The sequence below is a fragment of the Coptis chinensis genome, chromosome 4 (genome assembly GCF_015680905.1).
Source record: "Coptis chinensis isolate HL-2020 chromosome 4, ASM1568090v1, whole genome shotgun sequence".
NCBI classification, from domain to species: Eukaryota; Viridiplantae; Streptophyta; class Magnoliopsida; order Ranunculales; family Ranunculaceae; genus Coptis; species Coptis chinensis.
Window position 1 is genome coordinate 87,903,690 of NC_141459.1, and position 72,089 is coordinate 87,975,778.

General features: G+C 36.7%; 2 protein-coding genes, 1 long non-coding RNA gene and 1 other non-coding gene across 6 annotated transcripts; 2 read left to right on the forward strand and 2 right to left on the reverse strand.

The window, feature by feature from the left end:
* Positions 1 to 12,041: 12,041 nt before the first annotated feature.
* SNI1 (negative regulator of systemic acquired resistance (SNI1)) lies at positions 12,042 to 20,562 on the forward strand. 2 transcript variants are annotated; one of them, XM_086557972.1, is made up of 15 exons: positions 12,042 to 12,452; positions 12,532 to 12,598; positions 12,823 to 12,916; positions 12,986 to 13,063; positions 13,154 to 13,246; positions 13,404 to 13,475; positions 15,330 to 15,411; positions 15,509 to 15,777; positions 15,850 to 15,920; positions 16,007 to 16,076; positions 16,995 to 17,060; positions 17,775 to 17,927; positions 19,610 to 19,737; positions 20,158 to 20,264; positions 20,337 to 20,562. In XM_086557972.1, exons 1-14 carry the CDS (start codon positions 12,344 to 12,346, stop codon positions 20,228 to 20,230), a joined length of 1,425 nt encoding a protein of 474 aa, XP_086414098.1. In that variant the 5' UTR covers positions 12,042 to 12,343; the 3' UTR covers positions 20,231 to 20,264; positions 20,337 to 20,562. The 2 variants fall into 2 exon arrangements, with proteins under 2 accessions (XP_086414098.1, XP_086414099.1); XM_086557973.1 differs by lacking the exons at positions 19,610 to 19,737; positions 20,158 to 20,264; positions 20,337 to 20,562 and adding an exon at positions 19,169 to 19,559 and having other exon boundaries at positions 12,136 to 12,452.
* Positions 12,095 to 12,167, forward strand: TRNAE-CUC (transfer RNA glutamic acid (anticodon CUC)). Its single transcript has one exon. It is a non-coding gene; the product is annotated as a tRNA-Glu (tRNA).
* Positions 20,563 to 21,989: 1,427 nt separating the features above from the next.
* On the reverse strand, positions 21,990 to 30,198 carry LOC147505440 (D-Tyr-tRNA(Tyr) deacylase family protein). Of its 2 annotated transcripts, XM_086557974.1 has the most exons (8): positions 29,319 to 30,198; positions 29,142 to 29,233; positions 28,991 to 29,057; positions 28,888 to 28,918; positions 28,634 to 28,774; positions 22,564 to 22,589; positions 22,419 to 22,477; positions 21,990 to 22,305 (listed from the first exon to the last, which is right to left on the reverse strand). In XM_086557974.1, the coding sequence occupies exons 1-8, from the start codon at positions 29,553 to 29,555 to the stop codon at positions 22,266 to 22,268; spliced, it is 693 nt and encodes a 230-aa protein (XP_086414100.1). In that variant the 5' UTR covers positions 29,556 to 30,198; the 3' UTR covers positions 21,990 to 22,265. The 2 variants fall into 2 exon arrangements, with proteins under 2 accessions (XP_086414100.1, XP_086414101.1); XM_086557975.1 differs by having other exon boundaries at positions 21,990 to 22,477.
* Positions 30,199 to 31,142: 944 nt separating this feature from the next.
* On the reverse strand, positions 31,143 to 32,115 carry LOC147505441 (uncharacterized). The gene is made up of 3 exons (XR_015193321.1): positions 31,903 to 32,115; positions 31,709 to 31,803; positions 31,143 to 31,504 (listed from the first exon to the last, which is right to left on the reverse strand). It is a non-coding gene; the product is annotated as an uncharacterized LOC147505441 (long non-coding RNA).
* Positions 32,116 to 72,089: the final 39,974 nt, after the last annotated feature.

Below are 72,089 nucleotides of genomic sequence, written 5' to 3' on the forward strand. Positions count from 1 at the left end.
AAGTCTTTTCCATAAGGCGAAAAATTGCCTTTAAATGTTGTCACAAGACGGTTGTTGTTGTCAGGATCAACACTGGAATTACAAAAGACCAAAAGGCATCTAACGTTATGTTGAACTGCTATATGTCGCACTCTGTGAACAATATTGACGTACTATACTTGTGCTTGGAGTCACAACCATAGCCAGTAGTATAAACAGAACTACCAATCTCACCATATTTGCTGATGTGTGTTGTGGAAGTGTTATGCAACAACCACTCTTGCAAGGAACCCCTCTTTCATACGTTCTTTTATAGAAAATATAGACATGCTCAATCTATATAAATAATGAATTTCAGTCAGTTAGGTGCGTGCAATTATAAAAAACATGTAGACTAAAACTCTGCTAGGACAATGGTACCAGAAATGTGAACAATAATAATAGAGGCTACCAATTTAAGTCTTTCAAGATAACAGAAAAATAATAAGCTATATAAACATATATTATGATTTGAGTTTTAACAGTGTTGTTATTGAAGTCATCCTATTCATATTGCATTTGTTTAACTTTCTGCATTCTAAGAGCATCTTTAGGAGAGAAACAAAAAAAAACACCAAATTTTTTAACCAAACCAAAACAACACCAACCATTTTTAGGAGAAACATCAAATTTTTTACATCAAATGACACGGTTTTGGATAAACCGCGCCATATAGCCCACGCGGTTTTCTCAACACCGCGCACTGAAGCCCATCTTAAAAGCCCAAGCACACGCAGTTTTGGGAAAACCGCGCGATGTGTCGCACATTAACTTTCTTATTTATTTTCTTTCCAAATCTCTCATGCGGTTTTGGCAAAACCGTGCCTTAGAAGCCTAAGCCCATGTTGATATAGCACCAAAGCTGGAACCAAATTTTGGCCGATTTGGTGTTTAGTTTGGTGTTTTTTTGGTGTTTTCATCAACATGTGACTCTCCTGAACATGAATTTGATGCTAGGAAAGTATCTCTCCTAAAGATGCTCTAAGTATATATAAAATTTTGTGCTATCAGAATGACCACAGTACTGACTAATTCTGCTACTAGTGCATGTTTGTGATTGGAACGGTAGCTATGCGCCTAAGTGGCTATGCAATAGTGCAATACTCAATGCGATGGTAGTTGGCACAAGTTGTTTGTGTGGAAGAGATGAAGGTTATGGTCTAATGAGCTAATCTTGCAGAGTCCGGCTATGCAATAACCGGTTACTGGGATTGCAATCCAGTAACCATTGCAATTTGCAAGCCGCGTGTCCCATACTTAACACCACTAACTTTCCGTCTATTTTTTTTCACTTATTTCTTTTCCTTTTTTATTTGTAACCAAAAACTAAAAAAAACAAAGAAAAAAATGAAAAATGAAACTTAAAAGCAACTAAGCCTATGTACGAACAATACAAAACCCCGCTAAACCCCTTCGTCTTCTCTCCCAACCGATTTTTTTACTCTCAAAGCAATCATCTTTCTCACTACACTCCCTACCTTTTCAATGTTCACCTCTTCAAATAACTCCGTCTTCGATCGACAAGGTCTTGAAAACAAAAATTCCGCTTTCAAGCAGCAAGGTGGAAGTTGGACAAAGATTGATTTTTCCATCGATGACCAACGTCCAACAAACAACAATTTTGCCAATTGGGGCTTGCAAGGTTTGCTTCTTTCTACTCTGTTTAATTTTATTGTTGTTTTTTAGTGATTCTCCTAATTTCTTTCTTTGATACTTTACAAAAAATATTAATTTCTATAGATACAAGAGAGTTTTATGAACTAGGTTTTATGATGATTTCTGGTGTAAGTCCTGTGAGTATTAGTAGTAGTAGCTCAGAGAGTGAACCATTGCAAGATACAAACGATGATGTTGATGATACCGCTTACCAAATGCTAGAAAATGATGAAGAGGAACTTTTACGTCAAGTGAAGTCGATATGGGGAATTATAACGAGATGGTGTTTGAGGGAATGACATTTGAATCAGAAGATGAGGCATATGAAAAGTACAATGAGTATCCGAGGAAGGTTGGCTTTAGTGTTCGCAAAGGCAATTCTTACAAGAGAAGAGACGGTTCTGTGCGGTGTCGGATTTTTCTTTGTTACAAGGAAGGTTGCAAACAAGATGATCCACGATCCATGAATGTAAGAGAACATAAAAAAAAATAAAGACCGGGTGTATGGCACGTATGATGATTAAGCACAATCATCCACTCGCAACTCCAAGAAAAGCATCTATGTTGAGATCACATCGAAAAATGAATGATGCACATAAAGGAGAAATTGATAGCTTGTACACAGCTGGAATTCAACCATCTGATGGCTTCAACTATATGGTTTACCAAGCTGGGGGACATTCAAATGTTGGTATTACGCGTGTTGATTACAAAAACTATCTTAAAGCAAAGCGTCTACGAGAGCTTAAAAAGGATGATGCAGGTGTTATTCTAAATTACTTTGCAAGGAAGAAATAAAAAAAACCCGAGCTTTTTCTTTGTTATCATGCCAAACGATGAAAATTTGTTGACTAATTTCTTTTGGGCTAATGCTACATCCATAATTGACTACAACCATTTTGGCAATATAGTAGTTTTTGATACCATATATCGCACAAATCGTTATGGTTGACCATTTGCTCCATTTGTCGGTGTAAATCATCACAAGCAAACAATTTTTTTTTGTGGTGCACTTTTAATAGATGAGAGGGCTAGCTCTTTTGAGTGGCTATTTAATACTTGGTTGGAAGCTATGGGTGGAAAGAAGCCGAAAACAATCCTTACTGATCAGTGTCCATCAATGGCAAAAGCTATTCCCCTTGTGTTTTCAGCTTCAAAAACACAACACAGACTTTGTGTGTGGCATATTTTCCAAAATGCCGCTAAACATCTTTCTCATGTGTATAAGAAACCAGATTTTTCAAAAACATTCAAGAGGTGCATATATAGTTGTGAAACGGAAGAGGAATTTTTAAATGGATGGGGGGAAATGTTGGAAGACTTTGACTTGGTGGAAAATGAATGGTTGGGAAATCTGCTCAAGCTCAAAGAAAAATGGGCATTAGTGTATGGCCAAGATACATTTTGCGTAGATATGACGACTACTCAACGCAATGAAAGCATCAACAAATTTCTAAAGAAATATGTAAAAATAAAATATATATGCTTTGATAGAGTTTGTTCATCACTATGAAATTGCACTTGCAAGGCGGCGTCATACAGAATTAGTGAGCGATTTTGAGTTAATTAAAGCAACACCAAAGTTATACGTTCCAGCATTAATGTTACAACAAGCAGCTGAGAAATTTACACATGCCATGTTTAAGGTGTTTGATAATGAGTATAAAGCACACCTTATGTGCAGGCTTGAAGATATTGGTGTGGATGAGACAGGGGTTTATGAGTACAAAGTTACACATGAGGACACCAAAGACGCATCGTTAAATTTGACTGCCAAAATTTTCATATTGTATGTAGCTGTAAGAAGTTTGAATTTGCAGGAATCATTTGCTGCCATATCATCAAAGTATTTTACCATTGGAACATCCATGAAATCCCAACTAGATACATTTTGAAGAGGTGGACAAAGGATGCGAAAGGTGGGATTGTAAAGGATATAAAAGGAAATCCAATTGAAGCCAATTGCGATGCTAACAGATCTTTGATGTACAATGAACTCTGTCATATAGGTGTTAATTGTGCTCTCAAGGGCTCAACTCATGAGGATGTCTACTTAGTGGCTAAACAAGTGTTGGCAGATGCATACGAAAAAATTGAAACAGCTGCAAAAGTTACTCAAGAAGCCTCAGCTGAGAAGAACGTACCAAAGGATATGACAGATTCTACTGATCACTTTCAAGTGATTGATGAGCTTATAACTGTGGCACAAGGATGTGAGAAAGGTCGTCCAGGTGGGGCTAGAGTACATAATTGTCTTGAAGTGTCCCAAAGTAAGAAAGTGATTGGGAGAAAGCGTACTAAAGTCATCAACAAAGTCTCTACAAATGACCAAACAACGTGAAAAAGGAGAAAAGGTTGGAAAAAAATATTTCTTAGTTGTACTTTATCTATATAGTGTTGATTCATATGTGTACTCTTTGCTCAAGAACTATCTAATTGTAGGAACAATGGATGAGGTACCAGTTGAGGGTGTTGGTGCCGAAAAAGTTGTCAATCGAAGAAGTCTAGAAAGGGTGGTAAACTACGACGTGCTTTACAATCCACTTTAATCTGCTCAAGCATGTAATTTGTCGCGGCATTATTATCTTTTGCTACTTCTTATTTCATCTTTCACAAACAATATATCGATAAATTTTCAATATAGGGATCTAGTGTTCCTTTGTTTCAAGCTACTCCCTTCATTGGACACACACATCTCCTGGATACTTTAGCCAATTGCTACAACAGGTAATCACTTACTAGTACGCACATGTTTTTATATTTTCACATATAGTATTTGTTTTCTCTTCGATTTCATTTTTTTCCGATATAGGGATCCAATATTCTAGGGTCTGAAGCTAGTTGGTTCATGGAGGACACTTCCCATTGTAACTTCAACCAATGGCTAAAGCACGTAAGTTGTGAAACTTTCAGTAGTTCATATTGTTCTTTAAAAAAAAATCTTATTAGATCAATGAGTTTGATCACTATGCTAAATGGATACACACGTATTGCAGCAATCGATAGATCATGATGAGTTTCAACCATCATTTCGTAGCAACAAGGAACCTGGTTTTGCTTCGAACTCGGTAATGTGTCTACCATTATTGATCATGTTACATACAATTTGTTTTAAAATTTTGCCTGACCCAAAGTTGAAATAGCAGTTAGAGTTATGTCAGACTAGTAAGCCTCATCAAACACCACGCAAGAAGTTGAGTTTCAACCATGCATGATACGACCATGACCTGAAGATCCTCTCTTAGTATATCGTGTAAGTAAATGCTATACATCAATTATGAATTTGTTATAGATGATCGTAAATATTCCAAACTTTAATGTAGCCATATATTTATATATGTTGTAGATTTTGTCGTACGAGCAATTTGAAGACATGTAGGAATAAGCTACGAAGATTATTTTTTTGGGATTGATGTGATGACGATTCATGAGCGATAGTGATTTTACATCAGCAATGGAACCATTTTTTTTTTTGTGAAAACACAGTGAAAAATAGTGGTAGTACTTTGAAATTTAATTATCAATGTTCTAAATGCTACATGCAACAACTTTATGAATCATTTTGTATAGCAATAATCAGTTGGTTTGGTTCCAACAGCTCATGGTTGTGGTGGTTAGTAAAGCCTGTGACACGCCACTTTGGGACTCCTAAGTCCATGGTTTTGCTGATCCGCAGGTATGCTTGGCAGCCACAACGTGGCGACTTGCGGTTCCTTTGAGATTTACTCTCATTTGATGCTTTCATTGGAGTGTTGCCAGCTCGATGACAAACAAAGTACCTTCTCGTGAGTCCTTTGCCCACCCCATCTTTCTCTTCTGAGCAAAGTACTCTCATTTAGTCACTTACGTTTTTAGTACTCTACCCAACTGAGCAAAAAAATAAGTACTCTGCCAACAAAGCGGGGGTTTTGGTATTGTTCGTACGTAGGCTTAGTTGCTTTTAAGTTTCCTTTTTTATTTTTTTCTTTGTTTGTTTTAGTTTGTGGTTACAAATAAAAAAGGAAAAGAAATAAGTAAAAAAAAAAAGATGGAAAGTTAGTGGTGTTAAGTGTGGACACGCGGCTTGCAAATTGCAACGGTTACTGGATTTCAATCCCAGTAACCGGTTATTGCATAGCTGGACTATGCAAGATTAGCTCGTTAGACCATAACCTTCATCTCTTCCACACAAAAGTTACAATTATAAGGTTCTGCATATGTTTCTGCATCTTTAGGTTCTGCATCGTTAGACCATAGCTCGTTAGGTTCTGCATCTGTTCCTCATTAGATAGCTAACATTTCCCTTAGTACAACTATAAGGAGTTAGGCATTGTGGTTTCCTCCGAAACTTGGTGTGCAGACTCATGGCTATAAGATTTTGGCTATACTATAACATTGATTAACGAAACCTGACAAAGTTACTAACAAGTAATTAACACAAATCCTGGAGTGCAAGGAAACTCCCCGAAGTTACTAGAACAAATCTTCATTTGTAATTGTGCTGTACGAGATATTTGCTGATAATATATGATGAGATCTAAAGCTTCTAGAAATGAAGAGAATATAGGGTTAGTGGGATTGAAGAGAATAAAGCTTTAGATCTCATTGCAAATCTTCATTTCTTTACTCCATTTTTCTTTACTCCAACCCCCACTATTATTATTTTTTCTAATTTTAAATTTACAATAGAAGTGAATTACTATTTTATCTCTATATGTGCAATCATTTTTCTCACCCCGGAGCCCACCAAGTCTATACTTTTGCTAAAAAACAAATTTGATAATTGTGAAAATACAATTTCACCCTCAAAAAAATAGAAAAAAACAAAAATAATTATAAAATTAGCAAAATGCCCCTACATCCATACTAATCACTATTCACTCAACTCCTCATTTTTCTATATATTAAAGATTTTTTCTGATCCTTTGCCTCCTTTGGGCCTTCCATTTTGCCTTCAATCCCCCCTCCCACCACCCAAAAAAAAAAAAAAAAATGACCCACATAAGAACAATCCTAAAATTTCTTTTATGAATTTATGGCCCAGAAATGTCATGGTCCAAATCATGCAGTCCCTTACATGTAAAAGTGCTTCAGTGATCACTCCATTTCAGTCGTATAATATTCTAAGTACCATCTCAACAATTACTGGATATCCAAGATTCACAATTTTTTTGTGGGTGGGGGAGGTGGGGATTGAAGGCGTTGATTGGACGTACTAATAATATTAGGCCAACAAACAAGCTCCCGTGGAATATGGACGATACATTTGCTTATTGTGTATCCAACGACGAATAGTATCTGAATCACTGAATGATAAGTAGTTGGTGGACACAAGTGCTTAAGTGCTAAAATGAATGTTTGGAGGAGGTTGAGAGGCATTTACTTCTATACCACCTTATGATTATCAAGACAAGCTGATATAGATAGTTCGTGAGATCAGAAGTCAATAGGCTAGTCTCAGTTTGTTTCGATGAATTTGTATTTTGTACAAAGGAAATATATGGAGATATCAATTTGGTGGATCAATGGATACAGCAAATCACTTTTATAATATGATTAATATAAGTTTGATGGTCATGAAATTCAACAACCCAATAATATTGTGATTGTGTTGGCAGATTTGTAGTGATCCCTAAATTATAACATCAGCCCAGGCAAAACAATTGTTAAAGAAAATAATTTTTTTCCCATAATTAGCCATCACACAGTTAAAAGAAAATAATGGAATACATCATAATCTTATTTTCCAATAATAGATAGTTATTAATTATTTTTAAGTGTATTGTTTTCTTACAAATCCTTATTAATCCCTTCCGAATCTGTTTATGTAGCCGTGCGAAATCCATACTCCTCTCAATTTTCTCCAATATCTCTAAATTGTATTGAAATCTTCATTAATTAACAAGAAAATCAGACAATATAATCATAGACTATGTTATTGTTTACTTATAAAGACCACATCCATATTGATCAAAAACACATTTCTTAACATGTATTTATATTCAACTTAAACATGCATTTGTGGTGGAGGTATAGTACTTAACTAGCTTTCGAACCCGTCTTACGAACGGGTGCCGTTATATTAAATTATTGTAAAAAATACTAACAACTATGCATAGCTATGAAATATGAAAATTATATTAATCTGTCATTCAAATTTCTTGCACCACTCTCTATAAAAAGGAAGCATAAAATCTTGATAAAAGTTATCGACTTTTTTTTGTTGTTAGATTTAATAATAGAAGTTTGATTAAAGTTTTTGTGAGAATTCTCAATGTGACGAAGATAATATTGAAGCTACTTGAATATCATGATATTCTTAATCATAATAACAAAATTATGATAAACACTACTTAAAATGCAAAACTATATTTATCGAGACATTTATTCCCCCTACATATAATACAAACATGTTTTAAGGTTATTAGTTCAATGCATTTACATCAAGTTTATGATTTTTTTATTAATTATTCTTTGAGGTTAGTTCAATGTAGTACATTGCATTCAGTTTCCAATTTCTCATTAATTATACTTTGAGGTTAGTTCAATGCAGTTGCATCAAGTTTTCGATTTCCCGTTAATTATTATTTGAGGTTAATTTAGTGCAATTGCATCCACTTTATAATTTCCCGTTAATTATTCATTAAGGTTAATTCAGTACAGTTGCATCCAGTTTTTGATGTTTCGTTAATTAGTCTTTGAGATTAGTTCAATGCCATCCAGGTTCCAATCTCCCGTTAATTACTCTTTGAGATTAGTTCAATACATCTGCATCCAGTTTCTGATTTTCCGTTATTTATATTTTGAGGTTAGTTGAATGCAGTTGTATCCAATTTCCAATTCCCGTTATTTAATTTTTGAGGTTAGTTCAATGCAGTTGCATCCAGCTTCCGATTTCCGTTAATTATTATTTGTGGTTAGTTCAATACATTTGCATCCAATTTTCAATTTCATGTTAATTGTTCTTTGAGGTTAGTTCAATGTTTTTGCATCAAGTTTTCGATTTTCTGTTAATTATTTTTTGAGGTTAGTTCATTTTTTTAGGTTAGTTCAATGCAGTTACATTAAATTTATAATTTCCCGTTAATTATTCATTTAGGTTAGTTCAGTGCAGTTTTATCCATTTTTCAATGTTTCGTTACTTAGTATTTGAGATTAGTTCATTGCATTTGCATCCAATTTTTAATTTCCCGTTAATAACTCTTTAAGGTTAGTTCAATACATCTGCATCTAGTTTATGATTATTTATGTTTTGAGGTTAGTTCGCTGCAATTACATCCGATTCTTTGAAGTTATTTTAATGCATTTGTATTTAGTTCTGATTTCCCACCAATTATTCTATGGGGTTAGTTCAATGCAGTTACATTCAGTTTTTGATTTTTTGTTAATTATTTTTTGAGTTTAGTTCAATGCATTTGCATCCAGTTTCCCAGTAGCTATTATTTGAGGTTTGTTTGATGTATTTGCATACTATTTCCAATTTTCCGTTAAATATTTTTCAAGGATTTGCATCCAATCTCTAATTTCCCGTTAGTTATTCTCTGACGTTAGTTTAATGCAATTGCATCCAGTTTCCGATTTCTAGTTAATTACTTTTTGAGTTTAGTTTATTGCATTTGCATAAAGTTTCCAATTTCCCGTTAATTACTCTTTGAGCTTAGTTATGTATTTGAATCCAATTTCTGATTTTCTTTTAATTATCCAATGTAGTATGTAATACCAACTTCTACTGATCCATCTGTAGTGTCATTGCAAACATGACATAAAAATTAAATTATACTTGATTTACTATGTGGGATCATCAAAGATTATCTAGTTCCCGATTTCCCGTCAATTATTCTTTAAATTATATGCATGACTCACTATGTAGAATCTTCAAAGATTATCTACGAATGGGTGTTGTTATATTAATTATTCTGAAAAATATTTGCAAATATATAGAACTATTATATATTAATATTATATTGATCACTCATCCAAATTTCTTATAATGTGAAAATCTCACTCTCCATTAAAAAAAAACTCACTTTTGATAAACCTTTCAATTCAACTTCATTTTGTTGTTTAATAATATAAGTTTGATTGAAGTTCTGTGAGATTGTCTAATAAAAAGGCTTAAGCTCATATATTGAAGCTACTTGAATAGCAAGGAGTTCTCAATCATATGGAAAGAGATAAGATAAACATCATTTTAAATGCAAAACTCAGACTTATCGAGACATTCCCACAACATATAACCCAACTATGTTTTGAGGTTAGTTCAATGCATTTGCATCCAGTTTCTAATTTTCCGTTATTTATATTTTGAGGCTAGTTTAATGCAAGTGCATCCGATTTCTGATTCTCATTATTTAGTTTTTGAGGTTAGTTCAATACAGCTGCATCCAGTTTCCAATTTTCTGTTAATTATTTCTTTGAAGTAAGTTCAATGCATTTGCATCCAGTTTCTGATTTTCCGTTAATTATTATGTGAGATTAGTTTAATGCATTTGCATCCAGTTTCGATTTCCGATTTTTCGTTTATTATTTGATAAGGTTGCATTTACATCTAGTTTCCGATTTCCTGTTAACTATTGTTTGAAGTTAGTTCGATGAATTTGCATCCAGTTTTCGATTTTTCGTTAATTATTCTTGAGATTAGTTCAATATATTTGCATCCAGTTTATTTTTTGAGATTAGTTCAGTGCAGTTGCATCCGGTTTCCGATTTTCCGATTAATCTTAATTATTCTTTAAGATTAGTTCTACGCATTTGCATCATGTTTCCAATTTACAATTAATTTTTCTTTGAGGTTAGTTCAATAGAGTTGCATCTAATTTCCGATTTCCCATTAATTAAATCTTTGAGGGTAATTCAATGTATTTGCATTCAATTTCTGATTTTCCGACAATTATTTTTTTATGTTAGTTTGATGTATTTGCATCCGAGTTTTGATTTCCCGATAATTATTCTTTGAGGTTAGTTTAATGCAGTTGTATCCATATTCCAATTTTCTATTAATTACTTTTTAAGATTAGTTTAATACTTGTATTTGCATCCAGTTTCCGATTTCACGTTAAATATTATTTGAGGTTTAGTTCGATGTATTTGTATCCAGTTTTCGGTTCCCCATTAATTGTTTTTTGAAGTTATTTTCATTCAGTATTATATATATATTTTAAAATATTTGTCATTATTGTTTTGCCGTTATTTTTTTTTCATTTTCTATTATATATTTTGTGATGTTATTTTTTGTATAATTTAATTTTTCACATGTAATTTGTTTTGATTTGGTATATAATTTATTTAAATCCAATGTCCACTTTAACTTAATCTCGTTATTCCGCTGAATATATAACATTATAGAGTTGAAAAATTATATTATAGTGTTGAAAAATTATAAATTCATAAATTTAATTGGAATATGTTATAATTATTGTGGCCAGAATTGTGATTTTTGGAATCCTTAACTATGAATAAATGTCTAAATCCCACAGTGGATGACGCATCAAATCAAAAAGCTTTTAGGAAAATTGTTTTCGGTAGAAACTATTGTTTTTAGCAATTTAATTGTTTGTCTCATATTTTTTTTTTCGTAATTAGCTATATTGTTTAGGAAAAATTGGAGACTCTGTGAAACTCTAGATGAGATTTTTTTTTTCGTATTTAGCTATAGTGTTTAGGAAAAGTTAGAGACTCTGTGAAACTCTAAATGGGATTGTTTCTTTATTTATATCACACCTTTTTTATAATTAGTAATAAAGTTAAGAAAAAACCGGAGTCTCTCCAAATGTTCCAAAAAATAGATCGGTGAAGGTATAACTATAATATATATCTAAGGAATTGGAATATGTCATAATTATTGTGGTCAGAATTGTAATTTTTGGAATTCTTAACTATGAATAAATGTCTAAATCCATGATGGATGGGCGATCAAATCGAAAGGGTTTTAAAAAAATCGTATTCGGTGGAAACTATTGTTTTTAGCAATTTAGTTTTTTGTCTAATTTTTTTCCTTTTAATTAGCTATATTGTTTAGGAAAAGTTAGAGACTGTGAAACTCTAGATGAGATTGTTTTTTCGTAATTAACTATAGTATTTAGGAAAAGTTAGAGACTATGTGAAACTCTTGGGATTGTTTCCTTATTTATATCATACTTTTTTATAATTAATAATAGAGTTTAGAAAAAACTGGAGTCTTTGCCAAAAAATAGATGGGTGAAGATATAACTATAATATATATCTAAGGATAAAAATAAATATTTGTTTCCTATTTTATCTCATACTTTTTCTTAATTAGCCATGACACGTGGACACTCTAGAAACGCTTCCTCAATTGAAGAGGGTGGAGCTATAATATATATATATATAAAGATGTATACACCAACATTCATACTTTTCACGAAAACATGTCAAATGTTATGGTAAACAAGAATCATCCGGAACTTGATCCAATCACAATTCCGTTGTAGTCTAGTTGGTTAGGATACTCGGCTCTCACCCGAGAGACCCGGGTTCAAGTCCCGGCAACGGAAGTTGTTCTATCCTTTTTAAAAAAATTTCTCATCTACCGTTAATTTCCATCGAGATAAACAGAGTACACACATCTCGATGCAAATAAGCGTTAATTTTTTCGGCGGGAAACAAAGCACATAATAAAAAGCAAGTGTTATAGGGTTAGTCTCATTTTTGGAAGTTGGAGTAAAGAAAAATGGAAGTGAAGAGAAACACGACAAGTAGAAATAATGGAATCGAGGAGAACACAATGGCAATTCTAGATTCTTCTGGAATCAAAGATTCTAAAGATCTTCTTGACGATAGTAAAACTACTTCTCTCTTTATTCTCTTTCGATATTTATAACTTTGTGTTACTGATTAATAACAGTGTTTGAAATGTAGGGCTAGCTTTTCTTGAAGCTGTTCGTGCTTCTTCACTTGTTTCTGAATCTGGAAGTGCTCCTTCTAGGTAAATTATTAATTAAAGATTCAATTTTTATGTAGAAAATGTTTTCTATATACAATTTTTTCATTGTTGACTGTGAATGAAAATGAATATTGGCAAAAGTAAGGGTCAAACTGATTTTTATTTGTATTTTTCTTGATGTTGTAATTGTTGTGAAAATAATATGATTTGGCTTGTTTTTCCTTTTGCACTTGACTTGTGATATATTTAAATTTTTTATCGTGAAGCAAAATGTTCGAGGCCATTTTCCATATTTTAAAGGACAGCACATCTCTGGAATTGACTATGACGAGCTACCAGCTTCTTATCGAGTTAGACAAGGTAATTATTATGAGGTGTTAAAGTTCATGATGTTCAAGCAGATGTTTAATACTCCTTTACATAATGCAGCGTTTCCCTCGAGTTTACATATCCCACTCAAACACATCTGAGTCGAGTGGTAGTAGAGAACTTGTAGTGCTGGAGGAGGTAAGAGTGTATGATGATGATCAACATTATGTTGTATTCACCTTTGACATTTGACCTTTGAATCAATGCTGTGGGATGTTGCATTTGCAGGCTTGGTCACCTTTTGCTCTTGGCCCAGTTATTGCAACCTACAGGGAGACTGACAGAAATTATAGAAACTCGAATCATCCGCTTGACTCCTTGGTTAGTTGTTCCTCTAAACCTAGTTTAAGTGGTTTTGCATTCAGTAAAAGTATTAACTTAGAATTATTAGTATAAAAAATAACACTGGAATTTTCATAATGGATCCAGTTACAATCCTTTATCTGCAGTTTTACTAATGGAAGTAAAAATTTTCTAGGGTTTCTGCCATTTAACTGAGAACATCGCTCGAGAGGTTAATGAAGTTAACTTCCAAGTCCCAGCGATGAAGGTTAGACTGTTATTTGACTTATTTCATCATATATACACTCGTATTAGCTAAGTGCTGTCTAAAAAGTCCCGTACTTCCCAAAGTGGTAATAATCATCACTGTTACATTCTTGTATTAAAATAATACTCAGTTGTTGACTTCCTTTTCACTATTCCACTATTTACAAAGATTTGGATTGTTCAACTGTTGATACTATGTTCTCCTTTTTTTCCCTTTATTATTATTATTAGTTAAAATGAAGTAGTACAAACTAAAACAATTTCAATGTGATGTGATGATTTGGAATCAGATTCAAACTTTCATTTTGCTTTTATATACATGAAGCCCATTTTAACATTTATTCAGCACCTCCTTTTGCGGAACTTGGTGACGCAAAAGTGGATTTTAACTATAATTTTCTTTATTTATGGGATCTTTGATTTTTTCTTTTATTACCAATTTTTCATTTTTTTTCTTCCTCTGTCAAATATCGTCTGAGCTAAAGGATAACATTATGGCCAAGTGGTTGAAACTTGAGTGTTCTTATTCTTATAATCTACTATCCATAAGTGTAAAACATAAAATGAGGAAATATGTTCACCTGGGGTATTCTATGTGAAAAGGAAGTTTGCAATTTTTTATTGTTAGGGTACGTCAATAATAGGTTCTTAATTTTTCCTTTCCTTCACTTGGCAAATAGTGACATTGATATAGCAAGCTGGGTTGTAAATGAAGTGAAGTCGTATTTATGGGGGATGGGGATACTTTTGTTAGAAAAAATCCTTGATTTTCTTTTATGAGTTCTAATGTACTGTGACTTTCTCTCTCACTACTTTCATTTTTTTCTTTCTTATACTGTTTGACTGGCCTATGAAAAAGCTGGTTTTCGTATGAAGTTGGTGCATTCAATTATGTCTTGTAGGTGGACTATTTGGTATACAACCGTGCTTAAAATTTTTCTACCATTCTTTTTGCCTTTTTGGTCACAAAATTCGAGAAAGCAAAAAAAAAAAGGCTTAGATGGGGAAAAGTACAGTTAACTCAAAGTTAGTCATAATGGTTTTGATCTTTGTTGTCAAAGGCGCCTTGAAGGCACCAGTCCTCCCGAGGTGCTCAAGGTGCCAAAGGCGCCAATATTGTCAAAACAGTTGTGCTTGTAGTGAAACGTGTTGGCAAACCACCAGTTGGGAAGTCCAACTCCTCGCCTCGGTGGCCTTGCCCCTTACAACATAGGTTTTGCAGCCCCTTGGTTTCCATTACCTGTTGTACGGATAAGCATAGCACTGTATTGTGGAATCTTCTGCAGGTGTTCGGCTCTTTTAACCAGTAGAATTCTCCCGCAAAGTCTATTAGGGGCTATTTTCAGAATTCAGAAGCAATTATGAATTATCAAATCAGGCTCTTCACTAATGGCTAAGTGGATGTCAGTACACTTTCCTCCTGGTGCCCTTTTGATTATTCGAGTTGGAAAAGAGTAGCTGCATGTCCAAAAGTAGACCAAAACAAACCTGTTGTTCAATATACTCTAAACATTCCTAAAATTTGCTCATGTATCTAGTTCTGTTGTTCTATCCTCATGGTTAGAGTCCATCACAAGACCGAACCAAATGCTGTCTTCTGGCCATCAAGTAGCAAATTTTGGTTCTTACTGAGATCATTTTGCATTTCTGTCTATTTCAAATTAAACTCCTACATTTAGTTCCATGAGATGTTTATCTGATGCATGTGAAGAAGCGTCTATTAATTGCATGGTCACTGGTCAATCAAGCTACTGGTTTTTTACTCTTTTATTTCTTAATTGCATGACTGCTGAAATTTGATGTTAATTACCTAATGGTGAATCTTGTATAACTTTTTTTTGTTTCTGTGTTACAGCTTATAGGGGAGATGATGCTGTTCCAATATCTTCTAAATGTTCTTCAAACAGATTTTGTATCTCGTAACACCATATACAAAGGTAAGCTACTCTACGCTTGCCGCGCTTGATGAGATGAAGTTAGTCTTAGAAATATGTTTATACTAGAGGAACCTGTGCTTAATTTGTTGTGTAACAGAAACCAAGGATTGGGCTTGTCTCAGAGACTCCAGTCTCAACGTGCTTCTGGTATCACTTTCATCACGAAGGATGTATAAGGGCTTGATGAAAGATTGCATGTCCATTTTATCTAGAGGAGGTCATCATTTTGCTGGTGTTACTTCGAATGATCTGGAGAATGAAAAAATGTCCTCTGGAAAAACAGTCCGCAGTTGTGGTATCGTGTTTACTTTTTATTTTGGGTTGAAAGAAGGAACTTGTGTAGCTATTCAGCAGTTCTTTTCCCAGGTAAGCTTCATCCAAAAGAAAAATGGAAATACCCGTTAGTCCACAATTCACAATTGATCTTTACTTATGTAGATTATGGAGCTTGATGTTATAAAGAAGCAAGCAGATTTACAAGGTCAAACTTCAAGAGCTGATGGTTTGAGGTATTTTGCATATTTTCTTTCTCTTTAATGTTTGCTGCCTGTATTAGTATTAATTAACTTCAGAGTTTTACTGGGTCTTCGTGCAGAACCCCGCTTCTAGAAATCATTCTAGATGAACTTACATACGATGAAGAACTCTTTTCTAGTTTTCTCCAGGTAATAGTAGAAATCGTAATGGGATATTTTTGCATTATTTTTCTGATTGTCTGGAGTTTTTAGTGTCTAAATTGCCACAGTTGCCAATTCTAGCTTTAAATGTCATGTGTATCCCCAAACAAGTGAACTTTGCAGTAGCCCTCGGGATTGGTCATTCCTCTTAATTCTTCTTAGATATGTAGGCTATTAGTCAATGGCATATGAAGTTCCATGAGGGTGTTGTCCGATATTTGATAGGAAAACCGCACCCATGAGGGGCTTTGGCCTTGGCTGGCTAAACAGAGACCTTACGAACAAGTCGTAACTGGTAAGGATGGGTCGTTAAAAATTCATCAAAGCTGAGGATGATTTGTTCCTGAAGTGGTGGAGTTGTATTATTCCATGGGGTTTAGTCCCGATCGGAATTTGTCCCGGAATTTGGATAAGTTGTAATGATCTACCTCATACATGTGTCAAGGTACTTTTAGGGAAAACCCTTACTCAGGATGGCTCCGGGCCTTGGGTGTCTAAGTGTGGAATGTTTTTACACATGGTTTGGCCCGATCGTTGCAAAGTAGCTATGTCAAGTATCTTTCCGAAGCTAAAATCAAGACTATATAGCTGAAACACTTAACTATTTTAAAGTACTGATTTCAACTTTTTTTTTTTTTTTTTTTTTTTTGCTTCTATGATATAAAACAAAAATTGGAAGGCAAAATAACAGATGGAATATGAACTGCTCTCACTCTTTCATTAGAAGAAGTACTTGATTGTTGGTTCTAGAATGACGTGGAGCATTGCCTAAGATATTTTATTCTGTTGATGTACTATATCATTATAATGTTTCGAATATGAATTTTGTAACTTGTTATTTTGACTGTTGGTTTCTCATTCCAATTGGAACTCTTCTCAATTAAATTTTGAATTGTGATTTTGCAGGTTTTTTCTAATCCAAACTGGAAACTGGAAGTAATCTTACAATTTTTCTCGAAGTACTTAAAAAAGGTGAGCCAATTGTAATACTAAAAAATTAATAAATTCTTCCACTGTGACGCCTGACTTCCTGAGAAATGACTGTTAAAATGGTCATGGGTTGGTTAATGGTATACTGTAAGTCATCAGTCATCACCATGAAAGAGCGCCTTATTTTTTGTTTTCACAACCTTGGTTACAATGTATTAGCTTGCAGTTTTTGAAGTACAAAATATTGTAAGAATTGCAAACTAATCTAATTAATCAGAAATTGATAGTAAGTCCTCATGGATGCAAAACAATGATCAAGTTGAGGAGCCTGAGTTTATCCCTAACCAGTAGGGTAATGTGGAGGATCCATCGCAGGCGTTGTGTCGGAAGTCGGAACTTGTGGCTTGAAAGAACCCTAGGCATCTTTGATGATACATTTCAGGATTCTCATCTCATTGCTTGTAGATTTCAATTATTGATGTGGGTTTGAGTGTTGAGAGAACTAATAATCGAAAACCTGATTGCTATAGTTATAGGGAAATAAAAGTTCATTCAATGCACAAGTGTTTAAGAATACCAGCAGTTTCAGCTTATTGCTGTGTTATGTCATAAGTATTGCATCATACTTTGAGCATTCGTGATATTTTAAACTGGTAGTTGATGGGAAAAATTATAATTCCTGGCTTAGTTTATGAGCCATGGATCAAGATATTGAGTTTGAGTATTTTGAACTTAAACTCTTTATTTTCCTTGTAGCCATCCATTCGCACTCGAAGATCAAGCGAGTCCACAGAGGATGCAACACTGACTGATGTCTTGAGGTCCTTTTCAAGTGAAACAAGCACCAAAGCCATTATCAAAAAGATCAGCGCAGACGTAGCCCAACTGCTTCTAGCACATGCTTTTCAGGTAATAAGTTGTTGCTTCTTTAGTCCTTTAGCTAAGTTGACTCTACATGTTCTTCAATATATTAACCGTACAAAGCTAATACCTAATATCTTTAATTTGGATTGCATGGTGATAAAACTGTTGGCGGGTGGTATGATAGGGTACTGGTGCTGTTAACTTGGATGGCCTTTGGGGGTCTCTGTATTTATTGTATTTAATGTTCTTTTTTCCTTACCTTTGATGGGGTCGCGTGGGGTGGTGTGGTCTTCCCTGGTGGGATGACTGTATTAGGGGTTTAGGTGGGGGTCTTGGTCTTGTTTAATTAGCTGCTGGCTAACTACTTAAGTATTAATGTAATCTTTTTTGTTTATTCTAATGAATTAACTTTCATGGATAAAAAAAAGGAAAAAGTGTCTTTTACTTGATTTGTGTTCTTCACGTACCTAGAGGCCATATTCTGAGGCTTTTAGCCCCAGAGCTTTTAGTGGTCAACACAACAATCAACTGGTATGTGTAGCTCAATAGGTGGACAACACTGAGCACTCTTAGCAAACATGCCAAGATTCAGGTAATGTGGTGATTAGGCGCTGAGCAAACCACATTATCTCAGAGACCAAGGTGTTCTTGGATAAAGAAGGCGTTAAGAGGTATAGAAACAACTCAGGGACCATCTGCTGCACTTTGTGTCTAAATTGGAAACTGGAAAGTACCAAGTCGAGCACACTTTCAATGAATAACTTGTGCTGTAGAGTATATACATTGCCATTTCAGTGGGGAAAATGTATAACTTGTGTTGTTAGGACTGCTGAATAGAAGATATCCTAAATATCCATAATGTTGCCACCTGTACAATACAGCTAAGGTGATTTGCTTTTTGAGTAATAAAATCTAAGAGTAATTGTACCAAGAACAATATATGAGCTTAGAGAAGCATTCTGGGTCTTGAAACTTAATCCTCTAACAAGTGGTAGCAGAGTTCAAGATCTGGAGATGAAGTGATGAACAGAACGAGTGACTGAACAGTGAGGGACAGAAATAGGAAATATTGCACTTTAGAGAACAAATGACTAGAACCCGCATACTTGCTAAGAAATGGAAAGATGTGCATATCTAATACCGGAATGAAAGTACCGATTTGCTCTTTTTAGCTTCCCAGCCCATGATCTTGTAAGTTTACCATCAGTCAACATTTTGACATGGCCAAGCAACCAAACCATGCAGAGCCAGATCAAGCAACCTATAACTTAACATGTGCTGTACAGGTTGATGGCTATGACTTCCATAAAATTATCGCTTTGGGATGGAATGGAATGGCTCAAAATAATTCCTGTCAACACTTTGCTATGATGCTGCTCAAGAGAAACAAGAAAAATGTAAAGATGTCTTGACTATCATGTTCTGCATAGTAGCAAACTGAATACTTCAAAACGGTTCCATAGAGTTAAATACTTCAATTCTTTTGTGTAGATTAGATATCCTCTCTGTATCAGCTGTATTGCTGCGTCATATAACTTAGATAACATGGTTTATTTGTCATTCACAAGCAATTAGACAATTGCTCTTTTAGTAGTGATAGACATACTTACAGGTATTTTAAATCTACTCTGCAGTTTTTATTCTTTACTTACAGGTAATTGATCAACTTTCTTTTTATTCTTTACTCGTATTTGTTCAACATTTTTGTTGCTACTGTTCTCTGTTAGGCCTATTTAAAGCTACAACATCATATTGACCATGTAGCTGATTCATCTGAAAATGTTAGAGGCAGCTCTGTTCTCCAAACTTGCAAAGATATAATTGCCGCTTTTGATAATCTTCGAAAAGCAGATAAGTAAGTCTAACGAATGGTTTCATGTTCTAATTATTGTACACTTAAATTGGTTGTATAGTCTTTTGATTTTCTACATTTTCTTACCTTGCTCTGTCATTTTGTAACAAATTGTTCAAATGATCATTCTCTTCTACTAGAAAACCAGGGCAAAGCTTAAGAGCAGCCAAGTTATCTTTACTACATTTATTTTTTATACAGATACATAATGCTTTGTTAAGTGGTCTATCAAGTAGAACTGGAAACCATGTCTTTCCAACTGAAACATAATCACTAAGTTCATTTGGATCTTTTCTTTCTTTTCCTTTTTTGTACTTTTGAAAATTGCACATATGGTTCTTAATAGAATTACAAACTTAATCTTACTACTTTTATAAGGCCAGTTATCTGTGCTGTTACCAATTTCATGTATTATTGCTGTAGGCATATGGAGCTAATGTGTCTAGGAAAAGAAGCGATATTTACTGCAACTGCTATTGTCTCGATGAAATCATAAAGTGTTGAAAATCACCACTGGTTCTAAGTTATTCGTAAGGATCCTCAACACATATTTAGTTTTATACTTTTATTCGCCTAAGCCTTAACCTTATCTTTGCCTGCAGAGAATTTGTGCCAAATTTTGGAAGTATAGCACGGGGGCGCTCAAGAACGTTGTATAATGCAATGAATGTTGTCTGGATTTGTAAAAAGAGCACTACCACCCTACATGCAGCTAGAAATCATGGCATCTGTATTATATTATGATAATTATTAGTTGTATGTCAATATTTAGAAAGAATTTTGTCCTCTCCGGCTCAGCAACAGTAAAGCTTTTTGGATTTTGGTTGACATCTTTTCTGTTATGTTAATATTGCAATTAGCTTAAATTCGTAAACCAGATTACCCACCCCAAGCATTGTCGCAATAGACGCTACCAGAGAGCACTGGCCATGTCAATCAGCCCACTAGTATAGTAGTATGCCAAACTGAGAATATTTCGACCCTGTCCATTGTTTTAGGCAGAAGATTTTTCTCAGGAAAATTTCTGCTCCACCTTCTCTAATGACCAGGCAATTTTTTGTATTATCATCTCTTTAGAAACTGTTTTTCCACCTCCACTGGAAGTTTCTCACAGAAAAATGGTCGCCCACGTTTTTTAAGACGAAACCCAGCGAAGTAACAAATTTAAAGTTGTAGACATTGGCAGTTGATAAAATCAAACCCTTTTCTTTATTGCTAAACCAAATACAAGAACTATGCAGTTTCTCATTAAAATTGTCACACGATTGTTTCCAAGAGAAAATCAAACTTGTATTTAAAATTACCACAGAAACTGCCATTTGTTGATTTCTTCTTAATACTGCAAACAGTGCAGCGTATTAGGATCCTAGAATGACTAGGTTTTCAGACTGCCTTCTTTCAATAATGTACTTGGACAGTTGGACTATCATCACATCCATTTCTGTTTTCATTCAAAATTCCGAATGGAGTTCAGACTTCGAAAGGACTATTGGTAAAACTGGCATTTGCACTGTCTAAAAATACTGTGAAATAGAAATTTCAGATTGCATGGCGTGTTGCCATGAAAATCAACAAAATTACTATATGTATTCCGCGTATCATAAGCTCATTATCTAAATCCAAATATCCAATATATGTTTTAAGTTGCTTGGTCATGTTTGTCGCCTCATATTTGACTCTATAGTACCGCTTATCAAGCCTTCACTAAGACTTGTTTGTGCGACTCACTATTTGGATAATGTTAGTTTGCATTGAAATACACACGGACACGTGTGTCAATGGCTATTATTAGCAGGTCGGTTAAGTAGGTCAAATTAATATGTCACTGTATCATTATTGAAGGCAGAATGAACAGGAGCAGATCAAGGGTTAGGTAGGTCGTTACATGACTTCCATCACTGATATAGTAATATACTACCAAAGGATCGAATTCAGTTGAGACTTACGACTTTGCTGTTATTTTAAAACTGCAAAGACTTGTCCTCATTTGCTATCATTTCAGAAGGAACTTTGGTGGTGTAACACCTGCCAAGCACCTCAATCACCCTCTGTTTAGTTGGAATTATAACCAGAAAAAACTTACAGATTTGCGCAGACTTAAAAAGCAGAATAAGCAAAATATCTACTTGTCATCTTTCACACTTTACTTATCTTTGCTTTGTGTCAACGAAGCTGGACACTATCATTTTCCAACTTCTATACCAATAACTAAGATAAGTAATGAGCTAGCAACAACAAAGACAGAAGGAGAAGTAGAGATTAAGGGGAATAAGAATAATTTCCGGAAAGTGTGAAAGAAAGGTTTGCAGCTTCCTTACTAGGACTAGGAGGTGTTGGTTAATTACAAATAAAAATAAAAAATAAGTGCCTATGATCCAGTAAAAGGAAAAACCGCTCTAATATGATCCCCAATCCAAGTTGAAAATGTCAACTGAAATGAATCGACCTCATATTAATTACAAAAGGTATTACCAAATCATTGATTCAGATTGATAGATAAAATGGTGTAACATTCTCTTTCAAGCCAGACGTCATAACTCTGGTTCACAAACTGGTAAATCGCTTTTGTTCCTGAACATGTTTAGGTTAAAATGGTTGAATGGTTGACAGATAGAGTACTAACCTTACAACCTCTAATTAATCAAATAACAAACCCCTGATTTTATCGCTGGTGATGTACTCACTTAGATGGTTGTGATGAATCAAGCTGCATTGTTACCGGGCCATCGTTAACCAAGTTAACCTTGAGCATCCACAATAAAATAAAAAAATTAGTCCGTTGTTACTCTCTGAACAGAAACTTATTTTATTATCTTTTTAGGTCCTTACCTTCATCATCGCCCCGAATACACCATCTGCAAGTAATGTAACACATAAATAAAGAGTTATCAACTATAATTTTGAAGCACCAAATAATAAAAATCAAGACCTGCCACTCTTTTCAATATGATTGGATATAATGAGCAAATCAGAAAAGTACAGCAGAAACAAACTTGTATAATTAACAGTTAGGTTGCTTAACTTTTTCTTTTGTTTGGTTGATATTACGGCTGCTGAAGTAACTCAACACATGCATGTATAATTTGGTCTCAGAGTGCATTGGCCATAAGAGACCTAAAAGAAGTTTTAAATGTACATGTTGTTGGGCGTCCCTCTTTACGAGGACCCAACTGTTATTAAACCATTTATTAGGGGCAGTCTAGACTTTTTTACACCATAGAAACCTTTGTCAACAAAAAAGAAAAGTCTGGAATTGTTCGGACTATTCTTCTTCTTCCTCTTCTTGCAATGGCTCCCAATTCTTCTGGAGAACTCTTCAATGGCGGTTTGGCGAACTATAAATAGGAAGGAGATGAGCAGCTATTGAACAAGTCAAGAGTTTCTCATTCAAGTGTTCTTCACTCACTCAGTAGCTCAATATTTGTGATGATTTATCCGCAAATACAAAGATCAATTTTCTTGTCTCCATTTTTCATTAGTTTTCATTGTAATCTACTCTACTTGTTTGGGTAATGAATATTGTGTTGTAGTGTATCCCCATTTAATTGAAACGTTGAAATCCCATATATCTCTTGATATTGGAAGTTCTCTTATTAGAGTAATTGTGTCTCTGTGTTGTTTCTGCGCTGAGTTATTGTTGTGTTGTTGTGTTCTGTGTTTGTGCAAAGTAGTTGTTTAGGGTATTGTTACCCAACAGTGGTATCAGAGCGAGGTTCTATTTCTATATTTTATCTTGTACAAATCATGGAAACAACCACAACCCGTATGGTGAGTTTGAATGGGGCAAACTGCACAATTTGGAAAGCAAAAATGGAGGACATATTGTACTGCAAGGGTCTTGCAGCACCCATTGAAAATGAGAGGCGAAAACCCGAAACGACAAGTGACGCCGATTGGAAGAAATTAAACCGCAAAGCAATTGGCTTTATTTACCAATGGAGAGATGATAGTGTATTTCATCATGTCTCAATGGAGACTTCGGCAGACTCGCTTTGGAAGAAATTAGAAGAGCTGTATGAGAGAAAGACTGCTGGAAACAAAGCTTTCTTTATTAGGAAGCTTGTGAATTTGAATTATAAAGATGGCACGACAATGACCGAGCATCTAAACGAGATGCAAAGTATTGTGAACCAGCCATCCTCCATGAAGATGGTGTTAGAAGATGAATTGCAAGCATTGTTGCTACTTAGCGCTCTGCCGGAGAGTTGGGAGACCTTATTTGTGTCTCTAAGTAACTCTAGTCCAGATGGAGTTATTACAATGAGCCAAGCAACAAGCAGCTTATTAAATGAAGAAATAAGGAGAAGTAGTGCAAGTTCATCTCATTCAGAGGCACTCATTACAGAAAGTCGGGGGAGAAGCCAAAGTAGAAAATCTCACTATCATGAAAGGTCAAGGGGCAGATCTAAATTAAGGCCATGGAATGAAGTCAACTGCTACCATTGTGGCAAGACGGGTCATTACATGAAGAAGGAACAAATAAAAGAAAAAAGAAGTCATAAGCATGAGAAGGATGTTACGGCGGTTGCATCGGATGGAGAGGACATCATATTGTTCTCTAATTGTGAAGATGAATGTCTAAGTGTCACATGCCATGATAAAAATTGGGTGATTGATACTGGTGCATTTTACCATGCTACACCTCGTAAGGAGTTCTTCACTTCTTATAAGTCCAGTGATTTTGGTGTAGTGCGAATGGGGAACAATGGCGTTTCTAAAATTGTCGGAATTGGGCATGTGTGTATTGAGACTAGTGTTGGTTGCACATTAGTTCTCAAAGATGTACGACATGTACTAGATCTTCGCTTGAATCTAATTTCAGCAGGAAAGCTAGATGAGGAAGGCTATATTAATCAATTTGGTAGAGGTGAATGGAAACTCACCAAGGGATCTTGTGTTGTGTCATGAGGAAAGAGATGCTGCACTCTATACAAGACACAAGCAAAGCTATGCAAGGGTTCGCTAAATGCAATTGAGAAGTTCTCCACTGAACTATGGCATAAAAGACTTGGTCACATGAGCAAGAAGGGGCTGCAAATCCTCGCCAAAAGGCAAGTCTTGCCTAGCATGAAAGGTGCGCATTTAAGTAGTTGCACACACTGTTTAGTTGGTAAGCAACATAGAGTCTCCTTTCATAAGAAGCCCGCTACAAGAAAATCTAATGTGTTGGAGCTAGTTTACTCTGATGTTTGTGGCCCTATGAAAGTCAAAACGCTTGGTGGTGCTTCTTATTTCGTCACTTTCATAGATGATGCTTCTAGAAAAGTGTGGGCATATGCCTTGAAGACTAAAAATCAGGTGCTTGATATATTTAAAACTTTCCATAGCATGGTGGAAAGAGAAATGGGAAATTCATTAAAGTGTATCCGCACCAACAATGACGGACAGTATATTGGGCCATTCGATGAATATTGTAAAAGTCATGGTATTCGGCATGAGCTGTCTGTTCCCAAGACTCCACCACACAATGGTGTTGCGGAAAGGATGAACCGGACTATTGTCGAAAGAATTAGGTGTATGCTCTCACACCCAAAGTTGCCAAGAAGCTATTAGGGGGAAGCAATGCGTACGACGTGTTATTTGATTAACTTATCGCCATCGGCACCTTTGAATGGAGAAGTGCCATAAAAAGTATGGAGCGGCAAGGATGTTCACTATGAACATCTAAAGGTGTTCGGCTGCAGGGCATTCGTGCATATTCCTAAAGATGAAAGGTTAAAACGCGATGAAAAAGCAATACAATGCATTTTCTTGGGATATGGCGATGAGAAGTTCGGGTACATGCTATGGGATCCAGCTAGAAAGAAGGTGATAAGGAGCTGAGATGTGGTCTTTCTTGAAGGCCAAACTATTGAGAATTTTGAGAAGCTCGAGAAGCTTGAACCCTTTGTCAATGATCTCATTGACTTGGATCCACTTATTCCTCCTGTGGTAGAAGGAAATGATGGTGTTGGAGCTGTCCAAAGACATGAACCAGAAAATCATGATACAAGTGATAATGAGCAAGAAGTGGAGCAGCAAGTTGAATTGCTAATGCCGAACAAGAAGTGCAACCACCTCAAGAACCGCCAATTGAGGTGAGACAATCAATTAGAGGGCAACAAGCCCACAACCATCAAAAAGATATCCTCCAAATGAGTATGTCATGCTCACGGAAGGAGGTGAGCCTGAATTTTATGAAGAAACTATTAGCGATGTGCACAAGACGGAGTGGCTGAAAGCTATGCAAGAAGAAATGGATTCCATGCATGGGAACAACACTTATGATCTGGTTGAGATGCCCAAAGGAAAGAAAGTACTCCGGAACAGATGGATTTACAAGATAAAATCAGAAGAGAAAAGCTCGCGACCAAGGTACAAGGCAAGACTAGTCGTGAAAGGTTTTGGCCAAAAAAAGGGTGTAGATTTTGATGAGATATTCTCACCGGTGGTGAAGATAACTTCAATTCGAGTTGTATTGGGATTGGCAGCAAGCTTGAACCTAGAAATTGAACAACTAGATGTTAAAACGGCGTTCCTACATAGTGATCTTAAAGAAGATGTGTACATGGAGCAGCCAAGAGGATTTGAAGTCAAAGGTAAGGAGAAATTGGTTTGTAAGCTAAGGAAAAGTTTATATGGGCTGAAGCAAGCACCATGGCAATGGTATAAAAAGTTTGAATCATTCATGGTGGAGCACGGGTAGAAAAGAACAACCTCAGATCATTGTGCCTTTGTCCAAAAAATTTATGGTGGTGATTTTATCATTCTTTTATTATATGTCGATGATATGTTAATTGTTGGACAAGATGCTAACAAGATTACAAGGTTGAAGAAAGAATTAAGCAAGTAATTTGCCATGAAGGATTTGGGTCCAGCTCAACAAATCCTTGGTATGCATATCTCCCGTGAAAGAAAATTTGGGAAGTTGTGGCTATCACAAGAGCGGTACATTGAGAAAGTACTCAAAATGTTTAATATGGACGAGGCTAAACCAGTTAGCTGTCCACTTGCTAGTCACTTCAAGTTGAGTCGTGATCAATGCCCTTCAAGCATCAAAGAGAAGGAAGAAAATGAGAAAGTTCCATATGCATCAGCCGTAGGTAGCTTGATGTACACCATGGTATGCACATGACCAGCCAGATGTCGCCTACGCAGTTGGTGTAGTGAGCCGATTTCTTTCCAATCCCGGGAAAGAACATTGGGCAGCAGTGAAGTGAATCCTAAGGTATCTCAAAGGATCCTCTAGCACTTGCATATGTTTTGGAAGTGAAAAGCCTGTGTTAAAAGGCTACACCGATGCGGATATGGCAGGTGATGTGGACTCTATGAAGTCTACTTCAGAGTATTTGTTTACATATGCAGGGAGAGCTGTGTCATGGCAATCTAAACTGCAAAAGTGTGGCTCTATCGACTACAGAAGCAGAGTATATTGTTGTTACGGAGAGTTGCAAGGAAATGTTGTGGATGAAGAAGTTCTTTAAAGAACTTGGCGTGAAACAAAGGAGTAGTATGTCGTATATTGTGACACTTAAAACGCCATCCACCTTAGCAAAAATCCAAGCTTCCATTCCAAGTCAAAACATATCAAGGTGAGATATCATTGGATCTGAGATGTACTTGAAGAAAAGAAGTTGCTACTTGAAAAGGTACACACCGATAAAAATGGATCCGACATGATGACGAAGGCATTACCCAAAGGCAAGCATGAAGTTTGTTGTTCCATTGCAGGATTGGGTATGGCGGATACCAGTGGCGGAGCTAGGAAATTGAGTGAGGGTGAGCCAACCCCGACAGCCAAGCATACAAAAACAAAACTCATTTTTTTAATTAATATTTCAAACCCGATCACAAAACAAGTATAAAATGAACATCAAAATAAAAAATCATATATAAAGGTAGCAATAATAAGTGTATTAAAAAAGAAAGAAAGAATCTAATCATTGCGATCTTTCCTCCCCCACAGTAGCAGAAGACCTTCTCTGCACACTGTTTTGTCTTGCTTTGCTAACCTCTGGTTTGTCAGCTATGATCTCAGGAATGCATGATGGCTGTCCTTGTCGGGGCGGATGCTTTCCTTTCAACCATTCCCCTATATAACTCCTACAACATATCTACATCTTGTCCGAATCACCAACTACACATCCTTGCTTAAGTTGCACCGTTAACCCTTGCACTCACTTCCACAACTAACTTCTCTTGTCTTTTGTTCTTCTTTAATGACAAAGGAAGTCATCTTTAATATTTACTGACCTTAGTCTCATCCCTTTTCTCCCTCTTATCCCAATAACCCTCCTACCCCCTCTTCACTTGAAATTATTTGTAACTACATGTGCTTCTGTACTGGAATTATTTGTAGTTCCTAAGGAATGCATGTGAACCATTGTAACATGCAAATTCATCACAAAGACACTTGTTCTGAACTCCTCATTGAAATGTGATCAAGAAAGGTTAGTCTGAATATATAATACTAGAGACTATATTCAATTTAGTGGTACTAGAAGAACTTCACTCTTTTATTTAGAAACTGAGTATTCTGAAATCTGAATCGTTTCAGAAATGCAGTATGTCTGTTTTTACGAAGACAAGTTGGAAAAGAGCACAACAACTACGGGGACATACATCCTTGAGAAATTATGCATGACTTGTTTCACTGTCAAACCCAAACAAAAATTTGGGTTGCTATCACAATAAAGCGATAAAACGAAGTTCAGTAAACTATATACATATTCAGCTCAAGTATCTGATTCTAAAAGTGAACCCTCTATGGCTCTACTCAGACTAACATTTTATATTTTACTCGGACTAACTCAGTAGAAAGATAAACAGTGAAAGTTTCAAAAACTACAGAGAAGTGAAAGACGTATGGAAACAAACATGGAGAACGGAATGCATGAAAGATATTTCTGATTGATCGTACCTTTTATCGAATCTGGATTATAGGATTGGCGGAACTTTTCAACTAATGACTCATAGAAAGGCTTTGCTTTCTGAGGCGGCATAGCGACATGAAAATCTGGCTTATTACCCTTTAGAACTCCAAACAATGTGAATTGACTCACTGGAGAAACCAACACCACGGTACCATTATTAGTATCATTATTCAACTATTTTTATTTATTTATTTATTTGTTTGTACTCTCCAAAAAAGGGAGCACTAATCAATTGAATTACCCAATAAAACTCCATAATCTCTCTGCATAACCTGCAAAGTGAATAAGAAACTAAGAACTCAGTGCAACATACAACCAATGGGTGGGTGCATTGAGAGACTTACATTTTGATCCCATGCTTTGCCAGTCTTATCATTAGAGAACAACCTCATGTTCAATACTTTCCTACATCTGTCAAAAATAAATAATAATATTTTAGAAAACAAAAATAGTAATTATAATGAGAGGGGTGGGTCCCAAAAACAACCGAGTTACATGTAATCAGCGTCAGATTCCACATCAGATTCATGAAGACCAACGAGAACTAACAGACCCGGGCCTATTTCTGACACCATACGCCCTTCCACCTACAGCAAATGGGTATACGACTGACAATAACGAAAACTAATAAAGATGAGGTGGCATGGCAAAAAGTGATGAATACTAACTAACCTCGACACTGGCAGAGGCTACTCGTTGAACTACAGCTCTCATGCTTTTGATTTGTAGGTTCTCCTTTTTTATGAAACCACTGCGCTTATTATTAGCATTGTGCACACTTAAAGAGTGGGGAATGACCATAGATAGCCCCGTCATTCTTAAACAACGTTTTTTTTGGTATTTGTGACAGATTTCAGACAACTGGAGTACCACTCTCCAAAATCCAAATAAACATATGTATCGCCACATCTGCTGAAATCTAAGAAATTGAGATATTTTCGGATTTGTAATGTTGGCAAATGGGTTATATGCTGGAATTTTACGAATTGGCTTTTAAGTCTGCGCATGTCACTTGAAGGAAGTATCCAACCAAATCACTGTACTGCTTCGGAGTTCGGACACTGTCCAGGCTCAACAATAAAACCTGCAACTTGCAAATTGCTTTGACACCAAATGGTTCTCATTTATACTATTTTCAGATTTAAAAGAGGCACAGAAACAGCTGGAAGTAACAGACAAACAAAATCGAATCCCAATTTGCTAAGACGACTTTCATTAAAATGAGTAAACAAAGAAAATGCAGTTACACTTGTAGCGAAATAGTTTCCCTTGCAGTAAATAAGGTTCCAAAGAAATTTTTACTTTCCTACTTGTACAATTCCAATAAAATTGTAACAATTGAATGAAAGAGAGCTGAATGTTTCAAGTAAGTCTAAAACCTAAAAAAAAAAACTTCTCTGTTACCTTACCGCAGTGTTGTGCTGGTGATAAATACTGTTAATCTGGATGAAACAAACCAGACTAAAACTAACAGATTTTGGAAATGAAACAAAAACAAAATCATTTGGAATAAAAGCCAACTCTTATGCTCATTTAAGGATCTTCATGTCGTTCAGCTACTTAAATTAGGTGCGGTCCCTTGCTTGTTCTCTCCAGATCTCACGCTAACTCGCATTGAGTGCATCAAAAACTTATGACAACACTGACGAATGCATGACTCCTCTTGCTTGTCAAGTGACTTACGTTGGAAGGTGTCCACACATTCAGTGAAACAACTCTCCACCAGGGAATTATACATCCTTAGACTGCAGTTTGGACAAGAAGGAAACAAAAATAGCGTCAAAAGCTTTACAACTTAGCAGATCAATGGTGAAATGAAGTGCATCCGCAATAAATATATAACTTACTAAAACACTTCAAATTGAACACCAATCTAATATATGTGAACAATGCAATTTCTCTCACTCAGGTTTAGAATTACTTTGCTAGAATAAGGATATATATTGGGTTGAACACTATTTGCGTCACCAAAGAGAAAAGACCCAAGACCACCAAAAGTCACTTTATACATCAAATTTTCAATACAATGATATCCAAAACAAATACAAAATCTTGAAAATTTAGCGTCCTAAAAGGTGATTTTCCTTGGCCTCATCCAATGATACGCTTTGACATCAAGAATAAACCCTACTGCCACAGCTGCCAACACCACCTTCAGATCACTAGCACCAGTCTACCACTTTGACCACCAAAGCCAACACATTTCCAGTCCAACCACCACTAGCAGTCTGTGCCATCAGCACTACTAAGGCCACCACTCACCATCACCAATCACGCAAAATCAAATGTAACTATTTTTTCTTTTAGTATTCCCATCTTCTTTGATACATGTTAACTTATCTAGATATGACATGGCAGCCCCTTCCACATGTGAACTTATCTATGTATGACATGGCAACCCCTTCCACATGACATTACACTTGACTTTAGACACTTTCAAAGAACCCCAGGTTGAAACTTATGCTAGTAAGCGGAATAGAACATGACACACAGAGAAAAACATTGGTATGACTTTTTAGCGTTAGCTTAAAGAGAGAATACAAGAATACATATCTTTACAACAATTATAAAGTTGATGCCTAAAACAGCTTTCATCTTCTCCTATGTCAAAGCTTGCTCTCTATACAACATCGTTCCCTAGTTTTTCGTGGCGAACAGAACAACACGTTGGTCTGCTCGTGAAACTTTTACAAATGTAGAATTGGAAAAAGTTACTGAGAATTAAAGCTCAAGTACAGCAATAAAACTAGTAGGAAACAGATAAATATTCTTCTCTAAGTACATCTCTAATGTCCATGCCATATAAGCCATTAGCCCAACGGTTGTTTCGCCTCTTTCCTAACTCTTAAACGTGGGCACTGATAAGAGATAGAATGTGAGATAAAAAACAACAACAATACGATAATTCATGACTTCAAAGAGGTGTTATTGAGTGTGCGGGGTGCAAATTCAGCATTTACAGGGTTGGGCTATCAAGACTATCTCTATACGAAACAGATTTCTCAAATGATTAGAATAAGTGAAATAAATAAAATAAGTGAGAGTTGGGTGCATCACAAAACCTGTCACTGATTTGTCGCTGCTCGATGTTGGCAACGAATTTGGTTTTATCTTCTTCAGCTAAACTCCCGATATCTACCAAATTGCCACTCATTTTCTACTTTAAAAAAAACATTTCATAACAATTAATCATCGTAAAAAAACCAGAGAGAATAAAAGAGATGAAAAATGAATACGTGGAGCTTTGAGGAAAGACCTAAAAATTAAATGAAGAGTGGCCGCAAATCAAATGTTTTCCGGACCAGCAATTTTCACTATTTTTAACTAGGCTATAGATTCCAGTACACACTCCCAAGAATGCCAACAAACTAATATTTTGAAATTTTGAGGATACCATTGCGATATCTGTTGAGATTTTACAGCGTCATTATATTGGGCATTTGGGCGTGCTGATATGTTTGGATTTTTAATGGTCTACAAATAGGGCTGGTCATCGAGCGGGTCAAATCTAGCACGTGTGTCTTTCGAGTCCAGCTCGAGCTGGCTCATCAAGTGTCCAAGTAGCTCTTGAGTCTGGATCTTGACGGTTCAGAGCTATATGTTCAAACTCCATCACAAGTTTTCAATATTGATTTGATTTGTTTTGTGCATAAATTTGAATTCGAACATATTCTAGATACAAGTGAGCAAAAATAGATATATAATACTTACTAAATATCAAAATAACATACAGAGACAATCTCACGATATACGAGAGTGTGATTACAATTCACTAAAATAACAATTAACCTTTATCTAACAAGTATTATAAGGCGAACACATTATTGTTGCAATCAATATGTGATAAGCTATTACAATTCAACACACTATTATAACAATTATCCTGTGTTTTAACAAAATTATCTAAAATATGAGTAGCTTGCGAACTATTTGATTTTGAGCTCGAGCTTTAAAACGTGCTCATATTTGACTCATATTTTTAAATGAGTGAGCTCGAGCCGAGCCCAAAACGAGCCGAGCACCAAGTTGCTCACGAGCATCGAGCCCGATGACCTGCCCTATCTACAATTCTACAAATAGAGGTGGAATTTGAGCCAAGTAGCCCAGGCTCGGCTGGGGCATGGCTTGTTTAAGCTCGGCTCAAACTCGTTCATTTAACTAAATGAGCCAAACTTGAGCCTATATTATAGCTCAATTAATAAACGAGCAGGATGAAGCTCGACTCGATAAGCTCAAATACTATCATCACAGCGTAAAATAGCTGAGCTACTCGGGCTCAGCTTGTTTAAGCTCGGCTCAGGCTCGTTCATATAATATATGAACCAAACTTGAGCCTATATTAAAGCTTATTTAAGTAAACTAGCCGAGTCGAGCATAGTGAAGCTCGGCTCGGTTAGCTCGAATTCCACCACTATCTGCAAAGATATATATGCCGGCATTTGAGGATTTGGCATTTGAGTCGGCATTGTTACTTACTTACTTTGAGGGTTGAAGCCAAAAACGACACTAGCAAAACATAGTCAAAAATCAGCTTTAGGTCCTCCCAATAATAGGGGTATTTGTGTTGGGTCCAAAGTGTTATGTTTATTAGCTTTAGGTCCCCTACCGTTAGTTGACCATCATTGACCAGGTTTGACCAATTATTGTTGTGTGTCTGGTGGCGTGCATTTTCAAAATGGGCAAACTACCCCTCACATCCTTTGCTCGTGCCCACACCAAAAAGCTGAAAATCAAAATTTCAATTTACTCAACACGTATTAACATCCTGGCTCCCCAATCCAATGGCTTGTAAAGGATAAGAGCTCGAGCAAAAAAAGTAGGAAAGTTGACGATCAATCTCATGTTCCCCGTCTTATTCACTCTGTCAATTTTTGTTCTCTCTCATTGTTTCATTCTTACTCTCACTTCATGTTATCTATCTCATTTCACCTCTTCTTATTCACCCATCTTTCTTATTCATCTCTCATCTCATTCTCTCATCTTTGTCACTTCATTAAAGTTGCTGGAGCTTGGTGGAGGTTAGAGCTTGGTCGTAGGATCGTGGTCTTTAGAGCTTTTGCTACAGGTATAGTTTTTTTTTTTTTTCTTGTGTTTATGTTTTGAACGAACTCATTGAATGTTTATGCATGTTTTGTACTTAGGGTTTAATATTTAGATTTAGATTTGTTTAATAATAGTTAGGGTTAAAATTCTCTTTATGTGTTGTTTCAATTCATCTGGAATTAAAAATTAGGTTTTTTTTTTCAACTATTTTACCAATTAAAATAAAAATTGGGGATTTATCGTTTTCATGTGCAATTGATGAAATATTTTGCGATTTATGAATTAAAAAGTTAGGGATTTTGACTTTAGTGGATCTAATTGTTAATAAAGTTAATTACTTTGATCATATGGAACATTGTTTATTAGATTAATGTGATGTACTTTAATTGTACTCATACTTTAAGTGTTGAATATGATGTGTCACTCATATGTGGCCGATAAACGTAAAAATTTTTGTTTACTCCTACTTAACTAATTAAACTTAAACATAAATAAATCTATACTAATTTACTCTAATGTATAAAAATTATCTACTCTCGTAAATTATGCAATAAATGGAGTAGAGAATTCGTTCCACTCCTAGTCCTTTAAACGTAAGTTTCCGCTAGTTTAATCGATACTAACAAAATGAATGAGAGTAATGAAATAAAAATATACTAATACGGTGATTGAATACTAATTAAACTATTCTAATTTATACTACGATAATTCAATACTAAGATGTGAATATGGAGAAGGAATTAGGGGGATTTGAATCCACTTGATGTACTCATAATATGCTAGTGTAGGTTATTGCAATCCTAATCAAATAAGATTAAGTGTTTGATCCCTAATTACTGACAATCTCTGCCAACTAATAATTAGCATGTGAGGAAGTCCAACCCATTCTCATGGCGAATCAACTATCCTACTAGAGTGAAACTCTTAAAAGTAATAATCCTAAGAGCATCTTTAGCAGTGATATCAACCTAGCATCAAGAATTTGGTGTTTTTTCAACTTCAGGAGAACTACATGTTGATGAAAACACCAAACTAAATACCAAATCGACCAATATTTGGTTCCAGGTTTGGTGCTGTATCAAATCACTCATGCGGTTTTTCCAACACCGCGTGGGCTTGGGCTGCTAAATGAGCTTCTATGGTGCGGTTTTGGCAAAACCGCGTGGGCTTGGGCTTCAATGGGCGCGGTTTTGCCAAAACCGCGTGCGTTTTTTCTGAAAATTAGAACTGTGGTGCATATAACTTGAAAAATTATGAGTTGTGCATAGAAGTTAAGAAATTAACAATTGTGCAATTGAAGAAATTAAGAATTGTAAGTCAAAATCGAAAAAATTAAAGAAATTAAAAACCTATGATTATGATTATGCAGTCCAAAATCTATGATTATGATATAATCATATAATATCCAAAATAATCCAAAACCTATCATATTACATCAAATTTATTTAGCTCTCTTCTTACGCCCCTTACCACTCGATCCCTCCCCTCTCTCTATTTGGATGTTCCGAAGCTGCTCCTCTAAGTTCCTAATATGAGAATTATGATCTTCTCATGCGCACGACGAGGAGGTTAACTACTTCGACTTGAAGTTCCTCATATCCACGATGTTCTTTGCGTGTACACTTGCGCGATATCCTCATCGCTTTCCGAAGTCTCGTCATATGCACTGGGATTGTCGATATGTCCGAGAATATGCCTCCTCTCTTTCTTGGCTATAATGATACAGGCGATCCTCATCCTATCAAACATAAGAACACGGTTCTCATATCTTTCTAGAACCTCGGCCCTAAAAATCCAAGAAAATACAAGATTGAGAGTACATATTATATATATAATGAAGAAGATAAATAAAACAATTAAACTCACCATGGTATATCTTGATCAATATCGACTCTAAGTCGGAGAAACGAGCATGAGGCACCTCGGAATGGAAATATAAGTAGGCTCCCCATCAGGTCCACACGGCAAACATCGAGGATTCTTGGCGGAACCACAAGAGCTAGGCGATATGCATTCAGAGGTTGTGGGTTGTAAACAGGCTATGATGGATGAGGAATCACGTAGCTCGCGTCTCATCCCTTCGGGCCCATAAACTTCGAAGTTGCTAGCCCGACCAGCGGGGAGGCAACAATGGACTCATGGAGACACGGTTCCACCATCTATAATACTAATCAGCAGTCTGCTCAACAACAAAAGAAGACGCATCTGGCCAAGGACCACCACTGGCATGAACTTCATGAACTTGAATTCTACCCCACGACTTTGCATCACTAACATCTGGCATGGGAGCACATGGAACTCCATAACGTCCAGTCATCTGCCTCCAACATCTGTCGCCATAGTACCAAACCTGACAGTCACGTGCGGCAAAAACAACTCTGTGACGTGACAACACACAAGCATGCTATACAACTAGATCGTCAAAGGCAGTAGACAAATGCCAAGGTCTCCACTCAATAGATGACAATGATCTAATATCAATCTAAGCACGAGCCATACAGATATTATTCCTAATCGCCCTCATTACGAGTCATTACGACCAACTAGCAAATCTAGGGACGACCGACCAACAATCAAATCTAGGGACGAGTATCGGCAATCATGTCTATGTTAGGACAAAGACATCAAAAGTACTCATAAAACCAAATCTCTAAAAAAGTCCGTGAATCCCACGCAATCGAGGACTTCTACTTTCGAATGTCCGTGAAGCTTTATCTAACGCCGATATCAATGTGGCATATCTTGAGCTACCCATGTCATAATCTCTCATAGTATGCAAATCGGATACATAAGCATAATATCGGTAAATGCAGAGTAGAATGACCATTGGGAAACAAAACATGCCCAATAAAAAACATCAAAAAGCCCTAACATATCGATCAAAGACCCTCACTACCGGTAGAGCGATCAAAGCTAACTCTGCTTTCGTGTATCGGGGATGCAAGAGGGGTTCCATATATGCGATCTTAATATGAGATAGCTTAATCCCGGAAGAATCATAAGCATCCGCACCCAAACGAGGAAAACTCATAAGCATACTATCCATATTCTCATAATTTGTATGAAAAGGTATCGGTTGGCCTATACCGATACTCAACCCGAAATCATAGTGAAGTCTAGTGGTGTGGACCCTAACTCCGCAAGACAAGGAAAATGAAATGTATGAGTTCTACTCCACCATCTTTCTACTAAAGCTATGACCACGCCCAATCGGCCTTCTCATAATCCAGATCAATCAAAATACCCAAAGGTGTATACAAAATATTATCTCTAATATGTACAAACTCATCCAAATTCCTAATAACCTTCCACCACTCTCTAACACCAAGTAAAGCCGATCTAACTCGGTAGTTAACAACATGCTGATATTATAAAAAAATAATAATGTGTATAAGATAAATAATTAATTGGTCCAACTCAACTAATTAATATTCAAAATATTTAATCAAAACTAATTAATTACCTCGAGTATTAGCCATCGCGACTTTTCGACCGTGTTTTGTATCACGTGTAGAAGACACAACTTCCATATCAAGTGCTTCTCCAAGTGCAAATTGCCAATCGAAGTCGTTCATTTGATACTCCAGTACATAGGGATGTCTATCAGCCGGTGCGACATCCTCGAGTTCTTCTTCCCCAATGTCTTCTCCCCCACCGTATTCTACTTCCTCAGATTCTTCTCCCTCATCGCCAATGTCGTCTGTGTACTGCCAATCATCACCGTTGAAAGGTTCAAAAGGATCCATATCAAATTTTAAGAGTTTAGGTAGGTTTTTGTTTTTTTTTTAACTAAGGAGAGGGTTTTATAATTGTGAGAAGAGGTGAAAGTGACTGAACCGCGTGGCTTTGGAGCTGTTTATATAAAAGTAGCACGCGGTGTTTTGAACACCGCGCGGTTTTGCCAAAACCGCGTGGGCTTGGGCTTTGTCGGTTGGCTTTTAGTGGCGTGGTTTTGGCAAAACCGTGTGGGCTATATATATGGCGGTTTTGGCAAAACCGCAGTGAGTTGTTTGGTTTTTTTGATGTTGCTCCTAAAGTTGCTTGGTGTTTTTTTGGTTTGGTGTTTTTTTGGTTTGGTGTTTTTTTTGTTGCTCTGCTAAAGATGCTCTAACTAACACATCAAGCTTTATCAAGCCCCTCTAATGGAGGTTCAGCTAGAAGTCATTAGACTATCATGAACATATAAATAAGAATGAAACATAATGAAGAACAAGCTAGCTTTGTTTTATTAATCAACTGAATATTAAAGAACAATAACTTAACTTAAGTTTAAACTAATAACTAAGTTTAAGTCCTACCTATCTATCTCTAATTAATTATATCTATCTAAGTCTAAGTATATTGAGAGTTATGCCTTAGTCCTCTTTATATAAGAGAGGCTAGGGTTACAATTTCGTGCATGGGCTTTGGAGCCATGTTTTGGGCCCTTATATCAAGCCCAAAACCTAATTACATAAGTTCAAAAAGGGTTTCTTTCTGCTGGAAATTACTGCAACAGCTTTTTTATCCACTTTTGCTCCTCTGATTGGGTTAAGGCTTAAACTGTTAGAAAGGTCTTTCCGAGCCGGTCGTTTTGACATATAATAGGCCTAATTCCAAAGTCTGAGTCCAAAGATACAGCATGCGGAAGTTCTATTGACTTTTCTGTTCTATTTCTGCCCGCGTTGACTTTGACTTTTCAACTATGACCGGGCTTTAAAAAGACTTTTTCTCCTTGAATCTTGGCCTTTAATCATAGAACTTCTTAGCAACCAACTTTTGCTCCTTTATCTCGCAAAAGTGACATGTTTCTTCATATATTTGACTCCAATGCCTGAAATACATTAACACACATAAACAGTACTAACTCATATTTATTATACACATAATTGGTCTAAATGTAATGATATTAAAGGGTTAAAACTACAGTTTTTGGCTCTTATCAAACCACCCCCAAACAACATTTTTCTTGTCCTCAAGCAAATATGAGAAATTAATATAAGTGACCAAAAATGGAGTTCTAACTAATCTCTTTTCACCGAGTGTGATTGCATTGACCATATGCAATAAGGCCTTAAATTACTAGGAATTCCATAGTGGACGAGTTATAGCCTAGTGAGAGTTTTCCAGTGAAGGTACTCACAAACTTCATCTATACTACAACGACTAAGAAATAAAATTATTGTTTCCTACTTTATTCTCACATATCTATACATTTCACTAACAATTAATACAGAATAATCAAGTCGAAATCTAAGCTAATACGTGCATAATAATTAATCATCTACGAATAAACATATATATAATGAACTATGCTATGAAATGTAATAACAGGTCCGTTTCTGAAACCTTGGAATAACGTCCTTAAGTAGGTCCTCACATATATGTTAGACAAAAACCACTATGATTTTTCCACTCAAGTTTCGCTCACTCCAGTGCGCAGTGGGCACACTTTACCTTACAATCTCAATGACACACAAGGAAGTCGAAGTTTATCAAACACATCTGCCACTTGCTATCACACTAACCTATTCCTAATTGAGCTAGATGTCTTTATTAGGTGTTGCGGGGATTAGGTGATGGTTTAAGAATGAAGAAAATAGATATTCAAAAAGAACTAGTATGAGATAATAGAGTCTTCATATTATATAACTAGAGAAAACCTTGTTCTTACTTTGCTTCTATACTCTGTTTCCATCCTTAGCCATTTCTTTTTTATTTTTCATTTAGCTTTTGAGTCCTTTGATTTTGTCTTTAAAGTTCTATTTTTTTTCTTTGGATGGAAACTTTATTTTCTTATTTGAAGCAAGTAACAAATTCTTAGTTTCACAAGTCTTTCTCTTTCCAATTCTTCATTTCATCTCTATTCTCAAACTCTTTCACAAATGGGTAGGCTGATTTTTATTTTTATTTTGTTTTGTAAAAGGGTAAAGAATTTGCGGTTTATGAAAGGCTAAAGAAAGGCTCAGAGGGGCGACTAGCGGACATTATTTCATATAGGTTTGAATTTCTGGCTATATCGATCCAAAGAGGGCCTAAATTCTCGCTTAGGATATGGTATAGTGATAAAGCAAGCGGACGTGTGATTTCTCTATTTGGAATTTACATCTCCGTTGTGTCATTCTCAAATATTTCACTCATATAAGGCTTTAGGCTATATTCTCACTAGATTTGTAGAATAAGTACTCTAGCCTAGATTTCAGAAACTTACTGCCAAACAATTATAGATACTCATGCAATATATTTATAGAAAGATGCAATGATTATTATCTACATATTAACCTAAATTTCTAAAAACTATTCCAATATAAGAGCTAATATGAAATATCTAGACTATTATCATCATAGAGAAAGAAACAATACCAATATTCCTAAGTGTATAGCATAAACTTTTTATTTATATTTATGATTTTTTTAAATTTTTACTATAAAACAAGTGCATATTATACATGTATTATCCTAATAGGTGCCTTAAATTACGCGTGTTTCTATGCCACCCCCAAACAAGAACATGCTTTGTCCTCAAAGTATTAAAATAAGAAGGGTAGGAAATACTATGGAAACGGGTGAAAATTGAAGAACACATGCAAAACAAATTTAGAACATCCTAATATAGATAAATAAAATAGACGCAACTCTATATGAGTTCCACCCGTTATAGGGTTAACAAGAAATAAATTGCTTGGGACATAAGCATACACTAACCAAAATAAAAACTTACCTCATATCCGGATTTATTCGTCATCCTCCTCAATAAAAAATTGAGGTTCCTTGGTATCCTGCCACGCCATGATAATTTGTCTGGCCTCATGCCATTTATCATCTACAATTGCTAACCGGTCAAGCGCCACTTAGTCGGATGGGGTGTAAGGGGCAACCCAATTAGGTTGTAGCCTCCACCCCAGCCAAGTCATTGCACGGAATGAGCGTATAATGCAGTTGGTGGGTCGCACAATATCAACCCCAACCCAATCCGTGAAACGGGCACAAAAATCCGGAAAGAAACATAGCATTATTCGACAAACTAAGACAGGCATAAGAAGATACTTATGCCTCATAATGTGAGCTCAGGCTAAAGTAGAAACTAAGGTCCGGGAAAGGTCATAGAGCATACGTCCCATGGCTAAAGCAAGGAAAACATTGCAAGTGGCGTCATTTACAGAAGAAAAACGTCATTCCCCTAATATGTTTAGCATGATAAAAAACATCACCGTGACCCACGTTAAGGGACAAGCTACCAAATGCTACGTTATATTGCCCTTGGTCCTTTATACAGAAAATTCCTACCCCATAAGCCTCATGCAAAAACTCATAGGTGTAGACGTACATATTATCTACCCAATAGCCCCATGGGTCTTGAATTTCAGCAGGCATAGACAATCCAAGAGCAAATGCCAATAAGAACTTGGTTATATCCATTGTATCATCCTCAATGGAGAACACATGCTCTCCATCCAGTCTTTCAAAGAAAGTATAATGCTCATAAAAATAAGTTGTAAGTGTAGGAGAATATAGTTCATCAGGGCTTACCATTAGAGGTTGCCATCTTGCCTGTATAATCACGTTACGGAACCAAGATCCATACGTGTCACTTGTGAACAAATTTTCGAATGACATCTCTGGTTTGATCTGAGGGGACTTCATATCACACAATACACTCTAGAACTGCTGGAAGCAACCTAGGAAGAACCTACAAAAAATCAGAACTGGAAGTGGTTGCGGAGGTGAAGGGCGTGGGCGCGCTCAACTTTGTTTGTGGGAGGGCGCGGGAACGCTCTTGCCTTGCTCGATGTCTAGTGATTTTAGGGCGCGCGCACTCTAAGTATAGGCAAAACAAAGGGAGTGCGTGCTCCAAGTATGATGAGTGCTATGAAGTGAAAATTCAAAGGCAAAGTGATGCAAAGTGAGAGGTGTGATGTGAAGTTGAGAGTGCACCAAGGATTTATAGAGAACTAGTTTCTTAGTTCCACAAGCTTCCCAACTAGTTAAGACAACATGATGGAAAAAGATATTTCTAAAACTAAAATAGAACTAGACAAGAGGCATGCTCCAAAACCAAACCAATAGTTTTTTGGCTGGAATTAAAATAGTAACCATCTAGTTATGACTCTTTGAGATTGCACCAAACAACACTTGCTAATTCTAGCGACACCAATTTAGCAACATTCTCACATAATTCAATCATTATTAAGCAGACCCTAATAATTCGACAAAAAATATGTGGATATGATTAGAGGCATTTCTAAATAGATAATTCCACCCCCAAACAAGTTGAAAGGGTGGGATTCACGATACAACACATAACATATGCGAAAACTAAAATAACTTCAAATTAAATTAAAATAAAATAACAATTATAGAATCCAAATATTAACTACTTAACTAACAATTCGGAAACAAAATCTACGAAAAACAAGAAAACAAGTCTTAACACAAAACGAATACAAAATAAACTAGCCATGCGACGATGATGGGCCAGAGTCATCTGTCCTACGCCGACGACGCTCATGCCTCACAGAGGTATCAGAAGAAGAACCCCCATCAGGTGGCAAGTATAACACCCCGTGTTTTATTCTTTTTCCTAATAATAATAATAATAGATAATAGATAATAGATAAATAAAATAGGATAAGTGTTAGTGGAAATAAGGGACGTGGGTTTATGGGATAAACCTTCTTCCCTATTTCGGGGGTTTTGTTTTTTTAACAGAAAGGAAACAGAATAGGGCTGGTAAAAAAAACACAGCGAGAGTTTTATAGAGAGGAGAGAAAAAAAAAGAAGGGGGGGGATTTTACTGAAAGAAGAAAATGAAGGTTTTTCTGGTAGCTGGTTGATAGTCGGAGCGCGCTAAAGGTGAGTAGCTATTTTGTTTTTATTAAACCTACAGTTGTTTTACGTGTATCTGAGAGATATTTATTTATGTCCAATGTTTCCGTTTTATTTATCGTTTTCTCCGGTTATTATAAGCGTCACATCGTGTTGTTAAAAACTCTGTGAAACTCTGAATTGGAGAATTAAAAGCGGTGTTGGAGCATTCGAACTCTGGAGCTTTGTTAATGGAGGCGCTTGAGCCAGTGAAATCTGTAGATTAGTTGAACTTGAATAATGTTGTTGTGATTGTTGTTGTTTTGATTGATTGGCGCGATTTGTTGTGTGTCTTGAGATGGGGTTGTTGAAGCTCGAGGAGGAAGCTTGATAATAATTCAAAACAAACCAAATTTAAGTCATGATTTTTGATTGTTGGAATGATTTGTTTTGTTGGTTTTGTTGTAAGGTTAAATTTTGTAGCTTTGATTGTTGATTTGTTGGTGGTTGTTTGGGTCTTTGGAGGGTGTGGTTGAAGCTTTGAACAAGCTTTAATGGAGGTCGAAATTCCTAGATCTAGTTTTGGTTGAAGGATTTGAATTTAATAATTGAGGTTCTTGCTTTGGTTAATGTTATAGGGGTTTTGAAGGGAGCATTTTTCGATTAGGTGGGGAGGGTGGGCGAGTGGTGATCGGTGGAGAGAGTTGATGATGGTGAGGGGCGACCCTTGGTTGGGTTTGAGGTTGGGCGAACCACTCATAGTGTGGTTTTGGGTCAAACCATGAGTCTTCTTAGATGGCGGTGGTGGGTGGAGGTGGGAGGAGAGTGGTGGAGGAAGAAGAAGATGAACAATAAATCTCAATTTGGGCTTGGGCCCAATCGTGGGTGGGCTTATGGGTTTTAGTTTAGATTTTCAAAATTTGGATTTTTGTATTAGACTTTGGGCCTTTGACTTTGGGCTTTTGGGTTTTGGAGTTAGATATGTTTTTAATTTGTTTGTTGACCCTTGACCTTGACCGGTCAAACTTTTGACCGGTTATTACGACAGTCAAACCTTTGACCAGGGTTGACTTTGACCACTTGACCCAAAAGTTGATTTTTTCCTAAAATTATGATTCGGTCTATTAGGATAAGTCTAGGACTATTAGCATGTTTGACTTAGGCTAAGACCTTCCTAAATATACTTGTGTACGTGTATTTACTGCTTTGTGATTTTTCAGTCTTTTACGATACACAACGTTACGACACTTATACATCCATGAAATTAATAACGCGTAAACCAAAAATACATTAATCAAGATACTCCTTCGTTCTCGGAGATAATATATGCAATAAAATCCAATAATGTGTAAACAAATTTACCGCACTCTTTTAGAACTCTCCACGCCTCAAGTTTTGGAATTTAGTTTTATAACTGTTGATGTCATATGTTAGGTGGGCATTTATTGAATGTGCCATAAATGGCCCGTTAAGCGTTATATAGGGGGGTATTCATTCGAATGATCAATGAATGACTAGATTCTTTGGATATATAGAGATATAACTCGGATATATCCATTATTTTGTGGGTTATTCCAAATTATTTAAATTATCGAAATGTTTGGGTTTAATTTTGAATACCTAATATAATATCTATTTAGGTTAAAAATATAAAAGTTCTAACTTTCTTTTGCGAGGAGGGTAGGACTTAATAACATTTTTTGATATAAAGTTTTATACGCGGTCCTACCCTTATCAAAAGTGGATATATATCGGAAAGTTTTAATTGGTTACCTAGTTATAATAACGAGTTATGATAATGAGTTAATAGAATGGAAGTCTTGCTTGGGAAGTAGAGGCGGGGAGGGGGGGTCGGTTTGGTCCATGGATATGGCTATATCGAATGCCATGAATCGAATAGTTTTATAATAGAGGAACCGAATCGAACCGATTATATTAAATTTAATATTCGAATCCGATTATATTGAATACCTAATATAATATCGGATTATACTAAAAATTCAAAAAGAGGAAAAATATAATAACATTTTGACAAACCCGACCGTCCTGACTTAATAAATGCGGATACAGTTTCAATCGAACCGAACTATTATAATAACGAGGTTATGATAATGAGTCAAATAGAATGGAATTCTTGCCCTTGGGAAGACACTATGCCGGTTGAAATGACGGAACTACGTCTTCCAAGCTGAAAAAAGATTAAGTTATGGGAAATATAAAGTGATTGTTTGGATAATTAAAAGTATGATAATGGTTTTATGTGGTTAGTTTACTCATACCAAACCAAATTCCATTTTCTTTGACCCATGTTTGCTTTGTTTTGTTTTAGCGTGGGTGTGTTCTTGGGAACATAGGTGGAAGCGATGGAAACATGGCGTGTGATTTGGATTCTTGCCTGGAGCAGTCCGGGAGGTTATTTTATTAGGTCTGATCTTTTGAAAGTATGTAATAACGTAGTTTTCTTTTCATATAACATGAAAATACGATGTTGAAGACCTGTTATTCTTAGAGTGGTTTGATGTTTAATTGGGACGGAAGATAGACTTTTTTATAAAGTAATAAAGAGAATTTTAGAGATTATTTTTGTTGTTAAGATTCTTTTATGATGTGGGTTTTCGGTTTTGGCATGTGTAGTATCCACCCCGTCATAACCTGGGTTTTTAGACAATTGAATATAGTGATGTTTGAGATATTTATATTTCAAATATTCATTTTTTTAATTGTTTAGACATTCGGGCTGTGACAGCAAGCGTCGTAGAACTTCTACTTGGAATCGGCGTTGTTGGTCCATAAATGCATTCATGGTTCCCCAACGCTCATCCTCACGCTGGACGAGAGTCTCCATGTTAGCCCGGATATCTCGTTGACTATCGCTGATCTTCTCAAAGTTATCATGCATTATAACTTGCCTAGTCTGAAGATCCTCACAGATGGTATTCAGAGAACGCATGCCACGATGCAATAGGGAGGCACGGGCTTCATCCGTAGTAGCCTTTTCCCAAACTTCGGCATCAAAACATGACGTCTCATCCTCATCTTCCTCACTCGATTCCGTCTTAACACCCCTATCCTCAGGCAATTTCCACTTCCTCTGAATACAGTCTTAATAAATCTATAGATTTGCATGCAACTTCAACATAATCCTATCAGTCTTCAGAACACAGCCCCAATGCATCATAATCTTTGTAATTAAATTAGGGAAGGGTGCATTATTAATACTAATGCATCGAATCTCAGCCAACAAAAAGTCGAGGATGCAAAAATCATACCTCTTCTCCTGCATAACCCAGAGAACGTGTAGACAGTTCAAATTAATGTCACTGACTTTCATAGTGCAAATGACATTTTGACCAATCCACTGAGCTACAACCAGCTGGTTGGTTCTTAAGGACGATTGCCGAACACAATGCTACTTCGTATTGTACTGCCCTTCCAATACCGTCTCTCTCATCAAAGCCTTGATTCCTCCGAACTGGGATTCTTGCACTGTCAGTTTGAGGCGTCTTGCATCAATGCCAAGAATATTAGCCAACACACCTGTGTACACAATTCCCTCCTATTCCCATTCACTCACAAAAATCTTCCTACCCTTGATCTCCCTCTTCTAATAAAAACTCAACACCAAATTGGTGTGATAAAAATCATTCACCGAATACCACAACCCTTTCCACCTCATACTAATCATCTCAGTATCATAAAAGGGTGAAAATTGTTTAGAAACAAAAGCTTGTTCTGGAAGAATTTATCGGTTTTGGGTAGCCATTGGGGTTTGGAATTCGAATATGGGTGGAATGCAAGGGGGAAAAAGTTCTATTTGAAACAAATTGGAGTGGGTCACATGTTTGTTTGTTTTTTATTTATTTATTTTTTTTTTTTTTTTTTTTTTTTTTTTTAATATGGTTCAAACGGTTCTTGGAGGCGTGGAGAAGATGAAGAACATGAAGGGGTTTAAACGCGTGGGGTTTAACCTATTGGGCCCAAGCCCATAACAAATTTCGAAATAACCATTCCGTCCTATGCCGCGTAAATTAAAACTAAAATTTTCGATTCGTTAATGGTCCGATTTTTGCGAATGAGCTATGAAAACGATCATCAAAGAGATTACAATCCAATGATCTATAAAAAAAAACTCAAATCTAACTGTGGTTGACATATAAGAAAATGGAAAATGCCTCGAAGTGCGTGTATGATATAAGTTATGTGAGCAAAAAGAATCTAATTCATAGATATTGTCAACCTTAATCAAAATATGACTAAACGACATAAATAACAAGAATAAAAAGTTGAGCGAACAAGAATGGAAAGACCAACACCCCACCCCTAAACAAATTTTGAAAACAGGGTTTAGAAAAATTTGTTTAAACACGTGGGTCTTTTAAAGTCAGATTCCCGAGACTTGCTAGATTACAATTTTTATGGTTTTCTTTATTTTTTTAATTTTTATGAATACTGATTAATATAAGGGAAAACAATAAAGCAATAAAGACATAATTCACTCCATAGAGAAACATGACTAAAAAACTGAGAAAATATGTAAGAGTGGAAAACGTAAATTATGTTAATCGTGGACTTAGGATCCGGTACTTACAACCACACACTCCAAAGGGAGGGCCCAGTTACCTGAATGGTGCACTCACCAATACATGGAAATGAAAGGAAGTACACCAACAACAAATATCAGTCTTCATAGATAGGGTCTTGTAAAAGGACATTATCCACATCAGGAGACATTAACTCGTGAAAATATTTTAATCGTTGGCCATTAACTTGAAAGGTACTGTTGTCCTTGGGATTTAATAAGGTGATTGCCCCGTAAGGGGTGACTTCAGTAACTATAAAAGGACCAGACCAACGGGCCTTTAATTTTCTAGAGAAAATGTGCAAACGGGAGTTGTAAAGCAAGACTTTTTGACCAACCACAAACTCCTTATGCAAAATTTGTTTATCATGAACACGTTACATGTTAACTTTATAATCTTTCGCGAGATCATAAGAATCGCTACGGATTTTTTCAAGCTAATTTAATTGCAATTTACGCCGGACACCTGCCTCATCATAATTGAAGTTAAGGCTTTTTATAGCCCACATAGCACGGTGTTCTAATTTAACGGGCAAGTGACAAAGTTTTCCAAATACAAGTCTAAAGGGAGACATACCTATAGGAGTTTTAAAAGCAATCTGATATGCCCATAATGTATCAGTAAGACACTGAGACTAATCTTTCCTATCAGGATTTACTGTTGTTTCTAATATTTTCTTTATTTCCTTATTAGAGACTTCTAATTGGCCACTAGTTTGTGGATGATAAGGAGTTGCCACCTTATGGGTAACTTCGTACTTTTTAACTAAAGAAGCAACAACTCTGTTGCAAAAATGTGTTCCCCCCATCACTGATGATGGCTTTAGGAATGCCAAAATGACAGAAAATGTATTTCTTAACAAAACACATAACTGTCTTATAGTCATTGCTACGGCAAGCCATGGCCTCTATCCATTTGGAAACGTAGTCCACGACAACAAGAATATAAGCAAAACCATGGGAAACAGGAAAAGGACCCATGAAATCAATGCCCCAGACATCAAAAATTTCTACCACCAAAATGGGATTTAAAGGCATCATATTATGTTTAGTAATACGCCCAAGTTGTTGGCAACGATCGCATGTCTTGCAATGAACTTGGGCATCTTTAAAAAGGGTAGGCTAATAAAAACCATATTGAAGAACTTTAGCTGCCGTTTTCATACCACTAAAATGGCCACCATACTCTTTGTCATGGCAGAAGGATAAAACCTCATAATATTCCAACTAGGGAATACAACGACGAATGATCTAATCCGCACAATACTTAAAAAGGTAAGGCTTATCCCAGTAGTATAGCTTAACTCTGGCCATAAACTTTTACGTTCATTTATGGACCAAATATCAGGAATAATATCATAAGCTAAGTAGTTTACAATGTTGGCATACCATGGTGCAGAAAAAATAGCATAAAGATGCTCATCAGGAAAAGAGTCAGGCATGGACTCTGAATCACTATCACTATCATTGGTAAGTCTCGATAAGTGATCTGCAACCACATTTTCTATCCCTCGTTTATCCTTAATTTCTAGGGTAAAATCTTGCAGGAGAAGAATCCATCGGATTAATCTCTGTTTAGAATCCTTCTTGGCGAGAAAGTACCTAAGAGCTGCATGGTCGGTGTAGACTAAGGTCTTAGAACCAACCAAATAAGGGCAGAATTTATCTAAAGCGTAAACCATAGCTAAAAATTCCTTTTCAGTAGTAGTGTAATTGCGTTGAGCATCATTTAAAGTTTTACTAGCATAATAAATTACAGTCGACTTATCATCTAGTTTTTGTCCTAACACCGCACCCAACAGCATAATCGCTAGCGTCGCACATAAGCTCGAAAGGTTTAGACCAATCGGGAGGCTGTATAATCGGTGCAGATGTTAAAGCGGCTTTTAAAGTTAGAAAAGGCTATTTGCAGTCAAAATTGAAATCAAAGATGGCATCCTTTAACAGCAGATTAGTTAAAGGTCTAGCTATTTTCGAAAAATCCTTGATAAAACGCCTATAGAAACCTGCATGGCCTAAAAAGGCTCTAATGTCACGGACAGTCTGTGGTATAAGTAAAGATGTTATCTTATCTAATTTATCCTTATCTACTTATATGCCATCACTAGATACAATATGACTTAGCACTATCCCTTTCTTTACCATAAAATGACACTTCTCCCAATTTAAAACTAGATTTTTCTTCTCACATCATGTCAACACCTGTGAAAGGTTAGACAGGCACTCACTAAAATAGTCTCCATAGGTAGAAAAATCATCCATGAAAACTTCCATAAAGTGCTCCACCATGTCACTAAAGATATGAAGCATACACCGCTGGAAGGTACTAGGAGCATTACAGAGACCAAAAGGCATTCGTTTATACGCATATGTTCCAAAAGGATATGTGAAGGTAGTCTTGTCTTGGTCATCAGGATCGATAATGATCTAAAAATAGCCAAAATAGCCATCTAAAAAACAATAATAAACATGACCAGCTAGATGATAAGAGCCCAAAACTGTAGTTTTAACCCTTTAACAATATTGCTTTTTGACCAATTATGTGATTAATAAGTAAGAGTTAGTACTATTATCGTGTTCTTTTGTATTTCAGGCATTGGAGTCGAATATGTGTAGAAATGCGCCCTTTTTGCGAGATAATGGAGCAAATGTTGGTTGTTAAGAAGTTATATGATAAAAGGCCAAAATTCAAGGAGAAAAAGCCCATTTAAAGCTTGGTCAAAGTTAAAAAGTCAAAGCCAACGCGGGCAGAAATAGCCCACAAAAGTCAGCAGAACTTTCGAAAGCCGTATCTTTGGGCTCAGACCTCAGAATTGGGCCTACCTTATGTCAAAACGACCGGCTTGGAACAATCTTTCTAATGGTCCAAGTTTTGACCCAATCAAAGGAGCAAAAGTGGACGAAAAGACTGTTGAAGTCAAATCCGGTGAAAACCCCTTTGTGGACTGAAGTAATAAGGTTTTGGGCTCGATTTTCCGGCCCAAAACATGGCTCCTCAGCCCATACACGAAAAAGTGGCTCATGTCTCCTCCATTTTGAAGACACAAGATTTAGCTTTGAAGCATCTAGTTTTTTTAGTGAGGAAGAACAAAAGAACTTAGTTTAGATCTAGTTTTTTTTCATTTGAGTTAATTAGTTTTCATTCCAATAGATTAGTTAGAACAAAGAATGAATATTAGTTAGAATCATATTTAGTTTTATAATAAATTATTAATTTTTCATTTCAATCTAGTTTATTGATTCAATTCCTATTTAGTTTTAGTTGTCTTAAATTCATAATTAGTTTGTTTTAATTTGATAATTAGTATTCATAATCTTAGTTCTAAATTAGTTTTAAATTCAGTTTTAATCTATTTTGAATCTTAGACTATCATGAAATTAGATTAATTAAGTTAATTAGTTATTCAATAATGACTTGTTTTGATTGTTCTTGTTTTAGAAATGATAGTATAATGATTCAAGGCTAAAACCTCCATTAGAGGGGTTTGAAGAAGCCTTGATGAAAACTTGATTGTTGTTAGCGTAGAATAGTTCATAACATTCTATTCCATTCTAGAAAGTAATTAGTTCACCATGAGAATGCTAGTTGTTAGTTGGTAGAGATTACCATGAACAATTAGGGATTAGAAACACCCAATTGTTATGCGGAAGCATTACAATTCAGATTACGACAATTCCTCGCTAATTGATTAAGTCGACTTAAGGTGGAATCAAATCCCCCTAATTCATTATCATATAGTCAATTTAGTACTTTCGTATTTTGAATTATCGCATCTTGATTAGTATAATTTCCATCATTACTCTCATCAACTTTGATAGAACTGATAACCTTAGTTAACGTGAATTCTAAAGAACTAGGAGTGAAACGAATTCTCTACTCCAACTTATTGTAATAGCATCAAGAGTAGAAAACTTTGATAACAAAGCTAAAATTAGTTTTAGTTTTACTTGTGTTTGAGTTTCGTAGCTTATGCGTGGGTAAAACTATCATTTTACCTTTTATCACTAGACGTTCGAGCATCTGATTTATAAAGGGTAAAGGAAAGTGATCCTTTCATGTCATGGCGTTTAAGCGTCTGTAATCAATACAGATCCTCCATTTCATAGGAACATGCGTGGAAACATATTCACCCGCAACATTACGAATAATGGTAACCCCCGATTTCTTAAGGACTACATGAATAGGACTTACCATTCACTATCGGAGATGGGATATATGATCCCCACATCGAGTAACCATAAGACTTTCTCCCTGACCACCTTTTTCATGGCAGGGTTCAAGCAACGTTGAGGTTCGTGTGAAGTCTTCGCATTATCCTCCAAATGTATACGTTGCGTGCATACACCAGGGTCAATCCCTTTAATGTCGTCCAGGGACCAACCGATCATGGAACGATGTTTCCTAATCACCCTAATCAAACGTGCCTCTTTATCAGCAAATAACTGAGAAGATATGATCATCTGATGACTACCATCCGGATCAAGCTGGATATATTTCAACTCAGCAAGAAGAGGCTTAAGCACAGGGGTGGGAGGAATTGGCAAAAAGGATTATGGAGGATCCTCATCTTGAGTAGTGAAGACCTATTTAGGTAACAGGTCCTCAAACTCGGAAGGTAGAGCGTCAGAAGGATCTAAAACAGGGGTAGACTAAAAAAGTGCACTGACTTCCTCTAAGTAGGATTCATCATCGAAGTCGGAACTATCGAAGGAAAGGAACTGGTGCATCTGATTTTCTGAAAACGTATTGCTGAAATAATCTTGAGCTAAGGTCTCGATCATGCTGACTCCCCATTGATAGATGAATCGGGTAACTGTTTCATCATCTTGAAAACATTAACCTCCATAGAAAGATGACCAAAGGACATGGACATCGAACCATCACGGCAATTTATGAGTGCGTTGGCAGTTGCCAAGAAAGGACGCCCTAAAATGATAGAACAGAGTTATTAGTGACTTCTGTGTCTAGGATAACGAAGTTTGCTGAGTAGTAAAAATCTTGAACCTTAACTAGCACGTGATAAGAGCCCAAAACTGTAGTTTTAACCCCTTTAACAATATTGCTTTTGACTAATTATGTGATTAATAAGTAAGAGTTAGTGCTTTTTATCGTGTTCTTATGTATTTCAGGCATTGGAGTCGGATATGTGCAGAAATACGCCCCTTTTGTGAGATAATGGAGCAAGGGTTGGTTGTTAAGAAGTTCTATGATTAAAGGCCAAGATCCAAGGAGAAAAAGCCCATTTAAAGCCCGTTCAAAGCTAAAAAGTCAAAGTCAACACGGACAAAAGCAACGCACAAAAGTCATTAAAACTTCCGAAGGCCGTATCTTTCGACTCAGACCTCGGAATTGGGCCTACCTTATGTGAAAACGACCAGCTTAGAAAGAGCTTTCCAATGCTCCAAGCCTTGACCCAATCAAAGGAGCATAAGTGGATGAAAAGGCTATTAAAGTCAAATCCAGCTGAAAAGGCCTCTATGGACTGAAAAAATTGGGTTTTGGGCTCGATTTTTCGGCCCAAAACATGGCTCCTCAGCCCATGCACGAATTTGTGGATCTTGTCTCCTCCATATGGGAGACAAAGACTTAGGCAGTTAACCAAGATGCTGCCTTATCGACAAGGGTGAAAGGAAATACCCTCAATTTAATTTGCTCCGAACCAACAGTAGGATGATGAAATGTGGTAAGAACTTGTTCTATCCTATGCATATGCTGATAAGGCTTCTCATGGTCTAACCCATGAAAAACTGGTTACAAATTAAATATATTCGGGGGGATTCGAAAATCCCCCACTGGGTCTGCAAGAACGATGCACGAGTTAGGGCTATCGTTAAGGGCCTTGTAAAAATTAGAGAGAGGAGTCTCTACTTCGTCATCCATTGGTGCAGGTGTAATGTGTGGTATTCTAGATATGCGTGTGCATTGACGTTTGCGATAAATAACAGAAGATGGTTTACTAGTACCGAACCTTAATCTCATACAAGGCTAAGGCTAATAAAAAACAAACCACTAAGAACAGTCAAACAACCCCGTATGCTAGAATTAATCCTATAACAGAAAAGGCGAGGAGTGGAAGAAGGAGTACCTGAATGCCTCCTTGCTACGCGTTTGAATAATGTCATCACAGTGTATTCACAAAGATAGAAACACTAAATAACTTAAATGAAATGAGTTGGAAACTAACTTGTGAAAATCGGGCAAATTCAGTGGGCGCAGGCGCGCTTGGAACTAGGTGTAGAGGGGCGCGGTGATAAGAGCCCAAAACTGTAGTTTTAACCCCTTAATAATCATACTATTAGACCAATTATGTGAATAATAAGTAAGAGTTAATACTGATTATGTGTTTTTATGCATTTCAGGCTTCAAAGTCCATTATGTGCAGAAATATGCCACTTTAGCGAGATAAAGGAGCAAAAGTCAGTAGAACTTCCGAATGCCATATCTTTGGACTCAGACCTCGGAATGAGACCTACCTTATGTCAAAACGACCGGCTCGGAAAGAGCTTTGCAATGGTCCAAGCCTTGACCCAATCAGAGGAGCAGAAGTGGACGAAAAGTCTGTGGAAGCCAACTGCAGCTGAAGAGGCCTTTTGAATTTGAAAGAATTGGGTTTTGGGCACGATTCTCGGCCCAAAACATGGCTCCAAGCCCATGCACGATTTTTGGATCTGAATGTATAAAAACAAAAGCTTAGCTCTTTGTTAATGGCAGTTAGGTTAGGTAGATAGTTAGACCTAGATTAGTTAGCCTCCATTAATTAGTTTTAGAACTTAGTTTAATTAGTTTCAATTCATTGTATTAGATTAAACCTTTGAATCTTGTTCTTCATTTGATTAGATCAATAAAGTAGTATTTTTTTATCAATTTCGATTTTGTCATTTCCATTTCTAGATCTAATTTCAATTCTTGTTCTTATTTCATTTTAGTCATTAATTTAGATTTCATTATTGTTTAAATTAGTAAATTTCAATGCTTTATATTATGTTTAGTTTTAATCTAAATGGAAATGATTGCGGAATGATTCAAGGCTAAACCTCCATTAGAGGGGGTTGAGAAGCCTTGATGAAAGCTTGATTCCAACTATCGTAGAATCGTCGTAATTCCCTTTCCACTCTAAAAACGTTTAGTTCACCATGAGAATGGGTTTAATAGTTCACATGCTAATTATTAATTGGTAGGAATGCCATGTGTAATTAGGGATTAGGAAGAACCGATTGTTCTGCGTAGCAGTTCAATTCGGATTACGACGACTCATCCCTAGTGGATTAAGTTGAGTTAAGGTGGAATCAATCCCCCTCTAACTCCTTAACATCGAATCAACGTAGCATTCCCTTAGTTGTCGATAGTCGACTAGTTGCATTTAGGTGGGTAGTTGCATCGTAGTCTAATTCCCCCGTTAAAGCTCTCATTGACTTAAGACTGATTTCTTAGACTTAGAAAACAATCCATGCTAGGGAACTAGGAGTGGAGCGAACTTCTACTCCACTTAGTGCAATTAGATCGAGAGTAGAAGCTTTGATAATTGAGATAGTAAAAGATTAGTTTTAGTTTACTTACGGATTGAATTCATCGTTCATTTCGTAGGTAAACTATACATTTTACGGTTATCAAATGGTAGCTGCCATCTTAGTTGCACTTTAGCATTGTTTTCCTTGTAGAAGTAGTCATTTTTAAGTCCCATTAAACCCGCCCACCCTTGTTTGTTTCATCTTGTGGTTGCCCATTTTATTGACAAATTCGCGAGAAAATACGCGCGGCGCCAGCATAAGAAAGGCGACCAGCTAAGTTCTTGGAATTTCGTCTACCAAAGCGCCAGCGCCAGTACACGACCAGCGACCAGCTCTCAAACTATAATGAATTTACACCTTTGGTAGCGACCGCCCCATTTGGAAGCGACCAGCGCTAAAAACACTGTAATCTGAAAATTACTTTCGGTAAATATCCCTATGCCTTGGCCTTGGTCAATGTTAAAATTTCGGATTTCCACGGGTTTGATTGAACTTTGATCTTTCATATTTTTTGGTGTTCTAACCTGCTCTATACTTGAACAAAGCGTAAACAAGGCGCTATTCATAAAAGCGAAGCAAGGGCTTGATAATCGGTATTCCTTTCTTCCACACCTCGCATCTCTGTTAGAGGTTTATACTAGTATATCGAATTGTTTGGAGTGTTGCATGTTTAGTTAAGTTCGACTTAGTCTTGCATGAGATTAAGGTCGGCCGAACAAAAACACCCGAGCGTAAATACACAACAACATCAACAATCAAATCTATCTAGTATACCACCCATTACACCTCTAACTACTATTTCACACACACCATGATATAATGGGGAAGAAAGAGACTCCTCTCGGACTTCTACAAAGCCTTGGCGATAGCCCCAAATCTTGCATCGTTCTAGTAGACCCGGTGAGGATTTGAGAATCCCTCAAATATTTTTAATTTGTTACCCGTTTTTCATGGTTTAGACCATGAAAAACCTTATCGGCTACATCGTAGGATTGAACAAGTCTAACAACATTCCACCATCCTACGGTTGAGTGCGGAACAAATTAAATTAAAGGGTATTCCCTTTCACCTTAGCCCGATAAAGGCGTCTTGGTTAAGCTGCCCAAAGCGCCTAATTACGTGGACTTCGTGGGCTAAACTTGTTTCATTTGTTTATGGAACATTTTTACCCCCCTAAACGGATGAGATGCTTTCCAAGATTCATTTCTTTTCGACAAAATCCTCATGAATCATTTTTGGAGGCTTGGAATCGTTTCACCGATCTGCTTATAGAGTGTCCACACCATAACTTAGCGAAAAGACCGTTAGTTAAATTGCCTTTTTCAAAGGACTTCTACACCACCATAAAGAAGTCCTTGACATAATGAATGGGGGTAGTTTCTTAAGTAAAGGGCCTCGGAGGCTTATAAATTTTTAGAGGACCAAACTAAAGCGAAATAATAGTGGGGGTAGTGGCGATTACTCCGCTCGCTAGTTCTTCTTCAACGATTAAGGCCGGCGGTATGTTTGAAATTAAACACGATTCGAGCTTAAAACTCTAATCGAATCACTCACTAAAAGGTAGAGGCCATTTACGTACAACAAAAGCCTATCCCGTCATGAATGTAAATTCAAACCCATGTAGTTTACATTTGGAGTCACGAGCATCCGACTCCCACGTCCTATAGCCTATGAGCGGGCTTGTTCCATTAATAGTGAACCTAAGCGCCCCTTGGAGACAAAATCCAACTCGGTTGGAGAAATAACCAACAAGTCACACCTCGAGGGTACAATAATCAATATGTTAGGCCAGCGAGCGGCTTTAACCAAGCTCCATTCACGACAAGGGCGAGGGTCGGGGGTAATTTTAATAATTATAACAACCAAGTGCAACCTCGACAAGGTCAAGCACAAGGTCAAGGTAATTATAATAATTATAATGCTAATAGAGGTATCGTTAGGTCAATAATAATTATCAAAATCCACCCATAAATAATTCCGTGAAATAGTTCGATCACCACCACGTGACTACTACACCCACACAACCGGATCGCCTTGACACCTTCATACAAGTGAGCCAAAACTTTTCCAAACCATGGCTCAATCTAACCAACGGCTTCTACAATCCGTTAATAATTTAACCCTGACGGTTGGCTCAAGATAAAGCCCAAACCAAAGGTGTGTTGCCAGTCCGCCAATACCTAATCCTAAAACAACAAACCACGACCTTTGAGGTAACCGATAATACTAGTAATGAATATGAAAATGTAGGTGAGATAAATGCCATCACCACTCTCCGTTTACGGCGAGTGGTTGATAACAAGGTAACTATGCCTATAGTTACCCCACCCGATAACCCTACACCTACTATTTTACTAGATGCGAAATAGAAACTGAAAGCCTACCCTTTGTAGAGGTACCCGGTTACAACCTGACCTAAAAAGCAGAAAGCCGCGGTTAAACATCCGGTGATACCATTGCTAAATATAGCGAAACCACCGTTTCCACAAAAATTAGCCATGTTAACTAGGGATACAAATTACGAGGAGATTAGGGGCGTTTTCAAGAATCTAACTATAAACCTTCCCTTCCTCGAAGCTATTAAAAGCTACCACATCATGCTAAGTTTCTTAAGGAATTGTGTACTACTAGGTATGTAAGACAAATATACCAAAAGGCGCCTTTTTACAGAACAATTCCCAACCTTATCGAAAATAATGGAATTGTTAAGTACAAGGACCACGGTAGATCCCTCTTGTCTGATGCACCTTAGGAGATTCTATCTGACGACAGCGTTATTAGACACGGGGGCTAGTGTTAACTTACTCCCATTTTATTTGTATAGACAAATAGGTCTAGACAAGATGCAACCCACTAAAATGGCGTTGCAATTAGCTGATCGGTCTATTAAGTATCCTAAGGGTGTAGTCGAAAATGTCTTTGGTAAAAGTTGAGGATTTCTACTATCCGGCTGATTTTGTAGTCCTCGATCTGAGAAGTAAGCTAGCGACTCTGTCGATCATTTTTAGGCGTCCTTTCACGGCAATTTGCCAATGCGGCTCATTAATTGCGTGATGGTTCAATGTCCATGTCTTTTGGCCATCTTCATTTGAAGTCAATGTTTTTAAAACAAGGACCGCGGTTACCCGATTCGATCTATGGATGGAGAGGTTAGCATGATCAGCGTTGTTCGAGATTATTTCAACAACACGTTCCACGATAGTCATATGCCCAAAATTCTTTCCTTTGGAAAGTCGGACTCAACATTTTCATTCCTACACTAGTCGATACACATATTATTGATGAGGAAGGGATAGATGATTTTCTCAAAGATGTAGAGGACTACCATAGTAATGTGGATATGACCAATCTAGATGAGGAATTCGATGAGTTTTTCGGTAGGTGACGATTCACCCTATCAAGATCTACCTTGCACAACATCCACCTCGATTCCCCTCCTTCCACCCTTTCAAAGGAATCTCGAGTTTGCACTTTCGATCCTTTTGTTTCTCTGTGCTTCATAATTTTTTAAATCCTCTCCTAGCAAGCGGATGGAAGGAAGGACAAACTATTTGACACCTTCATTTTCAGAATTGAGGCAGTCCCTACACACCAATGAATGAGGTTGATTGCTAAAACCACATCCTCATTATTAATGCAGAGGCTGTCTTTCTACAACTTATCCATATCCACCATATTCTCCACAACCATTCACTTTTCCACACTTATTTACTAGAACACCCACTCATTCAAAATGAAAACTAAGGTGCATGATAGGTTACATAATAGGGTTATCGACTTCACTTTCATTTCACTAGGTTGAGTCATAGGGAATCTTGGTGTTTCATTGTGTTTGGATATGTTTTCTGTGATATTTATTTATGGAATGATCCCAACTATTTAGGTTGTTGATATATGATCAACTGCATATTCATACATATGTTTTAGATAAAGTCTCGAAAGTATCGACTATAAGCGACTCAATTTACGTGTTTGGTGCACTTCCTTTCACTTTAATATATTGGTGAGTGCACCATTAAGGTAACCGGGCCCTCCCTATGGAGTGTGTGGCTGTAAGTACGGATCTAAGTCCACGGTTCACATAGTTCCGTTTTCCACTCTTGCATGTTTTTCACCGGATTTTTTGAGTCATGTTTCTCTATGGTGTGAATTATGTCTTTATTGCTTATTGTTTTTCCTTTAAAAAAAAATAAAAAAAAATAAAAAAAAAAAATAAAAAATAAAAAAATAAACATAGTAATCTAGGAAGTCTCGGGAATCGACTTTAAAAGACCATTTGCTAAAAACAAATTTTCTAAGCCGTTGTAAAAAAATTTGTTTGGGGGGTCAGAAGTGTTAAATGTTTCGATACTAAAATGTTTTATGTCCCATTAGAGTTGCTTAGGCGTTTAATTGTATTACGATTCGGATTGACATAATTTATTAATTTAGAGTTCATTCGTTAAGCATAACTTACGTCATGCACGCGCTTCGAGGCGTTTTCCACTATCTCGTATGTCACCTGAAGTCGGAATAGAGTGTTTTATGGATCATTGGATAGGAAATTCTCTCCTGATCATTTCCATATCTCATTCATAAAAATCGGACCCGATAGCGGCGGGAATTTTGAATTGAAGTTAGCGAAAAAATCGGAAAAAAATCAAAAATTTCGATTTTGGGCTTGGCCCAACCAGCGCCCACGACCGGGCGCTTTTCAGCGCCCTTACCTTTTAGCAACAGTTCATCATTTTTTTTTTTCCTCCATTCCGCCATTAACAAAGCTCCAAAACCTAAACAAAATAAAAATTAAAAGAAAATACAATAAACCCGCCCAAAATCAAATCCCAACCCCAAATCTTCTCTAAAAACAAAAACCACCACAACCCCACCGATTTAAATCACTAAAACCACGAAATTTACAAATTTTGGTGCTCGCCCACCACCACTCCACCACCACCACTGCTCTTTCAGTCGGTCAATTTAAACCACCACCACCACATCATATTTAAACCCTCACTCCATTCCAAACACTAGATGGCTCAACAGCGCCCGAATTATACGAGCAAGTTTTCCTTTGACGACCACTTGGCGCCGTTTTCACGGTGTGAAATGGCTAGTAGAGGCTGGGGTAGTTTGTGGTACTTTCGACCGAAGCCTTCTACCATGAAGACTTGGTCGGCGGTTCTACAACACGGGGAGTTGGAGGGAGTAGGATTTTGTGATGGTAAGGAAGAAGAGGAGGAGTTGACTCTTTGAATTTGTTGGTGAGATTCTAGGCATTCGCCTAGAATCCATCTAGATCACCACTCTACGAGGGGCCCCGGTTTGTGGGGTAGAGCCTCGATGGGCGTGGTGTCATCAATGGGAGCTACAATACAAACTCCCATTGTGTACGCCGGGCATCCACCGGGACCCGACCGGTGGCTCTGACATTTCGGTGGATTGGTCGGAATGTTCTAGGGGAAGGACAAGGTCGGTGACATCGGTTGCGCCCTGCCTCCACATCTTATGGGTACTCGAGGGGCGGAAGTCACGATTTCTGTATCTTGGAGTTTTTTGAAAGCATGATTAGGGGGTTGGAAAGTCTTTGGCACCTCTTCGTGTTAATTACCAAGATCATCTTTGAAGATGAAAGCGACTCCGTCGATGGGATTTACATTACCTGCAGACCGTAACCAGCGTATCTATAGGGAGTGTGTCCAACAAGTTTGGATATTGCCCAGGATAGAGGAGCGAGGATGAGGTAGAGGAGGAGGATGAGGATGATCGGGGATGGAGGATGAGGAGGGCGTGACTTGCTTTGATCACGGATGCCTTCGAGAGGTGTTGATGCGATCACGAGCGCATGGCTATGCTTCATAGGGGCATCGTTCACTAAACACTATCTGTCTGCAGACCTCCGGACTCGACGGCGACTATTCATCACAACCGAGATCCGCACCCGGAGAGGAGGATGAGATGGGAAGCGGCGGTGAGATGGAGGCCGGCCCGGTTTAGAGTGGACATGCTTGCACGCTTCCCACCTCATCTGGACTACGCCGAGGACACGACTACGAGGCATGGCGTCGTCGACGAAGGACGGCTGCTTCTTTGGACCCGGGAGCCCGGGAGCCACCACTAGAGAGTGTGCCCTCCGCCACCACGATTGGTGGAGGTGTTTAGAAGTCGAGGATTGATAGTGGTTGTTGTTTTATTTATTTTTGTTGTTTTATTGTAATGTAACCTTTATTTTTCGTAATTTGAATTTTGTAGTGAAAGGTACTCGAATGAAAATTTTAATATAAGGGGTTATTTTCGGTATGTGTGGTTGTTTCATATTGATCCCACCTTGACTTGTTTGGGGGTGGTTTTATCAATTCAAGCTTTATTTTTATATAACCCTAGTGTTAGAATTTATTGCGGAGTAAAAAGGTGAAAATATGGCCGTTTAGGCATATCTATGAGTGAGAATCATTGTAGGATGAAATCTAGATTAAATAGGTACATTCAATCATAAAATCAACCTAAAAGATCTTGGGTTTGAATTAGAATCAAGAAAATGAGTTGTTTCCATTTTCGGGTTTGGAAATTTTAGGATTTCGAAGCTGCCGTAATTAGTTTTGGCAACTTTCCGATCCATTTTAGCAACTTTAAACCTATATAAACTTGATACAATCTATATCCTCACAACTCACACTACACCTAAACTCCATCACTCCCTTTCACACCCGCGATTCCCCGTTTCGTCTCCATTTTTGCAAAATCTGCAGCTTCGGGGCCAGGAGGAAGGCCTTTGGCTACTTACAACGACAGAAAATTTTACTTTCGAGCGCCAGCGCCAGCATACAAAAAGCGACTTCGCTAAAACACTGGAATTTCAAAATACAAAAGAAGCGACTTCGCCCTAGTTAGTTGGCCTTTCAGCCGCCGACTTCCGTGGACCAGAAAAATTCAGTTTTTCGTGCGAGTTGTGCCGGTTGTTTTGCAGCTGTTCTAGGCGTAGTTTTGAGATGACATCTCCTATAATAATACGAACAGTCTTTTGAAGATTTGTTCCAAAGCACTACTTACGGTGCTTGGTTTTGTGAGTGATCACATCGTTGGTGGGAACCTCTTATGGTAAGACCGGCTGAACTTTATTCTCCGGCACTTGCATCTTATTTTTATAATAACTGCATTTTCTTTGAGAGACCGGATGGAGAACAAGTGTTCTCCATCAACATTGACGATGAACCAATGGAAATTACGGGTTCTTGCTAGCATTTGTTCTTGGACTTGCTATGCCCATTTGAGATACAAGACCCGTGGTGCTATTAGATTCGATAATATGCATGTCTACACTTATGAGTCTTTGCCGCGAGGCTTATGGGGCGGGCATTTTTCGTATTGAGGACCAAAGGGGACTATAGCGTTGCCCTTGATAGCTTTGTCCATGAACATAGGGCTGTTATGTTTTGGATTATGCTAAACATTTTAGGGGAATGGCATTTTTTCTTACGTGAATGGCGCCACTTGCGGCGTTTTCCTTGCTTTAGCCACGGGGCGCCCGGTTCTATGACCTTCGAACTTTGATGTCTAGTTTAGCACGAGCCCATACCATGAGGCATAAGTACCTTCTTATGCCTGTTCTAATTTCGCGTATTATGCTATGTTTCTTTCTGTTTTTTGTACACGTTTCCGCGGATTGGATTAGGGTAGACGGTGCGACCCACCAATAGTATTATTCGATCTTTCCGTGCAATGACTTGGCAAGGGTGGCGGATACAACCTCACCCGAGGTTGCACCCACACCCATCGGACCAAAGTGGCACTTAATAGGTTAGCAACCATAGATGATAAATGGCGTGAAGCACGGCAAATTATCATAGCATGGCGGGGGCGAAGGAGCCTCACTTCTTTATAGAAGTAGAGGATGGCGAATATGACGAATAAGGCGGAGTGGAGGTAAGTTTTAGTTTACGTTAGTATGCGCTTATGTCCCAAGCAATTTAATTCTGTTAACCCCATAATGGGTGGAACTCTTTATAGAGTTCGTCGGTTTTATTTCCTATATTAGAATGCGTTCTAACCTTGTTTTGCGGATGTTTCTGAATTTCCATGGCGCTTCAATGGTATTTTTCCTACCCTCTTTATTTAAATGCTTTGAGGACAAAGCATGCTTCTTGTTTGGGGGCATAGAAACCGCGTGTAATTAAGACATCATGCTAGAATATAAATATGTATAATATGCATTTGTTTTCTAGTTAAAATTTCAAAAATTCAAAAATATAAATAAATAAGTTATGCTATACACTTAGGAATATTGGTATTGTTTCTTTTTCTCCATGCTCTTAACAATCTAGAAGTCTCCGCGTAGGCATTTGCGTCGAGAATAATTGTTAGAAACTTAGGTTAATATATAGGTAATAATCTTTACATCTATCTATAAATATATTACATGAGTATCTATGATTGTTAGCGATAAGTTTCTGAAATCTAGGCTAGAGTACTTATTCTACAAAATCTGTGAGAATATAGCCTAAAGTCTTATATGAGTGAAACATTTGAGAAATGACACAAGGGAGAAGTAAAATCCGGATAGAGAATTCACCGTCCACTTGCTTGATCACTAAACCATATCTAAAAGCGAGAATTTAGGCCTTTTTGGATCGATATAGCTAAAGAAATTCAAACCTATGAATTATTTTCGCTAATTAAGCCCCATTTGAGCCTTTCATTAGCCCTTCCATAAACCACAATTCCTTTACCTGTTACAAAAAAAAGAAAAATAAAAAAAAATAAATCAACCTACCCAATTTAGAATAAGTCGAGAATAGAATGATGAAGAAGAAGAAAGAAAAACACTGTAAAAAAAAAAATTAGTTAGTTGCTTGGAAAATAAAGAAAATAAGTTTCCATCAAAGAAAAAAAATATAAATAGAAATAAAATAAAAACTCCAAAAAATAGAATAAAAGGGAGTCAAAAGCCAAAGAAAAAGAAAAAAAAAAATATGGCTAAGGATGGAAACAAAGTGTAGAAGAAAAAAGTAAATAACAAGGTTTTTTCTCTAGTTACATAATATGAAGACTCTATTATCTCGGACTTGTCCTTTTGAATATCCATTTCCTTCCTTCTTAAACCATCTCCTAATCCCGTAACACCTAATAAAGACCTCTAGCTCAATTAGGAATAGGTTAGTGTGATAGTAAGTGGCGGATGTGTTTGATCGACTCCGGCTTCTGTGTGTCATTGAGATTGTAAGGTAAAAGTGTGCTGCTTTACATTACCTGGAGTAGCGAAACTTGAGTGGAAAAATCAGAGTGTTGTTTCTTGACTATTATTGTGAGAACCTACTTAAGGGGCAGCTATTCCAGGAGTTCTCGAGGAAACAAACACGCTAAACATTTTATAGTACTACTCATTGTGTATATGTTTATTGTAGATGATAGATTATTATGCATATATTAGCTTAGGGTTGACTTGGTTATTCTTATTCAATTTCTAGAGATGTATAGATAGTTGAGCATGAATAAAGGAAACAATAGTTTTATTTTCTTAGTCGTTGTAGTATAGATGAAGTTTGTGAGTACCTTCACTTGGAAAACTCTCACGAGGCTATAACTTCGTCCACTAGGGAATTCCTAGTGGTTTAAAGCCTTGTTGCATATGGTCAATGCAATGTCACTCAGTGAAACAAGAGTAGTTAGAACTCCATTTTTGGTCACTTATTCTAATTTCTCATCTTTTTGAGGACAAGCAAAATCTTTGTTTGGGGGTGGTTTGATAAGAGCCCAAAACTGTAGTTTTAACCCCTTAATAATCATCTTGTTAGACCAATTATGTGAATAATAAGTAAGAGTTAATCTGATTACGTGTTTTATGCATTTAGGGCTTCAAAGTCCATTATGTGCGAGAAATGTGCCACTTTAGCGAGATAAAGGAGCAAAAGTCGTGAGAACTTCGAATGCCATATCTTTGGACTCGGACCACCGGAATGAGGCCTACCTTATGTCAAAACGACCGGCTCGGAAAGAGCTTTGCAATGGTCAAGTCTTGACCCAATCAAAGGAGCAAAAGTGGACGAATAGTCTGTGGAAGCCAACTGCAGCTGAAGAGGCCTTTTGAATTTGAAAGAATTGATTTTTGGGCACGATTCTGCGGCCCAAAACATGGCTCCAAGCCCATGCACGATTTTTGGATCTGAATGTATAAAAACAAAAGCTTAGCTCTTTGTTAATGGCAGTTAGGTTAGGTAGATAGTTAGACCTAGATTAGTTAGCCTCCATTAATTAGTTTTAGAACTTAGTTTAATTAGTTTCAATTCATTGTATTAGATTAAACCTTTGAATCTTGTTCTTCATTTGATTAGATCAATAAAGTAGTATTCTTTATCAATTTCGATTTTGTCATTTCCATTTCTAGATCTAATTTCAATTCTTGTTCTTATTTCATTTTAGTCATTAATTTAGATTTCATTATTGTTTAAATTAGTAAATTTCAATGCTTTATATTATGTTTAGTTTTAATCTAAATGGAAATGATTCTTGGAATGATTCAAGGCTAAACCTCCATTAGAGGGGTTGAGAAGCCTTGATGAAAGCTTGATTTCAACTATCGTAGAATCGTCGTAATTTCCTTTCCACTCTAGAAGCGTTTAGTTCACCATGAGAATGGGTTTAATCGTTCACATGCTAATTATTAATTGGTAGGAATGCCATGTGTAATTAGGGATTAGGAAGAACCGATTGTTTGCGCGTGGCGATTCAATTCGGATTCTGACGACTTCGTAAGCTAGTGGATTAAGTTGAGTTAAGGTGGAATCAATCCCCTCTAACTCCTTAACATCGAATCAACGTAGCATTCCCTTGGTTTGTCGCGATAGTCGACTAGTTGCATTTAGGTGAGTAGTTGCATCGTAGTCTAATTCCCTTAGTAAAGCTCTCATTGACTTAAGACTGATTTCTTAGACTTAGAAAACAATCCATGCTAGGGAACTAGGAGTGGAACGAACTTCCTACTCCACTTAGTGCAATTCGCATCGAGAGTAGAAACTTTGATAATTGAGATAGTAAAAGATTAGTTTTAGTTTACTTACGGATTGAATTCATCATTCATTTCGTAGGTAAACTATACATTTTACGGTTATCACGCGGGCGCGCTCTTGCCTGAACCAATGTCTAGTGTTTTTAGGGCGTGCACGCTCCCGAGATAGCCTACTATGGGCGCGGGCGTGCTCTATGTATATTTCTGGAAAAAAAAATTTCTGAACCAAACAAACACAGTCAGAACCAAACAAGGGTGGGTGGGTTTAATGGGGTTTTGGTAGGGACGAAAATACTAAAGGTAACGAATTTAAACAGAACTAAGATGGCAGCGGCGCCATTTGATATATGTAAAAAGTCTTGATTACTCCTACTTAACTAATTAAACTTAAACAGAAGTAAAGCTATACTAATTTACTCTAATATATCAAAGTTATCTACTCTCGTGAATCATGCAATAAATGGAGTAGAGAATTCGTTCCACTCCTAGTCCTTTAAACGTAAATTTCCGCTAGTTTAATTGATACTAACAAAATGAATAAGAGTAATGAAATGAAAATATACTAATATGGTGATTGAATACTAATTAAAATGTTCTAATGTATACTATGGCAATTCAATACTAAAATATGAATACGGAGAAGGAATTAGGGGGATTTGAATCCACTTGATGTACTCCCAATATGCTAGTGTAGGTTATTGCAATCCTAATCAAATAAGATTAAGTGTTTGATCCCTAATTACTCATGGTAATCTCTGCCAACTAATAATTAGCATGTGAGGAAGTCCAACCCATTCTCATGGAGAATCAACTATTCTACTAGAGTGAAACTATTAAAAACAATAATCCTAACTAACACATCAAGTCTTCATCAAGCTTTATCAAACCCTCTAATGGAGGTTTAGCTAGAAGTCATTAGACTATCATGAACATATAAATAAGAATAAAACATAATGAAGAACAAACTTTCTTTTATTAATCAAATAAAACTGAAGAATAATAACTTAATTTAAGTTTAAACTAATAACTAAGTCTAAGTATATTGAGAGTTATGCCTTAGTCCTCTTTATATAAGAGAGGCTAGGCTTACAATTTCGTGCATGGGCTTTGGAGCCATGTTTTGGGCCCTTATATCAAGCCCAAAACCTAATTACATAAGTCCAAAAAGGGTTTCTCTGTTGAAAATTACTATAACAGTCTTTTCGTCTACTTCTTACTGTTAGAAAGCTCTTTCCGAGCCGGTCGTTTTGACATATAATAGACCCAATTTCAAGGTCTAAGTCCAAAGATACGGCCTACGAAAGTTCTATTGACGTTTCTGCTCTAATTCTGCCCGCGTTGACTTTGACTTTTCAGTTTTGACCGGGCTTTAAAAAGGTTTTTTCTCCTTGAATCTTGGTCTTTAATCATATAACTTCTTAGTAACCGACCTTTGCTCCTTTATCTCACAAAAGTGACATGTTTCTTCACATATTTGACTTCAATGCCTGAAATACATAAACGCACGTAAACAGTACTAACTTATATTTATTATACATATAATTGGTCTAAATGTAATGATATTAAGAGGTTAAAATTACAATTTTGGGATCTTATTAGTGGCTTTGTTTGTTAGGTTTATGTGATATACAATCATGTGGTGGGGTAAAAGAACTTTTGTAATTAATTTGGGTGGTGTTTAGGATAAGGTCAATTAATCCTAGTGCAATAACTGTGCATGACCATAGTGGTGGTAGGAGGAGAAATTTAATTAACATTAGATGGAGATGAGTTGATGTATATGGATTTTATGGAGGATATTCAGGGCTTTATGCCTAAAGGGAAAAAAGTGTTATTTGTGACTTGTATCTTGGCTGGATTTTTGTGCCCACTTGGGACTGACAAACAACTTATGCATATGTGGAAAACATATATCATGGTAGAAAATGACTACATATATCATTTGTTTGTAGCTTATGATGATGTTGTGGGCCTAACTGAAAAGTGGGAGGAGAACCCAAGTGTGATGGGGGTAAACCAAAGAAAATATGAGCCCTCCGATCCTTTATGTCAATTTTGGGTGTTTAGTACAAGTCCAATATACCTATTGAGTCCACTTCTAATGTACATATTGAGTCTATATCCACATGTTGAGCCCATATCCAATATACATGTTCAAGCCATATCTAATAAACATGATAACCCCAATCCAATTGTCCAATCTACTGCGGAGAGTTGTGTCAGCCTATTCAAAGTCATTGAAATAGACCCTGATCATTCAATATATAAAGTTGTCAACCCTAAAGCTAAAAGAATTTTAGTGCAGGTAGATGGTGTCCAAAAGGTGTTGTTGCGCAAGAAACCAAAAGTTATTAGTGTTTATTAGGGGTGTAAAAAAGGCCCTCAGCCCGGCCCAGCCCATGGGCCAAAAAAGACTTCAAATTTAAGCCTTCATGCAATTTGAGGGCCGGGCCAGGCCAGCCATCACGTTTTGAGGGGAGGGTAAGGGCCTAGATATGAAAACATGAGGACGGCCCTTAACCCGACCCTCACAAGGCCCGCATTAAGGCCTTCACAACATTTTTATGTAATTTTATTTATATTTTGTTAAAAAATACGTAATTGTATAAATAGCAAAATGAAAAAGTATGTTTTACATAAGTTAATGCTTTGTGTAGGCTCCTCCAACGTTACATGAAAAATCTAGTTCAAAATAACAAATTGTTCCATTGTAAGGATATGAACCCGGTCACTTCTCCATGTATACGCAAAAATAAAATATAAATCAGAGTGATGTGATATGATCCTTGGTATATGGTAATGAAGTTTTTAATCAATTTCAACTAATCAAACACAAGTTATTCTATAACCTACAACACCACATCATATTTTTGGTCTCATATGCATTTCTTATTGATTCATGAAATACATCGGCACAGAAAACCTAAGAATGAAACTTTTGAATTTTTTTATTTTACAAATTTTAACCAAATTATTAATTAAGTACATTAACCAAAGTCAAGATTGAGAAAACCTATTATTTAAACATGACAATTAATTTATCGTGTATCAATTTAGCAAGATTATATTGTAAATAAAGAGTTTAAGAGAGTAATCAAACCCGACCCTCACACCTGGCCCTCTGGCCCGACCCTTAATTCTCTAAAGAGTGGGCTGAGGTGAGGGTTACGGCTTCACAATTTTAGCATTGGCCATCATAGGCCCGCCCCTCACAACATGAGAGGGCTGGGATGGCCCGACCCTCAAGTCATATGAGCTTCATGGTTTAAGGGCTGGGCTAGCCCGGCCCGGCCCATTTTACACCCCTAGTGTTGATTCTGATGGTGAAGCAGAGCCAAGGCAGCTAGTGCTGGTTTGAATGATGAGGCTTCTAAAAAATTGAAAGAAGTTGTAGACCATGTGTTGATTGATTGGGCTGATGTTATTGCTACTACTAAAGTTTTTTTATGAAGGAGCTGATATGGGCGCTAGCGGATTTGATGTGGGAGTTGATGTGGGATCTGATGTGGGAGACATAGGAAGTTCTAGTGATGAAGTTGATAAGATTTTTTTGTACTGGTGATTGGTTTGGTCCTATAGTTGATATCAATGCAGGGTACAACAATTATGATTCATCTGATGAAGAAGGTGAGGATTTTTACCCTGAAGAAATGTCATGGATGTGGACTCTGAAGGTTTTGTAACTGGTTTGGTTGATGAGGAGAAACACTTCAATGAAATTGATGAGGGAGACCCTATTGACAGTTTAGGGAAATAGGTTCAAATTTGTTTGAAAATGAGCAAAATGAAGATGGAGATAATATTCCCACAGTTGGGCAGCTGGTGAAAGGAATTAAAATGAGCTCTTTGGGTTGTTGATGAGCTGGAAGAATATGTTAGAGATCATCCAAATAGTAAGCCAGTTGATATCTACAATGAGATTTATCATAGATATGGGGTAAAGATTTCATATTTCACTGCTTGGAAATCAAAGGTGAGGCTATTAGAGAGAATTATATTAATGGCAATTATGAGCATAGCTACAATATTGTGAAGGAATTAAAAAGATAAATTTTGAAAAGAAATGAAGGGAGTAGAGTGAAATTAATGTGTTAGGGACAAAAAATTTCAATTCAAAGGATTTTTCCTTGCTTATAAAACTTCATTAGATGGTTTTGTTAATGGGTCTAGGCTTGTTGTGGGTTTAGATGGTGCTTTTCTGAAGGGTAAATATGGTGGTTGTGTTTTAAGTGCTATTGGGTTAGATGCTATGAATGAATTGTTTCCACTTGCAATCTATGTGTGTAGGGGTGAGAACACAAAATCTTGGTGCATGATGTTAGGACTGCTTCAACAATACCTTATAACAAGCACCCATAACAACTCACTTTCATATCTGACAAACAAAAAGGACTTGTTCATGTTGTAGGGTCTAGATTTCCAGATGCAAACCACAGGTATAAGTTGTTTGTGTATTCACTAATTTATCTAATTTCCCTAATTTACTTTAAGGTTTACTTTATATATTTACATGTATTGTTGTATTTTTGACAGATTTAATTTATTTTGTTTTAGACATATGTACAAAAAATTTAAAAGGAATTTAAAGGTGACCACTTGATGCAGCTTAGTTGGGGGGCATCAAAAGCGTACAAAATTAGTGAGCATGAGCAATTCATGGAGGCATTGGCAAGTGCTGAGAAAGCCTAGGATGTTGTGGATTGGTTAGAGAGAAAGCCTAGGAGAACTTAGGCAAGGTCACATTTTGACCTTACTTCCAAGTGTGATGCAGTTACTAACAATTTCAGTGAATCATTCAATGCATGGATTTTGAAAATTAGAGACAAGCCACTGTTACAATTTATAGATAAGTATACCAAAGCTGTGATGTCTCTTATACATGAGAGAACGATACTTTCCAAGGAGAAGAAAAAGGGTGACCATGTAACATTTGTTGCAGAGGTCATTACCAAGCTAGAGAAAAAACATAATAGATATAAGGCTGATGGCTTTGATACTGACAAATATTGTGCTACCAATCCAAAATTTGGGAAATAGTTTGTAGTTGATTTAATTGCCAAGACATGCTCTTGTATGGTATGGTAGTTGGGTGGCATACCATGTGTTCATGATATTGCAGTAAATCAGACCTCTAAGGCCAAGTAGATAATCTTGGAGCATGTAAGTACAAGTTTGATAGATAAGTCTATACAATGTATTATAGATGTGTAATTAACTCATTTATTTCATATATATGTTTGGGTTTAATTTATAGATTTCATGCTGAGGCATTCAAAGTCACTTATGCTGGTAGTATCTATCCCTTTGATAATGAGGAAGACTGGGGAAAGGTTAGTTATGTTGTATTATATTTTATTGGATTATATTTTAATGTGACACTTATGTGATCATGTTTTTTTTTGTTACATTTAAGTTATGAAGAACACAATATCTACCACCACCCATTGAAAGAAAAGCTGGGAGACAAAAAAAAATAGAGAATCAGATATGAAGATGAGGAGAGAGCTAATAGCACAAGAAAATGCACATTATGTAATAAGCCAGGACATAATTGGAGGACTTGCACCCTGAGAGACCTAACAAGTAAAGCAAGAAAAGGAAAAGGAAATCAAAATCAATCAAAAGATATAGGTACTATTATTTTAGTCATGTTTAATGAATTTTTAATTTCATTATCTTAATTGTTGTATTGTAAGGGATGTAGCTGAGAATGATGGTCAAGCAGCTCAAGGCCAAGTGCCAACTACAAGTGGTATTAGAGGTGGAAGAGGTAGTAGAGGTCATGGCAGGGGTAGTAGAGGTAGAAGGGGTAGTACAGTTGGATCAATAGACGTTAGTGAAAGCTAAGTTTCTCAACAAGTCCATGCAAGTCAAGCATCTTAAGAACCATTATATTGAATAAAAGTCAAGCATCTGCAAGACCATAGTAGAGGTACTAGAGGCTCTAGAGGTGGTCAAAGCAGAGAACACATGTACAACTATTTTGAGAATCCAACTTCATATACACATCAGCCTGCTTCAAGAGTCTCAAATGAGTCTTCTGTAACTGGTCAAAGTCAGGTATGAACTTCCCTTCCCAATACAGAATGTATTGGGATAGAATTTGGCACATCACAATTTACCTTTTCAAGAAATTGACTTATTAATACCTTCAACAATACTATAAAAGGATCTCTTTGACATCTCTCTCTCTCTCACACACAATCTCAAATGGGGAAGAACAAAGGTAAAGGTAAGGAGCAAGTGAACAAGGGTGAGAATTCTAGAAGGGGTGAGGAATATCCAGATCATCTAATGTCTTGCGTGAGATTTGGATATAATTAACAATATGGCTCGGGAAGAAGTGATGGTTGTTAGAGCCTATGTTGATGAGCATGGTGATGAAGTTTCACATGATGATGTACTTACTCATGTGATGAAATTGAGAGTTGCAAAAGATGCTGCTTTGGTGGCTAAGGGACTTCCTACTGCATATCAAGAAGAAATAGAGGAGCAGCAGCTTATGCATGAGTGTTGGAAATTTAAACAAGCTAGGTTAGTTAGGGAG

What these genes read in the sequence shown, in the direction of transcription:
- LOC147505440 (XM_086557974.1), bottom strand. Translation starts at nt 29,555, where the DNA reads ATGTGGCGATACATATGTTTATTTGGATTTTGGAGAGTGGTACTCCAG. An exon ending in GCAAAGCATGGGATCAAAAT is followed by an intron (nt 28,919 to 28,990) that starts GTAAGTCTCTCA and finishes TTCACTTTGCAG; the next exon opens with GTTATGCAGAGAGATTATGG. An exon ending in TATTCGGGGCGATGATGAAG is followed by an intron (nt 22,478 to 22,563) that starts GTAAGGACCTAA and finishes TGGATGCTCAAG; the next exon opens with GTTAACTTGGTTAACGATGG.
- SNI1 (XM_086557972.1), top strand. Translation starts at nt 12,344, where the DNA reads ATGGAAGTGAAGAGAAACACGACAAGTAGAAATAATGGAATCGAGGAG. An exon ending in AACTTGTAGTGCTGGAGGAG is followed by an intron (nt 13,064 to 13,153) that starts GTAAGAGTGTAT and finishes TTGCATTTGCAG; the next exon opens with GCTTGGTCACCTTTTGCTCT. An exon ending in TTCAGCAGTTCTTTTCCCAG is followed by an intron (nt 15,778 to 15,849) that starts GTAAGCTTCATC and finishes TTACTTATGTAG; the next exon opens with ATTATGGAGCTTGATGTTAT.